The following is a 71,192-nucleotide window of genomic DNA, read 5'->3' as shown; positions in this document are numbered from 1 at the left end:
CTAGGTGTGAGGGTTTGGCCTGATGGTCCTGGGGACTAGGTGTGAGGGTGTGGCCTGATGGTCCTGGGGACTAGGTGTGAGGGTGTGGCCTGATGGTCCTGGGGACTAGGTGTGAGGGTGTGGCCTGATGGTCCTGGGGACTAGGTGTGAGGGTGTGGCCTGATGGTCCTGGGGACTAGGTGTGAGGGTGTGGCCTGATGGTCCTGGGGACTAGGTGTGAGGGTGTGGCCTGATGGTCCTGGGGACTAGGTGTGAGGGTGTGGCATGATGGTCCTGGGGACTAGGTGTGAGGGTGTGGCCTGATGGTCCTGGGGACTAGGTGTGAGGGTGTGGCCTGATGGTCCTGGGGACTAGGTGTGAGGGTGTGGCCTGATGGTCCTGGGGACTAGGTGTGAGGGTGTGGCCTGATGGTCCTGGGGACTAGCTAGGTGTGAGGGTGTGGCCTGAAGGTCCTGGGGACTAGGTGTGAGGGTGTGGCCTGATGGTCCTGGGGACTAGCTAGGTGTGAGGGTGTGGACTGATGGTCCTGGGGACTAGGTGTGAGGGTGTGGCCTGATGGTCCTGGGGACTAGGTGTGAGGGTGTGGCCTGATGGTCCTGGGGACTAGGTGTGAGGGTGTGGCATGATGGTCCTGGGGACTAGGTGTGAGGGTGTGGCATGATGGTCCTGGGGACTAGGTGTGAGGGTGTGGCCTGATGGTCCTGGGGACTAGGTGTGAGGGTGTGGCATGATGGTCCTGGGGACTAGGTGTGAGGGTGTGGCCTGATGGTCCTGGGGACTAGGTGTGAGGGTGTGGCCTGATGGTCCTGGGGACTAGGTGTGAGGGTGTGGCCTGATGGTCCTGGGGACTAGCTAGGTGTGAGGGTGTGGCCTGATGGTCCTGGGGACTAGGTGTGAGGGTGTGGCCTGATGGTCCTGGGGACTAGCTAGGTGTGAGGGTGTGGACTGATGGTCCTGGGGACTAGGTGTGAGGGTGTGGCCTGATGGTCCTGGGGACTAGGTGTGAGGGTGTGGCCTGATGGTCCTGGGGACTAGGTGTGAGGGTGTGGCATGATGGTCCTGGGGACTAGGTGTGAGGGTGTGGCATGATGGTCCTGGGGACTAGGTGTGAGGGTGTGGCCTGATGGTCCTGGGGACTAGGTGTGAGGGTGTGGCATGATGGTCCTGGGGACTAGGTGTGAGGGTGTGGCCTGATGGTCCTGGGGACTAGGTGTGAGGGTGTGGCCTGATGGTCCTGGGGACTAGGTGTGAGGGCTGTATGTGTAACTAGAGGTTAGGGGTGTGTTACCTGGTAGACCTGGTCAGTTGTACAGTTTTTGCGGACTCGGACTGTGACGGTGGTTTTATCAGGCATGGCTATCCTCAACTCCACATCTGATACGCCGTTATAGTTCTACGGAGAATGGGGGGTGGCAAGAGATGACTTACAGGACCACTCTCACACACACACACACAGTGTAGACAGAGATGGAAAAGCAGAAGAGAGGAAACCAAAAAGAAGAAAAAAGGACAGAGATGCCAGCCCCATCTCACACACCACACATCCCAGAGGATAGGATGAGAGGAGAGAGAACAAGAGAGAAAGAGTCTAAAACAAGAATACATCTTAGAGAGAGGAATAAGCAAACACACTCAGAATGACACGCTTACCTCATCAGACTCGTCAGACAGAAACTCCTGCATGACATCACTCTCCCCAATCACCCTCACTGAACACACTGTGAAGAGAGAAGGGAGAATGGGCAGCAGGATGGTGAAAAGGAGGGGAGAGAGAAAGTAGAAACACTGAGAAAGGCAGATCCCACTGTAGACACTCCCATGAGTTCCTCTCTTAGTAGCCTGTAATCCTGACCATCTCTACCTCCTCTCTAAGACACTCCCATGAGTTCCTCTCTTAGTAGCCTGTAATCCTGACCATCTATACCTCCTCTCTAAGACACTCCCATGAGTTCCTCTATGAGTAGCCTGTTATCCTGACCATCTCTACCTCCTCTCTAAGACACTCCCATGAGTTCCTCTATGAGTAGCCTGTTATCCTGACCATCTCTACCTCCTCTCTAAGACACTCCCATGAGCCTCTCTTAGTAGCCTGTAATCCTGACCATCTACCTCCTCTCTAAGACACTCCCATGAGTTCCTCTATGAGTAGCCTGTTATCCTGACCATCTCTACCTCCTCTAAGACACTCCCATGAGCCTCTCTTAGTAGCCTGTTATCCTGACCATCTCTACCTCCTCTCTAAGACACTCCAATGAGTTCCTCTATGAGTAGCCTGTAATCCTGACCATCTCTACCTCCTCTCTAAGACACTCCCATGAGCCTCTCTTAGTAGCCTGTAATCCTGACCATCTCTACCTCCTCTCTAAGACACTCCCATGAGCCTCTCTTAGTAGCCTGTTATCCTGACCATCTCTACCTCCTCTCTAAGACACTCCCATGAGTTCCTCTATGAGTAGCCTGTAATCCTGACCATCTCTACCTCCTCTCTAAGACACTCCCATGAGCCTCTCTTAGTAGCCTGTTATCCTGACCATCTCTACCTCCTCTCTAAGACACTCCCATGAGCCTCTCTTAGTAGCCTGTTATCCTGACCATCTCTACCTCCTCTCTAAGACACTCCCATGAGCCTCTCTTAGTAGCCTGTAATCCTGACCATCTCTACCTCCTCTCTAAGACACTCCCACGAGCCTCTCTTAGTAGCCTGTAATCCTGACCATCTCTACCTCCTCTCTAAGACACTCCCATGAGTTCCTCTATGAGTAGCCTGTAATCCTGACCATCTCTACCTCCTCTCTAAGACACTCCCATGAGTTCCTCTATGAGTAGCCTGTTATCCTGACCATCTCTACCTCCTCTCTAAGACACTCCCATGAGCCTCTCTTAGTAGCCTGTAATCCTGACCATCTCTACCTCCTCTCTAAGACACTCCCATGAGCCTCTCTTAGTAGCCTGTAATCCTGACCATCTACCTCCTCTCTAAGACACTCCCATGAGTTCCTCTATGAGTAGCCTGTTATCCTGACCATCTCTACCTCCTCTAAGACACTCCCATGAGCCTCTCTTAGTAGCCTGTTATCCTGACCATCTCTACCTCCTCTCTAAGACACTCCAATGAGTTCCTCTATGAGTAGCCTGTAATCCTGACCATCTCTACCTCCTCTCTAAGACACTCCCATGAGCCTCTCTTAGTAGCCTGTAATCCTGACCATCTCTACCTCCTCTCTAAGACACTCCCATGAGCCTCTCTTAGTAGCCTGTAATCCTGACCATCTCTACCTCCTCTAAGACACTCCCATGAGCCTCTCTTAGTAGCCTGTTATCCTGACCATCTCTACCTCCTCTCTAAGACACTCCCATGAGCCTCTCTTAGTAGCCTGTTATCCTGACCATCTCTACCTCCTCTCTAAGACACTCCCATGAGTTCCTCTATGAGTAGCCTGTAATCCTGACCATCTCTACCTCCTCTCTAAGACACTCCCATGAGCCTCTCTTAGTAGCCTGTTATCCTGACCATCTCTACCTCCTCTCTAAGACACTCCCATGAGTTCCTCTATGAGTAGCCTGTTATCCTGACCATCTCTACCTCCTCTCTAAGACACTCCCATGAGCCTCTCTTAGTAGCCTGTAATCCTGACCATCTCTACCTCCTCTCTAAGACACTCCCATGAGCCTCTCTTAGTAGCCTGTAATCCTGACCATCTACCTCCTCTCTAAGACACTCCCATGAGTTCCTCTATGAGTAGCCTGTTATCCTGACCATCTCTACCTCCTCTAAGACACTCCCATGAGCCTCTCTTAGTAGCCTGTTATCCTGACCATCTCTACCTCCTCTCTAAGACACTCCAATGAGTTCCTCTATGAGTAGCCTGTAATCCTGACCATCTCTACCTCCTCTCTAAGACACTCCCATGAGCCTCTCTTAGTAGCCTGTAATCCTGACCATCTCTACCTCCTCTCTAAGACACTCCCATGAGCCTCTCTTAGTAGCCTGTAATCCTGACCATCTCTACCTCCTCTAAGACACTCCCATGAGCCTCTCTTAGTAGCCTGTTATCCTGACCATCTCTACCTCCTCTCTAAGACACTCCCATGAGCCTCTCTTAGTAGCCTGTTATCCTGACCATCTCTACCTCCTCTCTAAGACACTCCCATGAGTTCCTCTATGAGTAGCCTGTAATCCTGACCATCTCTACCTCCTCTCTAAGACACTCCCATGAGCCTCTCTTAGTAGCCTGTTATCCTGACCATCTCTACCTCCTCTCTAAGACACTCCCATGAGTTCCTCTATGAGTAGCCTGTTATCCTGACCATCTCTACCTCCTCTCTAAGACACTCCCATGAGCCTCTCTTAGTAGCCTGTAATCCTGACCATCTCTACCTCCTCTCTAAGACACTCCCATGAGTTCCCCTATGAGTAGCCTGTTATCTTCCTCTCCAATCCTTTCCTTTTCACATGTCTTCTTCTTCCTCCATTCATGTATTGCATCAACTTCCACCTTCTTCCAGTTATCCCTCCATCTCTCATTCCACCCTTTCTATCACCTTTCCAAATGGTTTTTGCTCCATATTTCTCTGGTCTAATCTTTCTTTCTCCCTCCCTCTCACCTTTCTCCAGGTATTCCTCCAGTCCCCTGCGTCTAGCGTCTAGTTGTTGTTCAGACAGGGAAAAAGGCCATTTGCCAGGTATTTTGGGGAAGGTGTAGTTGGCAAACTCTCTCTTCAGGTTCTGGTTGAGGATAGCAAACTCCCTGTACCTCTTAGAGCACAGCTGTCTGCCTGCCATGTACACATTATACATCTGCAAACAGAGACACACAGTTCAAATACACTTTAGGTATTTTATTTCATTTAACTAGGCAAGTCAGTTAAGATCAAATTCTTATTTACAATGACGGCCTAGGACCAGTGGGTTAACTGCCTTGTTCAGGGGCAGAACGACAGATTTTTACCTTGTCAGCTCGGGGATTCGATCAAGCAACCTTTTGGTTTCTGGCCCAACGCTCTAACCACTAGGCTACCTGCGGCAATACCTACATGTTATGTACATCTTTCCTCAGGCATTTTATCTCTCCCTCCCTCTCTCCCCTGGTTGCGTTCAGTGTATTTGCATGTTGGGACAGATGTGGACAGGTTATTCGCACCACTCCTTCCCTCTCTCCACCCACCCCTTCCTTTCTTTCTCCTTCCGTCCATCTACTCACCACAAACCTCTCCTGGTTGAGTTCAGCGTGTTTGTATGTGGGGACGGAGATGGGGACGGCCTGTTTGTCGCTGTAGTCGTAGCAGGACTGGGCTGAGCCGTCGTCTCCAGGGTCCAGACAGTCAGCCTCCTGGGGAGGTACAGACAGCACGGCCAGCATCAGCTCCCTCTCCCCCGCACGGATCAGATCCACCACCTGCTTATGGGTCGCCCCCTCCACGTTCACACTATTACTGAGAGGAGAGATGGGCAGATGAAGGAGGTAGAGATTGAATACTCATTCATAATTGGGCTAGGGTATACTGAGTCATCATTGCAAATGAGCAGCAGCACTCATACATAATTAGAAACTAGCATTGGTTCTTTCTGCCTAAAATGAATTGTGTTGTTGACGTTTCTTGCTGCCTAGTCAGTGTCTGTCTTGGTGTGAGTGGACTCTTGTATAACAGTGATCATCCTATATTAAGTGCCAGTCTGTGTGTGTCTGGGAGTGAATGGATGAGCCCTCTTGTATAACAGTGATCATCCTATATTAAGTACCAGTCTGTGTGTGTCTGGGAGTGAATGGACGAGCCCTCTTGTATAACAGTGATCATCCTATATTAAGTGCCAGTCTGTGTGTGTCTGGGAGTGAATGGACAAACCCTCTTGTATAACAGTGATCATCCTATATTAAGTGCCAGTCTGTGTGTGTCTGGGAGTGAATGGACGAGCCCTCTTGTATAACAGTGATCATCCTATATTAAGTGCCAGTCTGTGTGTGTCTGGGAGTGAATGGACAAACCCTCTTGTATAACAGTGATCATCCTATATTAAGTACCAGTCTGTGTGTGTCTGGGAGTGAATGGACGAGCCCTCTTGTATAACAGTGATCATCCTATATTAAGTGCCAGTCTGTGTGTGTCTGGGAGTGAATGAACAAACCCTCTTGTATAACAGTGATCATCCTATATTAAGTACCAGTCTGTGTGTGTCTGGGAATGAATGGACGAGCCCTCTTGTATAACAGTGATCATCCTATATTAAGTGCCAGTCTGTGTGTGTCTGGGAGTGAATGGACAAACCCTCTTGTATAACAGTGATCATCCTATATTAAGTGCCAGTCTGTGTGTGTCTGGGAGTGAATGGACAAACCCTCTTGTATAACAGTGATCATCCTATATTAAGGGTCAGTCAGTAGACGTCATGATAAGGCTGTCAGCAAGTCTAATGTTCACCTCAGCTGGAACTCTGACGTCTCCCATGGCAACGGGGTCACGGTTGGGTCACGTCACTCAGATGACTGTGCGTCAGAGCATGAGCTAGTAAGATGGACTTGTGACCTCTGCAGGGACTCTGTGTGTGTGTTAGAGGTCGACCGATTATGATTTTTCAACGCCGATACCGATACCGATTATTGGAGGACCAAAAAAGCCGATAACGATTAAAATCGGCCGATTTTTACATTTTTAAAATTTGTAATAATGACAATTACAACAATACTGAATTAACACTTATTTTAACCTAATATAATACATCAATAAAATCAATTTAGCCTCAAATAAATAATGAAACATGTTCAATTTGGTTTAAATAATGCAAAAACAAAGTGTTGGAGAAGAAAGTAAAAGTGCAATATGTGCCATGTAAGAAAGCTAACGTTTAAGTTCCTTGCTCAGAACATGAGAACATATGAAAGTTGGTGGTTCCTTTTAACATGAGACTTCAATATTCCCAGGTAAGAGGTTTTAGGTTGTAGTTAGTATAGTATTTACAGAACTATTTCTCTCTATACCATTTGTATTTCATATACCTTTGACTCTTGGATGTTCTTATAGGCACTATAGTATTGCCAATGTAACAGTATAGCTTCCGTCCACCTCCTTGCCCATTCCTGGGCTCGAACCAGGAACACATAGACAACAGCCACCCTCGAAGCATCGTTACCCATCGCTCCACAAAAGTCACGGCCCTTGCAGCGCAAGGGGAATAACTACTCCAAATCTAAAAGCGAGTGACGTTTGAAACAGTATTAGCGCACACCCAGCTAACTAGCTAGCCATTTCACATGGGTTACACCAGCCATTAGGCTGATAGGCTTGAAGTCATGAACAGCGCTGTGCTTGCGAAGAGCTGCTGGCAAAACGCACGAAAGTGCTGTTTGAATGAATGATTACGGGCCTGCTGCTGCTCAGTCAGACTGCTCTATCAAATCAGACTTAATTATAACATAATAACACACAGAAATACAAGCCTTTGGTCATTAATATGATCGAATCTGGAAACTATAATTTCGAAAACAAAACGTTTATTATTTCAGTGAAATACGGAACCATTCTGTATTTTATCTAACGGGTGGCATCCCTAAGTCTAAATATTATTGTTACATTGCACAACCTTAAATGCATGTCATAATTACATAAAATTCTGGCAAATTAGTTCGCAATGAGCCAGGCAGCCCAAACTGTTGCATATACACTGACTCTGCGGGCACGCAAGAGAAATGACACAATTTCACCTGGTTAATATTGCCTGCCAAACTGGATTAGTAGTTATAACTAGTGATTATGATTGATTGTTTTTTATAAGATAAGTTTAATGCTAGCTAGCAATTTACCTTGGCTTCTACTGCATTTGCGTAACAGGCAGGCTCCTCGTGGAGTGCAATGGTTAGAGCGTTGGACTAGTTAACTGTGCAGTGAGAAGATTGAAACCCCCGAGCTGACAAGGTGAAAATCTGTCGTTCTGCCCCTGAACAGGCAGTTAACCCACAGTTCCTAAGCCGTCATTGAAAATAAGAATGTGTTCTTAACTGACTTGCCTAGTTAAATAAAAGGTATAATTTTTTCGGCCATTCCGATTAATTTGTCGACCTCTAGTGTGTGAGTGAGTGAGTGAGAGAGAGGGCCACTCAGATAGCAGCGTGTCAGGGCATGAGACTGTGTGTGTGTGTGTAAGCAGCAGGAGTGCTGACGTCTGCACTGCAGCAGCCTATTGTAAATATTACAGTTACCAACTATAGTTAGGCTCACAGTTCACACAGTAGAAACTATTGATACAGAAGAACCCAATCCTACCTTCAGGATACACATGATGTCAACGTGATATTTCTGTATAAGTTCACAGGAAAATAAATGATAAAGTAGCCCTTTGCCTAGTAAACCCAGGCTAACTATCATGTTGTTACATCAGTGACAGTGGAACAGAAAGCAGGCCAAAGATTACAGCATCAACACACAACACTGCCAGACAGACCACCTGCAGTGGAGATGCTCCACAAGCACTGCAGTTAACACTGAGGAAGACACTGGGGTCATAAAACAAACAGACAATGACAGAGATACACACACTCCAATGTTTCATCAAGGAAACTGACAGTGTGCGCACAGCCGGCACAACTCCTAATCAGTGTGTGTGGGTAGAGAACACAGTAGGTCCATTCTGTAATCTGTAGGCCTGTGTGTGTTATGCGTCCCAACATGTTGATCACTACATGTATCTCTTACAGGTGTCAAAAAACCCAGACTCATTTCCTTTAATCACTAGTCTCTCGGCTGGCTAATGTTTAACTGAAAGCAGCTGAGGTAGTCATACACACACAGACATACAGAGACAGACTGGACCGAGACAAACACACACACAGACATACAAAGACAGACTGGACCGAGACAAACACACACACACAGAAAGACAGAGACAAACTGGACCGAGACAAACACACAGAGACAGACTGGACCGAGACAAACACACAGAGACAGACTGGACCGAGACAAACACACAGAGACAGACTGGACCGAGACAAACACACAGAGACAGACTGGACCGAGACAAACACACAGAGACAGACTGGACCGAGACAAACACACAGAGACAGACTGGACCGAGACAAACACACAGACTCTGGGACTGTGTGTGTGTGTGTTCTCTGGGACTGTGTGTGTGTGTGTGTGTTCTCTGGGACTGTGTGTGTGTGTGTGTGTGTGTGTGTGTGTTCTCTGGGACTGTGTGTGTTCTCTCTGGGACTGTGTGTGTGTGTGTTCTCTCTGGGACTCTGTGTGTGTTCTCTCTGGGACTGTGTGTGTGTGTGTGTTCTCTCTGGGACTGTGTGTGTGTTCTCTCTGGGACTGTGTGTGTGCGTGTGTTCTCTCTGAGACTGTGTGTGTGTGTGTGTTCTCTCTGGGACTGTGTGTGTGTTCTCTCTGGGACTGTGTGTGTGTGTGTGTGTGTTCTCTCTGGGACTGTGTGTGTGTTCTCTCTGGGACTGTGTGTGTGTTCTCTCTGGGACTGTGTGTGTGTGTGTGTGTTCTCTCTGGGACTGTGTGTGTGTGTGTTCTCTCTGGGACTGTGTGTGTGTGTTCTCTCTGGGACTGTGTGTGTGTGTTCTCTCTGGGACTGTGTGTGTGTTCTCTCTGGGACTGTGTGTGTGTGTGTGTTCTCTCTGGGACTGTGTGTGTGTTCTCTCTGGGACTGTGTGTGTGTTCTCTCTGGGACTGTGTGTGTGTTCTCTCTGGGACTGTGTGTGTGTTCTCTCTGGGACTGTGTGTGTGTGTGTGTTCTCTCTGGGACTGTGTGTGTGTGTGTTCTCTCTGGGACTGTGTGTGTGTGTTCTCTCTGGGACTGTGTGTGTGTGTTCTCTCTGGGACTGTGTGTGTGTGTGTTCTCTCTGGGACTGTGTGTGTGTGTGTTCTCTCTGGGACTGTGTGTGTGTTTGTGTGTGTGTTCTCTCTGGGACTGTGTGTGTGTTCTCTCTGGGACTGTGTGTGTGTTCTCTGGGACTGTGTGTGTGTGTCCTCTGGGACTGTGTGTGTGTGTCCTCTGGGACTGTGTGTGTGTTCTCTGGGACTGTGTGTGTGTTCTCTGGGACTGTGTGTGTGTCCTCTGGGACTGTGTGTGTGTTCTCTGGGACTGTGTGTGTGTTTGTGTGTGTGTTCTCTCTGGGACTGTGTGTGTGTTCTCTGGGACTGTGTTGCTGAGGAGTGTGGAGTTTGGAGAGCTGTGGAGATGCTCCACAAGCACTGCAGCTAACACTGAGGGACTGCTGTGTGTGAGCATATGGAGCACATGGGCAGGTGTCTCTCCCTGGCATAGATAATTGTGTTGCTCAAGACACACACACACACAATGGGCGTGCAACCACCCGTGCACGCACACCAATATTGGAGTCAACAAACTGCCAAGCTACTGCACGGCACCCAATCATAAAGCAGCAAACAGTGAGCCAACGAATCAAAACAGAATTACTGAGAGCACATCCAGTCAGATGAGCCCTATGTATCCCGTATCCAGCAACCCCCCTCGCTCACACACACAGGTACTGATGCTGAGCTGTATGCTGCCTGCTCCTTGCCATGGCAACAGAACCTAACATCACCAAGCTAGCTACCCCTGTGCATACTAAACCTGTCGCAAAGACCAGACAGACACACTGCACTCTCTATGCATTGCAGCATCCGCATCCAGACACATTTGGCATACTATGGCTATTGTTGATCTATTACAATTAGGAAATGTTAAGTCCCAATTTAATTGAGACTAGATAGAAAGCATTTGGGCACACTATTAAAATACCTATTATTATCATCAAGGCAAGTAGGTAAAAATAGTAGCGGACTATGAATGTGCACGCATTGAATGGCCATTTTTCCATTATCTGGTTCTGTTGTTAATAAGAATGACAGATGCTGTTTTTCTGGTAACGTGATGTGTAGGGAAGGAAGGAACCTGTGTGTGTGCTGGTGTTAATATAGTTAGCTTGTATCCAAGTTCAGAGAGTCAGTGTGACTGGAATTCGTAATGATCACATGCTCTCACACAGACCGTCTTTTCATTGGGATGAACCGGCTCTTCTGCCCTGTACACTCCCGATAAGACTGGCACAAGCACAGACTGATGCATGAGTTAGCAAGGCTTTGTTAACCTAGTCTCCAGGTCAAGTGAAACATATCATTTAACGTTGCTAGCTATGATCGTTTATGGCGTTGCACTGAGCCGAGGACAACAGCTTGTGAATTATGGAGTTAACGTTAGCTAGCGAGCTTAAATTTGGGACAGCAGAACACGTTTGTTTCACGAACCAACTGCAGTGCAGAGGAGCTGACATGGCAATTACCGTCCTTTTTTAGCGTTGCTTTGGTCTGTTTGTTTTGCCCTGCCTTGACCAAATATCTACCATTGAGATAGCTTACGCATGTAGTTAGCAGCTACCAGATAGCAAGCTAACTCTTACTTACACTTCCAGAATCCGGTCCCCTTTCGAGATACCGGCTCTGTCCGCTGCACCTCCCGGTAAAACAGCACTAACATGCTGTAGCGGGGCATACAATTCCCCGTTGATGCTCCGTAGTTGTCCTCCTTCGCTAACCTGTCCCCGGACATTGAAGCCATATCCCGAGTCAGACTTGACTATCCGCACCAGTCGCGGGCCTGACGTAACAGTAGTCACCGTTTGGCAACTGCCGGTGCCCTGCGTTGGGCTGACACCGGAGCAGTTACGAGAGGGTGGCTGAACTAACGGAGGTGCCACCGAATGAATTCCCTCTCCCTCGATGTCTGCCATTTTCCGTCAGCCTGTTTCCCCCTTATCCACTTTGAGTCTCCCACACTTCAAGGTAGCTCTCCTAGTTATCTAGCTAGCTTGCTAGAAACGATGGAGAGAGGAGGAGCGACCAAGTCACGAAAACCGATTTGACTCGAGAGACTGCCCTCCCTGGAACCCGCCCATCGTCTGGTTAGAGTGTTTCTCGACTGCGCACCCGCAACATCAAGATACTGGGCTCGTTTGAGTGGATTCATTTTCTCAAGTCGATGGTCACTATGGGATCAATATCATGCCAAAATGTATTGTGAACTCACAGCATGCATTTTGTATTCGTGTATTATGATCTGTACAAATAAGTACCAATCCACAAATGTAAATCTCTTTCCACAAATGTAAATTGCTATCCACAAATACAATCACTATCCACAAAAAAACACGTTTTGATTTGTATTTGTAAATCGATATATTGCATTAGAATTTGTTTTATACCTGCAGGTAATTTCCAAGGGTCTTAAGTAAAATGACCGCCATAAAGACTACAAGTTTTCACGCGTAGAAAAAAGTTATCACGCGTAGAAAAAAGTTATCATGCGTAGAAAGCGATTTGTAGTCGTAGAAAAAAAAATTGTACCCATAATAAGCGAATTCTATAAATCGCTGGCAGCCTCTCATTCGACGATGTTGATGCCTGCCTTTCAATGCTGCAGAAATTACACTATGGTAAACGTAATATGTTAACCATATATGTAGCATGTCCAATGTAAATAATCAAAACCCCACCCCTAGATTACTCTATATATGCAACACTATTGCGGTGTACACCCGTTCATCACCCAAATGGTTGAATTAGCTGGCCAGTGTGATAGCACCACTAAATGTGAAGGATGTGTATGGGATCAATATCATGCCAAAAGTATTGTGAACTCACAGCATGCATTTTGTATTTGTGTATCACGATCTGTACTAATAAGTACCAATTCACAAATGTAAATCACCAATCCACAAATGTAAAACATTTTTTTTATTTCACCTTTATTTAACCAGGTAGGCCAGTTGAGAACAAGTTCTCATTTACAACTGCGACCTGGCCAAGATAAAGCAAAGCAGTGCGACAAAAACAACACAGAGTTACACATGGGCTAAACAAATGTACAGTCAATAACACAATAGAACAATCTGTATACAGTGTGTGCAAATGCAGTAAGGAGGTAAGGCAATAAATAGGCCAATATGTCACGGGATTCCTCTGTTGAAGGAGAGGCGGACCAAAACGCAGCGTGGTTATTGTGATACATCTTTAATGAAGATGATAAATGAACAACACGGCTCTGGTGCTGGACGTGGCCCCCACTTCACCATAGTCTTAGTCCGCCACATTGTCCGCTTCCGTGGCCTCCTAATCACGGCGACCCTTCTAAATGACCCCACTGGACTGAGGGGCAGCTCGGGACAGAGGGGCAGCTCGGGACAGAGGGGCACCTCGGGACAGAGGGGCACCTCGGGACAGAGGGGCAGCTCGGGACAGAGGGGCAGCTCGGGACAGAGGGGCAGCTCGGGACAGAGGGGCACCTCGGGACAGAGGGGAAGCTCGGAACAGAGGGGCAGCTCAGGACAGAGGGGCAGCTTGGGACAGAGGGGCAGCTCCGTACTGGCTGACGACTCTGGCAGATCCTGGCTGACTGGCGGCTCTGGCAGATCCTGGCTGACTGGCGGCTCTGGCAGACTGGCGGCACTGGCGGATCCTGGCTGACTGGCGGCACTGGCGGATCCTGGCTGACTGGCGGCTCTGGCTGCTCCATGCAGACTGGCGTCTCTGGCTGCTCCATGCAGACTGGCAGCTCTGGCTGCTCCATGCAGACTGGCGGCTCTGGGACGGAGAGACAGCCTGGTGCGGGGGGGCTGCCACCGGAGGGCTGGTGCATGGAGGTGGTACCGGATAGACCGGACTGTGCAGGCGCACTGGAGCTCTTGAGCACCGAGCCTGCCCAACCTTACCTGGTTGAATGCTCCCTGTCGCCCTGCCAGTGCGGCGAGGTGGAATAGCCCACACTGGGCTATGCAGGCGAACCGATGACACCATGCGCAAGGCTGGTGCCATGTAAGCCGGCCCAAGGAGACGCACTGGAGACCAGATGCGTAGAGCCGGTTTCATGGCACTTGGCTCGATGCCCACTCTAGCCCGGCCGATACGCGGAGCTGGTATGTACCGCACCGGGCTATGCACCCGCACTGGGGACACCGTGGGAACACTGGGAACAATCACCCACAAACCCCAACACCAAACAGGCTACCTAAATATGGTTCCCAATCAGAGACAATAACTAACACCTGCCTCTGATTGAGAAACATATCAGGCCAAACACAGAAACAGACAAACTAGACACACAACAAAGAATGCCCACTCAGATCACACCCTGACCAAACAAAACATAGAAACATACAAAGCAAACTATGGTCAGGGTGTGACACAATAGTGGCGAAGTAATTACAATTTTGTAATTTACACTGGAGTGATATATGTGCAGATGAGGATGTGCAAGTAGATATACTGGTGTGCAAAAGAGCAGAAAAACAAAAACAAATATGGGGATGAGGTAGGTAGTTGGTTGGATGGGCTATTTACAGACGGGCTGTGTACAGCTGCAGCGATCGGTATGCTGCTCTGACAGCGGATGCCTAAAGTTAGTGAGGGAGATATAAGTCTCCAACTTCAGTGATTTTTGCAATTCATTCCAATCATTGGCAGCAGAGAACTGGAAGGAAAGGTGGCCAAAGGAGGTGTTGGCTTTGGGGATGACCAGTGAAATATACCTGCTGGAGCGCGTGCTACAAGTGGGTGTTGCTATGGTGACCAGTGAGCTGAGATAAGGCGGCGCTTTACCTAGCAGAGACTTGTAGATGACCTGGAGCCAGTGGGTTTGGTGATGAATATGTAGGGAGGACCAGCCAATGAGAGCATACAGGTCGCGGTGGTGGGTAGTGTATGGGACCTTGGTGAAAAAACGGATGACACTGTGAGAGACTGCATCAAATTCGCTGAGTAGAGCAAATTGGAGGCTATTTTGTAAATGACATCGCCGAAGTCAAGATCGGTCGGATGGTCAGTTTTACGAGGGATGCTTGGCATCATGAGTGAAGGAGACTTTGTTGCGGAATAAGAAGCCAATTCTAGATTTAACTTTGGATTTGAGATTCTTAATGTGAGTCAGGAAGGAGAGTTTACAGTCTAGCCACACACCTAGGTATTTATAGTTGTCCACATATTCTAAGTCAGAACCGTCCAGAGTAGTGATGCTAGTCGAGCGGGCGGGTGAGGGCAGCAATCGGTTGAAGAGCATGCATTTAGTTTTACTAGCATTTAAGAGCAGTTGGAGGATTGTTGTATGGCGTTGAAGCTCGTTTGGAGGTTTGTTAAAACAGTGTCCAAAGAAGGGCCAGATGTGTACAGAATGGTGTCATCTGTGTAGAGGTGGATAAGAGAATCATCAGCAGCAAGAGCGACATCATTGATATATACAGAGAAAAGAGTCGGCCCGAGAATTGAACCCTGTGGCACCCCCATAGAGACTGCCAGAGGTCCGGACAACAGGCCCTCTGATTTTACACACTGAACTCTATCTGAGAAGTAGTTAGTGAACCAGGCGAGGCAGTCATTAGAGAAACCAAGGCTGTTGAGTCTGCCGATAAGAATACGGTGATTGACAGAGTCGAAAGCCTTGGCCAGGTCAATGAAGATGGCTGCACAGTACTGTCTTTTATTGATCGCGGTTATGATATTGTTTAGGTCCTTGAGCGTGGCTGAGGTGCACCTGTGACCAGCTCGGAAACCAGATTGCATAGTGGACAAGGTGCGGTGGGGATTCAAAATGGTCGGTGATCTGTTTGTTCACTTGGATTTCGAAGACTTTAGAAAGGCAGGGCAGAATGGATATAGGTCTATAACAGTTTGGGTCAAGAGTGAGGGGGATGACCGAGACTGCTTTCCAATCTTTAGCAATCTCAGACGATAGAAAAGAGAGGTTGAACAGACTAGTAATAGGGGTTCCAACAAAATCACCAATCCACAAATATAAATCACCAATCCACAAATGTAAATCACTTTCCACAAATGTAAATCGCTATCCACAAATGTAAATCGTTATCCACAAATGTAAATCGCTATCCACAAATGTAAATCGCTATCCACAAATGTAAATCACTTTCCACAAATGTAAATCGCTTTCCACAAATGTAAATCACTTTCCACAAATGTAAATCGCTTTCCACAAATGTAAATCGCTTTCCACAAATGTAAATTGCTATCCACAAATGCAATCACTATCCACAAACAAACACGTTTTTATTTGTATTTGTAAATCGATATATTGCATTAGAATGGTTTTATAACTGCAGATATGCAGGTCATTTCCAAGGGCCTTAAGTAAAATGACTGCCATAAAGACAAAAGGTTCTCAAGTGTAGAAACGATTTATAGTCGTAGAAAAAAAGTTCTCACACTTAGAAAGCGGATGTCCAACGGATGATAGCATGTCCAATGTAAATAATCAAAACTCCACCCCTAGATTACTATTGTGGTGTACACCCATTCATCACCAAAATGGTTGAATTAGCTGGCCAGTGTGATAGCACCACTAAATGTGAAGGATATGTATGGAATCAATATCATGCCAAAAGTAGTGGTGTTATCACACTCTCCAGCTAATTCAACTATTTGGGCGGTGAACCGGTGTACACCACAATAGTGTTGCAAATATGGAGTAATCTAGGGGTGGGGTTTTGATTATTTACATTGGACATGCTATGGCTACATATATGGTTAACATATCACGTTTACCATAGTGTAATTTCTGCAGCGTTGAAAGGCAGGCATCAACATGACCAAACGAGAGGCTGCCAGCGATTTATAGAAATCACTTTCTATGGGTACAAACCTTTTTTCTACGACTATCTCTCTCTACATGTGAGAACTTTTTTTTATACGCGTGGGAACTTATGTTTGTTTGTGGATAGTAAACTGCATTTGTGGAAAGTGATTTAGATTTGTGATAAGTCATTTACGTTTGTGGATTGGTGATTTACATTTGTGGATTGGGGATTTACATTTGTGGATTGGTACTTATTTGTACTGATCATGATACATAAATACAAAATGTATGCTGTGAGTTCACAAATACATTTGAGATGATATTGACACCATAGGGTCACACCTTCCAAAGTGTGTTGCATATGCCACGTTCATGTCCTTGTTGGAACTAGAAAACTCTGACATTTCTGACTTGCTAACTGGTTGTAGTTATATACTTGCCGCGTTCAACGAATCAGCAAGTTGGAAATGTAAACATTTCCTAGTTCCGACTAGCATGTGAATGTGGCGATAGAGTACCATCGTATGAGTCATAATTCCCATAAAACCTAGCGGTCAAACACAGAAATGGTTCCAATAGTTTTTTTCCCATGCATTTTTCACATAGGTGATTTTAGAAACACGTCAAATAAGGGCTGTGTTTCGTGTAGACTTACCCTGGTGGGACGTTTTGATAACTGTGTAATTCTCTCTTGAACAAGGTGACTTTTATAAATATAATTGCCTGTATTTACCCCCCCCCCCCCCCCCCCCCCCCAAAAAAAAAATGAATGGCTAATTAGCTGCTATTGTGGCTATTATACAGAACTACAAATGCCTGTCTCAAGATTAGCATCACCCACCAGGGCGATGGTGATCTAGACTAGACTGCCGAAACGAGGCAACGGTAAGAATCTCTGGATTAACTATCTAATGTTAGCTCAATTCAGTAATTAATACATTTGTTTCAATTGACAATTCTGTGAACTGTCCTGGGCAAGTTTTAAATTTACACAATACCTGTTATCTAGCTAGCTAGTTAGCAACATTAGCCTGGCTAGATGCCTACATTACTACATTAGTGGTCTATTTGTCTAGCCATTTAAATGCATGACAAATTGATAAAAAACAATTTAAGCTTTCTTTGACTTTTACAGTATAAACCAACAGTCTGGCTCGCTAGTTGTAACTAGCTAATTAATATAGATGGTGAAGCTAGGAATTCTTGATAATGCTTGTTTGTGTCTGTGGGCGAGTTGTCTACTTCAAGTAGCCGACTTGACTTGTAGCTACCCTAGCTAGCTGTATTATTTTGGGCTGGCTTTTTGAGAAGTTTCAAAGACTGACTGATTAGTATATCTTGAGTCAACAGTGAGCTTATGTAACACATGGGGATGTTGTCGTGGAAATTTCCTCTATTTACCAAATCATGAGAGCAAACCACACACAAGTCAGAGTTACAGTGCCTTGCGAAAGTATTCGGCCCCCTTGAACTTTGCGACCTTTTGCCACATTTCAGGCTTCAAACATAAAGATATAAAACTGTATTTTTTGTGAAGAATCAACAACAAGTGGGACACAATCATGAAGTGGAACGACATTTATTGGATATTTCAAACTTTTTTAACAAATCAAAAACTGAAAAATTGGGCGTGCAAAATTATTCAGCCCCCTTAAGTTAATACTTTGTAGCGCCACCTTTTGCTGCGATTACAGCTGTAAGTCGCTTGGGGTATGTCTCTATCAGTTTTAAACATCGAGAGACTGAAATTTTGTCCCATTCCTCCTTGCAAAACAGCTCGAGCTCAGTGAGGTTGGATGGAAAGCATTTGTGAACAGCAGTTTTCAGTTCTTTCCACAGATTCTCGATTGGATTCAGGTCTGGACTTTGACTTGGCCATTCTAACACCTGGATATGTTTATTTTTGAACCATTCCATTGTAGATTTTGCTTTATGTTTTGGATCATTGTCTTGTTGGAAGACAAATCTCCGTCCCAGTCTCAGGTCTTTTGCAGACTCCATCAGGTTTTCTTCCAGAATGGTCCTGTATTTGGCTCCATCCATCTTCCCTCAATTTTAACCATCTTCCCTGTCCCTGCTGAAGAAAAGCAGGCCCAAACCATGATGCTGCCACCACCATGTTTGACAGTGGGGATGGTGTGTTCAGCTGTGTTGCTTTTACGCCAAACATAACGTTTTGCATTGTTGCCAAAAAGTTCAATTTTGGTTTCATCTGACCAGAGCACCTTCTTCCACATGTTTGGTGTGTCTCCCAGGTGGCTTGTGGCAAACTTTAAACGACACTTTTTATGGATATCTTTAAGAAATGGCTTTCTTCTTGCCACTCTTCCATAAAGGCCAGATTTGTGCAATATACGACTGATTGTTGTCCTATGGACAGAGTCTCCCACCTCAGCTGTAGATCTCTGCAGTTCATCCAGAGTGATCATGGGCCTCTTGGCTGCATCTCTGATCAGTCTTCTCCTTGTATGAGCTGAAAGTTTAGAGGGACGGCCAGGTCTTGGTAGATTTGCAGTGGTCTGATACTCCTTCCATTTCAATATTATCGCTTGCACAGTGCTCCTTGGGATGTTTAAAGCTTGGGAAATATTTTTGTATCCAAATCCGGCTTTAAACTTCTTCACAACAGTATCTCGGACCTGCCTGGTGTGTTCCTTGTTCTTCATGATGCTCTCTGCGCTTTTAACGGACCTCTGAGACTATCACAGTGCAGGTGCATTTATACGGAGACTTGATTACACACAGGTGGATTGTATTTATCATCATTAGTCATTTAGGTCAACATTGGATCATTCAGAGATCCTCACTGAACTTCTGGAGAGAGTTTGCTGCACTGAAAGTAAAGGGGCTGAATAATTTTGCACGCCCAATTTTTCAGTTTTTGATTTGTTAAAAAAGTATGAAATATCCAATAAATGTCTTTCCACTTCAAGATTGTGTCCCACTTGTTGTTGATTCTTCACAAAAAAATACAGTTTTATATCTTTATGTTTGAAGCCTGAAATGTGGCAAAAGGTCGCAAAGTTCAAGAGGGCCGAATACTTTCGCAAGGCACTGTAGTTATCACAAAGTCCATCTTTAATTATATGAGCTCTATCACAACCCTGTGACTCTTAGATCAATTCAGTGTCTATCAATGAATTCTCTGAGAGTCCCTTCCACATTTCAACTGAGATCCTTTATAGCAAAGACACACACAGGATAAGAAAGCATCGGCATAATTCATCGTTAAGCTTGGTCTCCTAAAACATGTTATTTTCTCAAAATCAGAACCATAAACCAATCCTCCATATCAACAGGCATATATCAAATCCATCCTATCTTGACAAGATCACAGAGACACACTGACTGGCACACAGACATTGTGGAGCCAAGAGATACACGCTTGACCTCTCCCCTCTCTCCGGCCCAAGCAACTTAGTCTTGACATAGAACAGATACTGCAACCCCGCCACAGTATTATACAAAAATAACATTCTGATGAGAAGTAACTTACAAACATATGATGAATATAAAACATCTTACCTATGTTACCAACCAATTCTGATTATTCCCCAACAATGTGTGAAACGTACTCCTCAGCTTGAGGTGTGCCCACTTTCGCCAGTGAATAACTAGCTTTTCGCGTGGCGCTGACTGATAAGATGCTTAAGGAGTGCGGTCATGTGTGCCAGCAAGGCAGAGGTCTCAAGTTCACTCCAGGTATGGGCCGAGAAAGTGGTACTTGCTAAGCAAGAAGCGTGACTTCCTTTCAATTTAATTTACTGCGGGGAGGCATTGATTGCTGTTGCACTCTGGACAGCAGATCATTAGTATAGCTAGTAGGCAAGGTTATGTAATCTTATTTAGTCCTCTTTGCTATTGTGGGTTTTACATTAATTGGTATTCACATGTTTTGGACACAAAGGTGGATTTCTGAGGAATAATGGAGGGGAGAAAAAGAGGAAGAAGTGGTTGAAGAAAATGAGGAAAGCAGAGGTTGGATTTGAGGATGATGGTGATAAAAATGGACATGGGGTGTCGAAGAAGATTGGTGTCAAGTGCAAACAGAGTGAGACCTGGAGGAGAGTGGTGTCAAGTGCAAACAGAGTGAGACCTGGAGGAGAGTGGTGTCAAGTGCAAACAGAGTGAGACCTGGAGGAGAGTGGTGTCAAGTGCAAACAGAGTGAGACCTGGGGGGGGGGGGGGGGGTGTCAAGTGCAAACAGAGTGAGACGTGGAGGAGAGTGGTGTCAAGTGCAAACAGAGTGAGACCTGGAGGAGAGTGGTGTCAAGTGCAAACAGAGTGAGACCTGGAGGAGAGTAGTGTGAAGTGCAAACAGAGTGAGCCGTGCGCCAGACCGAGTGCTGGAGGTGAAATGGAAGTGAGTTAAATGAGGTGGAAGTTGTGGTGAAGAGCTCTGAGCCCCAGTATGGCATCGATGGTCATGATCAAGAAGAATCTGGTCCAGTAGGAGTGACATCTGTGGTTTCAGGGTGGGTGGGAAAGGAGTTGGGTGCAGTTGAATCAGTGAAGGTAACCTGTACTGGACTTGTGATATTTGTTTGTGTCTCTTCTGACCAGGGAGAGCGGGCGTCCCGTGTAATGCAACTTGGGTCAAGATTGGTTTCTTTCTTTGCTCTTAGGAACAGGGCACCATCAAAAGGAGTGATTTATGGGGTAGCGGGGAGCAATTGAAGTTGGAGATTCTGGGTGTTTGTGATGCCCGCCGTTTGGTGCTATGCCGGCCTGGTGGTGAGTGTGGAGTCACTGTCAGTACTTTTTAGTTTTGAGTCAGTCTTTACCTGACAAAGTCCTGTTAGGATGTATCAGTTATCCTGTTAGAGCTTGTGTGCTGAATCCACAAAACCCCTTTTTATGTTTATTCTATGGCCAACCATCCCTCTAGCTACCCCTTATTCCACATTATGCCTTTCATGCCCCATTGTCCCTCAACTTCAGACACTTTTAACTCTCCATCTTATCGCTGTAAACCCAACCTTCCTTCACTTGTTGGGCTCCTGATTGGATAACATCTAGACTGTGTTGTGGTGTACTTTTCTTTCACCTATGTAATGCTTTCCTCCTTCTGCTTATTCTGGGGTTCAGACTGAATGCAATGGTAAAGGTGCTGCTCACAAATGATAGCAGCAACATGGACCTGTTACATTGACTAGAAGGGTGTTGATATAGCTGTGTTTAGACATGGCTACATGGACCTGTTACACTAGAAGGGTGTTGATAAAGCTGTGTTTAGGCATGGCTACATGTACCTGTTACACTAGAAGGGTGTTGATATAGCTGTGTTTAGACATGGCTACATGGACCTGTTACATTGACTAGAAGGGTGTTGATATAGCTGTGTTTAGACATGGCTACATGGACCTGTTACACTAGAAGGGTGTTGATATAGCTGTGTTTAGGCATGGCTTCATGGACCTGTTACACTAGAAGGGTGTTGATATAGCTGTGTTTAGACATGGCTACATGGACCTGTTACACTAGAAGGGTGTTGATATAGCTGTGTTTAGGCATGGCTTCATGGACCTGTTACACTAGAAGGGTGTTGATATAGCTGTGTTTAGACATGGCTACATGGACCTGTTACACTAGAAGGGTGTTGATATAGCTGTGTTTAGACATGGCTACATGGACCTGTTACATTGTCTAGAAGGGTGTTGATATAGCTGTGTTTAGGCATGGCTACATGGACCTGTTACACTAGAAGGGTGTTGATATAGCTGTGTTTAGACATGGCTACATGGACCTGTTACACTAGAAGGGTGTTGATATAGCTGTGTTTAGGCATGACTACATGGACCTGTTACACTAGAAGGGTGTTGATATAGCTGTGTTTAGACATGGCTACATGGACCTGTTACACTAGAAGGGTGTTGATTTAGCTGTGTTTAGACATGGCTACATGGACCTGTTACACTAGAAGGGTGTTGATATAGCTGTGTTTAGGCATGGCTACATGGACCTGTTACATTGACTAGAAGGGTGTTGATATAGCTGTGTTTAGGCATGGCTTCATGGACCTGTTACACTAGAAGGGTGTTGATATAGCTGTGTTTAGACATGGCTACATGGACCTGTTACACTAGAAGGGTGTTGATATAGCTATGTTTAGACATGGCTACATGGACCTGTTACATTGACTAGAAGGGTGTTGGTATAGCTGTGTTTAGGCATGGCTACATGGACCTGTTACACTAGAAGGGTGTTGATATAGCTGTGTTTAGGCATGGCTACATGGACCTGTTACACTAGAAGGGTGTTGATATAGCTGTGTTTAGACATGGCTACATGGACCTGTTACACTAGAAGGGTGTTGATTTAGCTGTGTTTAGACATGGCTACATGGACCTGTTACACTAGAAGGGTGTTGATATAGCTATGTTTAGACATGGCTACATGGACCTGTTACATTGACTAGAAGGGTGTTGATATAGCTGTGTTTAGGCATGGCTACATGGACCTGTTACACTAGAAGGGTGTTGATATAGCTGTGTTTAGGCATGGCTTCATGGACCTGTTACACTAGAAGGGTGTTGATATAGCTGTGTTTAGGCATGGCTTCATGGACCTGTTACACTAGAAGGGTGTTGATATAGCTGTGTTTAGGCATGGCTACATGGACCTGTTACATTGACTAGAAGGGTGTTGATATAGCTGTGTTTAGACATGACTACATGGACCTGTTACACTAGAAGGGTGTTGATATAGCTATGTTTAGACATGGCTACATGGACCTGTTACATTGACTAGAAGGGTGTTGATATAGCTGTGTTTAGGCATGGCTACATGGACCTGTTACACTAGAAGGGTGTTGATATAGCTGTGTTTAGGCATGGCTTCATGGACCTGTTACACTAGAAGGGTGTTGATATAGCTGTGTTTAGGCATGGCTTCATGGACCTGTTACACTAGAAGGGTGTTGATATAGCTGTGTTTAGGCATGGCTACATGGACCTGTTACATTGACTAGAAGGGTGTTGATATAGCTGTGTTTAGACATGACTACATGGACCTGTTACACTAGAAGGGTGTTGATATAGCTGTGTTTAGGCATGGCTACATGGACCTGTTACACTAGAAGGGTGTTGATATAGCTCTGTTTAGGCATGGCTTCCTTGTTTTGAGTCTGTTAGGTGTGTTTCTCATTCTGCTGGAGTTGACCTAGTATTTTATATAAAAGCTACCTTACACCTTCAGTTGTTTCTACATTTGTAAGTCACCAACCAAAAATTACAATATGCTGTTTTACATGGTGTTATTTGTGCTGGTCTAAAATCAGAAGAATCTGTGTGTTGTTCTCTGATGGGAATAATAGTTCATATGGTGCTCTTCGATGTCCCAGGTTTGTGGCATTGATGAAGAAATCATTTCATCTTTACTTACATTCAGATGTTTATATGTTATGTATAAAAGGCATATGTATGCATTGTTTACTATTTTGATCTAATTAAAACAATGTAATTGTTGGAGTTAAGATGATTGATGGGTGACTAGGTGCATTCTTGTCAAATAAATATGCTTATTCATTCATGATTATGGATACATTCTGAAATGAGTTCATCTGGCTTTCAAGCTGCAACAGAACAAGTTCATTCTGAGTTGCTTGAATACAGCAGTGCATACTGCCACCATGAACTGAAATAGATTTCACCTCGTTCATATAGTTGTCAGAAATGATAAGAGATTAAATATAGATCTCCACTGGCTGAAGGAGAAGAGGATCAGGTAAAATAAGGGTATGTTGCTAGTAATTTAATTTAGGTAGGTAGCTAGGTTATTTGCAAAAAACTAGCCTAGTATTCATGGTCCATTGTAAATATGACTGCTTCTAGGATATTATTCTGGACAAGACAAGACCAAATGCATAATTAAGACAACAAGTACTAGTTCACTAAAATATGGAACAGTAAATTAAAATGTTCAAAATATGCTACCGTTCAAAAGTTTGGGGTCACTTAGAAATGTCCTTGTTTTTTAAAGAAAAGCACCATTTTTTGTGGCTAGAAATAGAAAGAGGAGTGGGAGGCCCGAGTGCACAACTGAGCAAGAGGACAAGTACACTAGAGTGTCTAGTTTGAGAAACAGACGCCTCACAAGTCCTCAACTGGCAGCTTCATTAAATAGAACCTGCAAAACACCCGTCTCAACGTCAACAGTGAAGAGGCGACTCCGGGAGTCTGGCCTTCTAGGCAGAGTTCCTCTGTCCAGTCTCAACTTCAACAGTGAAGAGGCGACTCCGGGAGTCTGGCTTTCTAGGCAGAGTTCCTCTGTCCAGTCTCAACTTCAACAGTGAAGAGGCGACTCCGGGAGTCTGGCCTTCTAGGCAGAGTTCCTCTGTCCAGTCTCAACTTCAACAGTGAAGAGGCGACTCTGGGATGCTGGCCTTCTAGGCAGAGTTCCTCTGTCCAGTCTCAACGTCAACAGTGAAGAGGCGACTCCGGGAGTCTGGCTTTCTAGGCAGAGTTCCTCTGTCCAGTCTCAACTTCAACAGTGAAGAGGCGACTCCGGGAGTCTGGCCTTCTAGGCAGAGTTCCTCTGTCCAGTCTCAACGTCAACAGTGAAGAGGCGACTCCGGGAGTCTGGCCTTCTAGGCAGAGTTCCTCTGTCCAGTGTCTGTGTTCGCTTGCACATCTTCATCTTTTCTTCTTATTAGCCACTCTGCGCAATATATAAAATAAATAGTACAATACATTGAAAGTTTGTGAGTGTGCGATACGTGGGTTGGAAATTATTTAGACATTACAAAAACAAAAAAATGTAAGTATATAAATGATGGCAACACTGCCACTGCACTGTGCCTTGCTGTTGGGAAACCACATCAGTGTCTGACTTTCGGCTGTTGCAGACGCACCAACTTCACTCAACTTTTCTGCAGTCGGTTGCATCACTCAAACGAGCCCACTGAGATTGACACTGATTTCATTGATTCCCCACTTTGTTCTTAATGCTATTGAAGAAACTACATGATAAAATACTTGGCAATCAGCTTCACATCCACATCTAGGAGCCTAAACAAAGGCATGATAAAAATGGCTAAGATAATTGGTTTATTCTAATGGAATTAGTTTATTCCTAATAGAATCGGTTTGTTCCAAATGTGTAAAATGAATCAACAAATGGAAATCCACCCATGGCATATTATCTTTTTAAGTCATTATTTAAACTTCTGAGAGTCACAATTTCTGAATAGTAAATTAGAACATACAATAGTTATTACAGAGACTGGAGCTTGTTTAACAAAAGAAAACTTCAAATAAAGGTCAGACAGGCAGTAGGCGAAACACTTCTGAAGCTGGCATAGATGATAGAATTTTTGCATATACTCTAATGCCTTATCAACAGTTTGAATATCAATCAAACAAAAAGGCAGTATCACACTGTGGTGTGTCGTGGAAATTTCCTCTATTTACCAAATCATGGGAGCAAACCACAACACAAGTCAGAGTTAGTTATCAAAGTCCATCTTTAATTATATGAGCTCTATCACAACCCTGTGACTCTCAGATCAATTCAGTGTCTATCAATGAATTCTCTGAGAGCCCCTTACACATTGCAGCTGAGATCCTTTAATAGCAAAGAACACACATAGTCAGACAGCATATTCATAATAAATCGTTCAGCTCTGTCTCCTTACTCAAACCCAGAACCATAAACCAATCCTCCATATCAACAGGCATATATCAAATTGTCATTTAGATACAACCAATGGGTTGGATGGGAAAAGTAGGGAGTGACTGGCACACAGACACAGTGGAGCAAAAGAGCAAAAGATATGTTTACACATGATGACACCTTGACCTCTCCCCTCTCTGCGGCCCATGCAACTTAGTCTTGACATAGAACAGATAACTGCCAATGGCCACCACTATAGTACAACAAAACACATTCTTATGAGAAATAACTCATAAGCATATGATGAATATAAAACATATTACCTATGTTACCATTCCAATTCTGATTATTCCCCAACAGGTGTTACAGAAACAGCTGGTGACCACCACCATCATTCCTGTCCCCAAGAGCTCTAAGGCTTCATGTCACAATGACTACCTCCCTGTACCACTCACTTCTGTAACCAGGAAGTGCTTTGAGAGGCTGATTATGGAACACATTAACTCCACCATCCCAAACATCCTAGACCAGGGATCATCAACTAGATTCAGCTGCAGGTCAATTTTTTTATTGAGTGGATGGTCGGGGGGCCGGAACATAATTATAAACCATTTGTAGATGCAAATTGACCATGAGAATGTTTGACTAAAACAATAATTTCGAACCTTGCTTACAATTGTATATGATGATGTTTCCTCTCTATTATGCATAATCGAGAGCATCCTGTCGGGCTGTATCACCGCCTGGTACGGCAACTGCTCCGCCCACAACCGTAAGGCTCTCCAGAGGGTAGTGAGGTCTGCACAACGCATCACCGGGGGCAAACTACCTGCCCTCCAGGACACCTACACCACTCGATGTCACAGGAAGGCCATAAAGATCATCAAGGACAACAACCACCCGAGCCCCTGCCTGTTCACCCCGCTATCATCCAGAAGGCGAGGTCAGTACAAGTGCATCAAAGCTGGGACCGAGAGACTGAAAAACAGCTTCTATCTCAAGGCCATCAGACTGTTAAACAGCCACCACTAATATTGAGTGGCTGCTGCCAACATACTGACTCAACTCCAGCCACTTAAATAATGGAAAAATGTATGTAAAAAATGCTATACATTTAATTGAGTTAATAAAGCCGCATACCAACAGGTAGCTCCAAAATGCAGGTGTTTCAGCCTAGCTCAGTCCTTTCTGTAGTGGTGGGGCTGTGATGGAAATGGATGTAAAATATATCACTAGCCACTTTAAACAGTGCCACTTAATATAATGTTTACATACCCTACATTACTCATCTCATATGTATGTACTGTACTCGATACCACCTACTGCATCTTGCCATCTTTATGTAATACATGTATCACTAGCCACTTTAAACTATGCCACTTTTATATGTTTACATACCCTACATTACTCATCTCATATGTATATACTGTACTCAATACCATCTACTGCATCATGCCTATGCCGTTCTGTACCATCACTCATTCATATCTTTATGTACATATTCTTCATCCCTTTACACTTGTGTGTATAAGGTAGTTGTTGTGAAATTGTTAGGTTAGATTACTCATTGGTTATTACTGCATTGTCGGAACTAGAAGCACAAGCATTTCGCTACACTCGCATTAACATCTGCTAACCATGTGTATGTGACAAATAACATTTGATTTGATTTATGCGTGGGAATACTTGGGAACAGATTTCTTGAATTAAAATAACTTGGAGCAGATTTCCTGGTGTTTTTTATTTCCTTGTCTTTTATGTCCAAGAATTAAAAATCCCCAACGTTTTTATTTGGGCTCAGAAAACTTGGGGGGCCAAATAAAATCCCCCACGGGCCAAATTTGGGGAACCCTTCCCTAGACCAATTCCAATTGCTCTCCACACTGACCTCACCCACCTGGATAAGAGGAATACCTATGTGAGAATGCTGTTCATTGACTACAGCTCAGCATTCAACACCATTGTCCCTTCCAAGCTCATCACCAAGCTTAGGACTCTGGTTCTGAACACCTCCCTCTGCAACTGGATCCTGGACTTCCTGACCGACCGACCCCAGGTGCTGAGGAGAGGCAACATCACCTCTGCCACGCTGACCCTCAACACTGGGGCCCCACAGGGGTGTGTGGTTAGTCCTCTCCTGTACTTCCTGTTCACCCACGACTGCGTGGCCAATCACGACTCCAACACCATCAAGTTTGCTGACGACACAATGGTGGTAGGCCTGATCACAGGCGACGATGAGTCAGCCTAAAGGGAGGAGGTCAGTGACCTGGCAGTGTGGTGCCAGAGAATCAATCTCTCCCTCAACATCAGTAAGACCAAGGTGCGGATCGTGGACTGCAGGAAACAGGGGGGCGAGCACGCCCCTATCCACATCGAAAGGGCTGCAGTGGAGCCCCTGTGTCCTAATCACTAGACTTAAAATGGTCCAAACACACACACGCACAGTCATGAAGAAGGTGCGAAGTGCCTCTTCTCCCTAAGGAGGTTAAAAAAGTTTTGCATGGGCCCTCAAATCCTTAAACAGTTCTACTGCTGTACCATTGATAGCATCTTGACTGGCTGCATCACTGCCTAGTATGGAAATAGCACCGCAACAGTGGGTGGTGCGGACAGCTGAGTACATTACTGGGGCCGAGCTTCCTGCCATCCAGGACATCGATATCAGGTGTGGAAGGAAGGCCTGGAAAATCATTAAAGACTCCAGCCACCCAAGCCATAGACTATTCTCTCTGCTTCTGCACTGCAAGAGGTACCGGTGCATCAAGTCTGACACCAACAGGCTCCTGAACAGCTTCTATCCCCAAGCAATACGACTGATAAATAGATAACAAAATAGCTACATGGACTATCTGAGTTAACCTTGTATCTTTATTGAGCGTTTATTTTGCACTGTCTCTATGCACACTCACAGGGCCCTACACACTAACACACTGTCTCTATGCACACTCACAGGGCCCTACACACTAACACACTGTCTCTATGCACACTCACAGGGCCCTACACACTAACACACTGTCTCTATGCACACTCACAGGCCCTACACACTATTACACTGTCTCTATGCACACTCACAGGGCCCTACACACTAACACACTGTCTCTATGCACACTCACAGGCCCTACACACGAATACACTGTCTCTATGCACACTCACAGGGCCCTACACACTAACACACTGTCTCTATGCACACTCACAGGGCCCTACACACTAACACACTGTCTCTATGCACACTCACAGGGCCCTACACACTAACACACTGTCTCTATGCACACTCACATGGCCCTACACACTAACACACTGTCTCTATGCACACTCACAGGGCCCTACACACTAACACACTGTCTCTATGCACACTCACAGGGCCCTACACACTAACACACTGTCTCTATGCACACTCACTCACTCACTCCGTCATCTGCTCAGTCACACATAATATGCACATACATTTATACTGACTCTACACACCCCCACACCCACTCACATACAATCTGTTGCTACACTGTTTATGTTATATCAAGTTGCCTAGTCACCTCACCCCTATACATATCTACCTCCATCACTCCAATATCCCTGTCACCTTACCTCTATACATATCTACCTCATCACTCCAGTATCCCTGTCACCTTACCTCTAGACATATCTACCTCCATCACTCCAATATCCCTGTCTCCTTACCTCTATACATATCTACCTCCATCACTCCAGTATCCCTGTCCCCTTACCCCTATACATATCTATCTCCATTACTCCAGTATCCCTGCACATTTCAAATATGGCATTAAAACTGACCCTGTATATAATATGCTTACTTACTTATTGTGTTCTTATTTCTCATGTGTTTTTTCTAGTATTACATTGTTATTGATTATTGCATTGTTGGGTTTTGAGTTTGCAATAAAGTAATTTCACTGTACTTGAGCATGTGACATTAAAACTTAAAATGTAGCTGTGAAGTTTCAAGGTTACAGGGGCTTCACAGGTGAGATTCTAAGAGGGTGGTCACTCCAGTAATTATTGATGTATGGCAAGATTTGTGTGTGAATGTGTGTAGGTGTGTGTTCTCATTGGGATCTATCCCCCTCATTTACTGCCTTTAAAAAAAACATAACTGATATTGCTGACTTGCTTAAACAGATGTGGTTTCTACTGACAATTGAGATGTACAGTACAAACTATGGCATAAGGGGACGACTGTCACGGCTCCTCTCTTTGTTCAGGCGGCGTTCAGCCATCGTCATCGCCGCTCATTTTTTCATTGTTCCATTTGTTTTGTCTTGTTCCCTGGTTTACATCCCCTAATCACACTGCACACACACACTTGTTCCCTGGTTTACATCCCCTAATCACACTGCACACACACACTTGTTCCCTGGTTTACATCCCCTAATCACACTGGACACACACACTTGTTCCCTGGTTTACATCCCCTAATCACACTGCACACACACACTTGTTCCCTGGTTTACATCCCCTAATCACACTGGACACACACACTTGTTCCCTGGTTTACATCCCCTAATCACACTGCATGTATTTATTCCCCCCCCCCCATGTCTTTTTGTGAAATTGGTTTTGTTACGTGTTTCGTGTGTACGCGCCAGGCTGGGTTTTTCCCGTTATTCCGTGGTATTTCCACTAAGGATGTTTATTGTAAACATTTGCTCATTTTTTTGTGACTGTCTCGCACCTTGCACTTTTACCTTTGGCTGGAGGTTTTGATGCAGTGGTGTCTGTCTGTTTTATTGCCTCGGCCTAAATAAAGTGTGCGCCTGTTCACAACTCTCTGCTCTCCTGCACCTGACACAAGGACACCCGGATAAGGCAATCTGTAACTTCGATTAAGACATTCATGAGCGAGCTAGTACGGCGTGGTCAACATACCTATTTGTTAAGCAGTTTTGAAATGTACAGCAACAGAATTCAGAACATGGGCTGTTCTTACAGTGTACTACTATCAGGAGCACTGTCAAGCTATACACAAAAAGTTTGCAAACAAGCACACATCGGCCACGAACGATGTGTTTACAATACCGCGTTGGTGAAAATAGACTACTAACAGCTTACTACACAACATACACTTATGTATACTATTATTACTTTCTTAGCTACAGTATACATATCTCTCTGACATCTTACATAATTTATGAAGCAGCATAAGACATTTTTGGAAAGTGGCGCACTGGTCCTTCGTGGGCAAATGTTGTCATCAAAGAGAAAGATGCTGGATCAACAATTCCGAGTTGAATGACCTTTCAAAATGTATTATTCCCTACTTCCCAGTTGCAATGCTTGCAGTTAGTCACTGTCACCGATTCCTTACAAACCACTCATTGTTGAATTTGCGATCTCCAAATTGTTTTGTAATGTCCAATGGCCGATGAGCACCGATACGTTTTATCTATATTTTCTCTTCATTATTTCTGTTCATATGACAAGGATTAAAAAAGATTTACCAGTAGACTTGATTCATGATGATGACTGCAAGCTAAGATTGTGAAAGTAAAACGTTGACATGATCAGTCCAATCAAAGCTACTGTACAAATAACGTGATTTGACGTCATTTCTGTGGCCAATGACCGTGAGCCTTCTTGAAAGGGCACTTCTAATGTAACTCTATGCAGCACCCAGAGGGCTCACATTATTGATGTCTATTCTTACTAAATCAAATCAAATGTATTTGTCACATACACATGGTTAGCAGATGTTAATGCGAGTGTAGCGAAATGCTTGTGCTTCTAGTTCCGACAATGCAGTAATAACCAACAAGTAATCTAGCTAACAATTCCACAACTACTACCTTATACACACAAGTGTAAAGGGATAAAGAATATGTACATAAAGATATATGAATGAGTGATGGTACAGAGCGGCATAGGCAAGATACAGTAGATGGTATCCAGTACAGTATATACATATGAGATGAGTAATGTAGGGTATGTAAACAAAGTGGCATAGTTTAAAGTGGCTAGTGATACATGTATTACATAAAGATGCAGTAGATGATATAGAGTACAGTATTTACATATGTAACAGTACAAATTTAGACCGTCCCCTCGCCCATACCCGGGCGCGAACTAGGGACCTTCTGCACACATCAACAGTCACCCTCGAAGCATCGTTACCCATCGCTCCACAAAAGCCGCGGCTCTTGCAGAGCAAGGGGAACTCCTACTTCAAGGTCTCAGAGCAAGTGACGTCACTGATTGAAACGCTATTTAGCGCCCACGCTAACTAAGCTAGCCGTTTCACATCTGTTACACATATACATATGAGATGAATAATGTAGGGTATGTAAACATTATATTAATTAGCATTGTTTAAAGTGGCTAGTGATATATTTTACATCCATTTCCATCACAGCCCCACCACTACAGAAAGGACTGAGCTAGGCTGAAACACCTGCATTTTGGAGCTACCTGTTTGTATGCGGCTTTATTAACTCAATTCTATGTATATCATTTTTTTTACATTGTTTGCAAACTGATATGACACGTATTAAAACCAAAATCACATGCAAAACAGACAAGCCCGCCCATTTTTTTGCAAGAAATGTGGGGCTCGAAACAGGTTTAGACCCACCTGCCCTGAATGACGGGTCACCACTGGTCATGATTGATATACTGTAACAGGCCCTCAACAGGTTTACTAATGTCCAATTTGGATATATTTGGTTGTTTTCGTTGCATAACATTTAGAAATGGTTCCTTTTCAGGTTTAGAAAAAGTTACTTAAATGCCAACTCCTGTTCATATAAGCTGGTAGTGTAGTTTGACTACCCCCACTGATTTTCATATGCTAAGTTGTTTTTTAACTGCAATGCAGTTGATTGGTGACAATGATGTGTGTTGGGCTTGACATCCAGGCAAGTATTATGTTCTGGTTTTTACCACAACATAGTGTAAAATACACATATAAACAGCCTAAATGTCAACTCATTTTGCTGGGGGACAATGTATTTCCATTGGCCTGATACCACATCTATCAGCTCTCCTCCTGAGAGGTATAGTAGAATGGAAGCAGGAAGAATAGCAGAGGCTAGACGACAAGTGTGCCACCCGAGTCCCTGCCTGTTCACCCCGCTATCATCCAGAAGGCGAGGTCAGTACAGGTGCATCAAAGCTGGGACCGAGAGACTGAAAAACAGCTTCTATCTCAAGGCCATCAGACTGTTAAACAGCCACCACTAACAGTGAGTGGCTGCTTCCAACACACTGACTCAACTCCAGCCCCTTTAATGATGGGAATTGATGTAAAATATATCACTAGCCACTTTAAACAATGCTAATTAATATGTTTACATACCCTACATTACTCATCTCATATGTATACGTATATACTGTACTCTATATCATCTACTGCATCTTTATGTAATACATGTATCACTAGCCACTTTAAACTATGCCACTTTGTTTACATACTCATCTCATATGTATATACTGTACTCAATACCATCTAATGTATCTTGCCTATGCCGCTCTGTACCATCACTCATTCATATATCTTTATGTACATATTCTTTATTCCTTTACACTTGTGTGTATAAGGTAGTAGTTTTGGAATTGTTAGCTAGATTACTTGTTGGTTATTACTGCATTGTCGGAACTAGAAGCACAAGCATTTCGCTACACTCGCATTAACATCTGCTAACCATGTGTATGTGACAAATAAAATTTGATTTGATGGTGCTAGGCAGGTAGATGGGGATGAATGGGCTGAATAGGAACTCTACTCTGAAACACAGAGCCCAAGATACACACAATATAAAGACACATTTCAGATTCTTTCATTCTCTCTCTCCATCATGGCAGGTTGAGCGAGTCTGTCATGAAAGAAAGTGAATCAAATGAAGAGTGCAGGGTTTATTATCAGTCAAATGTTTTATTTAGATTAAATGTAACACATTCAAAAATGTACATCAATACAAAATACTCAAACGGGGACTGAATATGTTGTACTGTGATGTGAAAAAAAGGGCCTTTTTTTTTATTAAAAAAAATACTTTGCTGTGATATTCAGAACTGAGCCTGGTGGTTTGCAGTAGCCACTGGTGTCCTTGTCTCCCTTGTTAATTGATGCCACTGATTTACTAGAATGGGGGGCTCCCAAGAGCTTCCCAGGAGCTGTGTGAGTGTGAGAGTGGGGTGGGTGGGCTTGCAGGTGTCAAGTCTGCTAAATCAGTAAGTCTGTGATGAGACAGAGTGGAACTCTGAGCACGCTGTCAACTCAAAGGCTGCAACCTCCTACTGCTACACACACACACAAACACCTTACATCCCTCCCTCCCTCACATTAACCAATAATCCCAGTGACCCCCTCTAATCAATCTCCCAACCCGCCAATATTCCCCAGGGGCCATTCTTACCCTCACTAGTCACCATGGTGACACACACACACACACACACACCAGAGCTAAAGTACCACAAAGACAAAAGGCTGGAATTACAGTTTATTACACATCACTCTGAGAACACACACACCTTCAGGGGTTTAGAACCAACAGTCATCAAAATGGCAAATATATATGAACCAAATATTATACAATAAATCTGACAATATGTCTCACTAAAGACAAAGTCTTATTCCTCCATCCATCTCCAAGGTTTTCTGTGTGTGTGTGTGTGTGTGTGTCCGTGAGTTACAGAGTAGTGGTAGAGTGTTGTGGGGTGAGTGGGGGGGTGGTGGGAGCGGGGTGTGTGTGAGTTACAGAGTGGTGGTAGAGTGTTGTGGGGTGAGTGGGGGGGGGGGTGTGTGTGTGTGAGTTACAGAGTGGTGGTAGAGTGTTGTGGGGTGAGTGGGGGGTGGTGGGAGCGGGGTGTGTGTGAGTTACAGAGTGGTGGTAGAGTGTTGTGGGGTGAGTGGGGGGGGGGGGTGAGTTACAGAGTGGTGGTAGAGTGTTGTGGGGTGAGTGGGGGGTGGTGGGAGCGGGGTGTGTGTGAGCGCAGCAGGCTGCGGACAGCGTGGCGGTAGCGTGCTGACATGGTGTTGTAGAGGATAGGGTTGACAGCAGCACTGAGGTAGAACAACACAAAGGAGACCAGGTTAAAGTACTGAGAGATGTAGTACATATCAGCGCTGGAGCCCAGAGTCATAGAGAACAACGTCCGACCAACGTGGAACGGCAGCCAACACAGAACAAACGCCAGCACGATCATCCCTAGAGAGAGAGGAGAATATGGGATGGAGCGACAGAAAGAGTTGACATTAGAACTCATTATTACTGTATGTGTGATATAGTTGGTTCACAATGGCTGCTAAGCTGTAGTATTGCTGAGGCCCAAACCAGTAAATCAAAGTAACTTTAAAATACAGAGACTCTCTCACAGCCTCACCGAGCATCTTGATGGTGTGTCGCTGGGCGCGGTCTCGGCTGCTGCGTTGTGGGCGGAGCCAAAGCTTCCTGCCGATCAGACCATACACAACTCCCAGAATGCCCAGCGGCACCAGGAAGTAGAGGTTGGAGAGCCACATCATGGCCCCCAGCAGGCCTGAGGAGACGGCGTAGTCCGTACAGCGACACTCGCTCTCCCCCTCACCTCCCCCCAGCTCCTCTACCCCTACTATAGCAAACACCGGCCCGGCGCTGATCACGGCCACAACCCACAGGCAGCCAATGAGAGTGCGGACGCGGGTCCGTGTGACCAGGGTCTTGGCTGTGAGTGGTCGACAGACAGCGAGGTAGCGCTCCAGAGAAAGGGCGGTGATGTGGAGGATGGAGGAGTAGGTACAACTCTCACTGATGAACACACTCAGCTTACACACTGCATCACCCAGATCCCAGGGCTGGAACCTCCACAGCTAGAGGGACGGACACACAGATAGGTTACACACACACAACCCAGCACAGACACTATATCTAACCCCCAGGGCCGGAACCTCCACAGCTAGAGGGACGAACACACAGATAGGTTACACACACACAACCCAGCTCAGACACTATATCGTCTAACCCCCAGGGCCAGAACCTCCACAGTTAGCGAGAGAGAAACACAAATCACACACACACAGTATCAGCTAGCTAAACCCCAGGGAGGGAACCTCCATAGCTAGAGAGACTCCCCCTTACCTTGTAGTACAGATCTAAAGGCATCAGAAGCAGTATGAGGAGGTCGGAAACGGCCATACTACTCAGGTAGAGGTAGGTGGTGCTTCTCAGGTGTGGCCGGAGCCAAACTACCAGGATGGTTAACATATTTCCTGTGATGCCCAGGGCCAGCAGCAGCACACACACGGCTGTCACACACACCAGCTCAGCCCCACTGAAGTCCTCCCATTCCCAGTCAGTCTGGTCACTCTGGTTCCCACAGTCCTCCAGACAGCCAGACCCTAGCACACAATCCTCTGAACAGCTGCTCCCACTGCCCAGCGCTGACACGTCCATGGTCAGAGAGAGATGCCCAGGTCTCAGAGACTGGGGTGTGTGTGTGAGAGAGAGAGGTGAGCTGAGATGGTACAAGCGTGCCTGTGTGTGAGAGAGAGAGAAAGTGTGGATGGTCTATATCACCCAGGTTACAGCACAGGGTGACGTAGGCTGATGGATTCTAACTGGAGATGGTCCTGAACCACACATCTAGGAGATGTAAAACACAACACATCTAGGAGATGTAAAACACAACACATCTAGGAGATGTAAAACACAACACATCTAGGAGATATAAAACAACATATCTAGGAGATATAAAACAACATATCTAGGTGATGTGGGCTCAATTCCATGTCAATTGAGTTAATCTGGGAGATGGAGTACCATTTTCACAAAATTACAGAATTGTTACCACCACTGAAACACAAACATGTCTATCCTGTGGTAGGGGAAGGACTTGCTCGATGTTAGCAATCACACACACCAACACAAAACTCCCTGTTACACCAATGTGTTACACACACCAACACTACATAAAACACACTCTAACCTCTGGTTCGTTCAGCCATTCCTATTGGGGAAATTAAATGGGGAAAGAATAGCGTTAAGGTCTGAGGTTAACACAGGCTTAGATCTTATACATAGAATATCAGTCAGTTAACATTACATGTATGAGTTATAGCCTCGCTACTGTATATAGCCTCGCTACTGTATATAGCCTCGCTACTGTATATAGCCACGCTACTGTTATAGCCTTGCTACTGTTATAGCCTCGCTACTGTATATAGCCTCGCTACTGTATATAGCCTCGCTACTGTTATAGCCTCGCTACTGTTATAGCCTCGCTACTGTTATAGCCTCGCTACTGTATATAGCCACGCTACTGTATATAGCCACGCTACTGTATATAGCCACGCTACTGTATATAGCCTCGCTACTGTTATAGCCTCGCTACTGTATATAGCCTCACTACTGTATATAGCCACGCTACTGTATATAGCCACGCTACTGTATATAGCCTCGCTACTGTTATAGCCTCGCTACTGTATATAGCCTCACTACTGTATATAGCCTCGCTACTATATATAGCCTCGCTACTGTATATAGCCTCACTACTGTATATAGCCTCGCTACTATATATAGCCTCGCTACTGTATATAGCCTCGCTACTGTATATAGCCACGCTACTGTTATTTCACTGTCTTTTTACTGTTGTTTTTTTTACTTATCTATTGTTCACCTAATACCTATTTTTTACTTAAAAATGGCACTGTTGGTTAGGGCCGGTAAGTAAGCATTTCACTGTAAGGTTTACACCTGTTGTATTCGGCGCACGTGACAAATAAACTTTGATTTGATAATGCCTTTGTGCTTGTTTTGATTACAGAAATGCTTCGGCATTTATCCTCAAACCCATACATGTCCCCATAGGCTTTGGCCAACAAGCCATGGCAGAGTTAGCTTCCGTTAGTGTCTACAAGAGACACCATTACTATTGCTCTCTATACCCCCGTTACAAACAGTACACACCCAGCAGTGTGAATTGAAGCTGTGTACTCACCTCGCAGCCATCTTCGATCCCTGGACAATCTCTCCCTCACCTCTTCATCCCTCTACCACCTCTACCTCCTCCCTCGCTCTCCAACACCCACAACTCGTACACGCATGCAAGCAAGCACAAACTAAACGAAGGCTCAAGCACACACGCAAGCAGTAAAGATCGATCATCAACATGATACAGGTTTATTCCTTTAATATCTTAAATTAGTTTAAAATATAATATTTATATCTGAGAATGACAGAGGTAGGGAGGGAAAGAAGGGAAAATGCTTTTCTTAAGTTTTGGGACAGGGCCTTTCAGTCTAGAGGTTCAGAGTAAGTGTGTGTGTGTCAGGGTCCAGCCTCCCAGCATGTGTGTCTGTGGTAGAGGTCGAAGGTTGTGTCTGCGGGGCGTGGGATGGGCTGGGGGCGTGGTATGGTAATCTCCTCCCCTGGTAGGAGGGGCTTCTCTCTCAGCAGATCCCCCCTGAAGAAAACCTGCAGGTCAGGACTGTCCTCTTTCTGCTCACACACACACGGATTACAAATACAGTTATGGACTAGTTGCAGGTCATGAGTGATTTCGCTCTACACACACTTTTATTTACATATTACTTACACACACACACACACACACACACACACACACACACACACACACACACATAAATGTAATCAGATGGGGTCAGTGAGAGGGACTTGCCTTGTTGCCATGGCTGCATGTGGGCGAGACCAGCTGAAGCCTGTCACGTAGAGCCTGGCTGATAAGCTCCTCCTCCACCACATTCACACTGACCAATGCCCTGTAGAGGTGCTGGGATGGAGGGACGTTCACCCCTATAGACAAAGACAGGACATACACTTAGTTTGTGTGTGGTGTGTGTTTATGTCTGCATGTGTGTGTTTCTGTGTGTGTTTATGTCGGCATGTGTGTGTTTCTGTGTGCTACCCTCTGTAGCCCGGGTGCTGATGCTGTTCTTGGTTCTGTCTGACTTCTGTAGTTGCTCCTGCACGGCCTTCTGGGAGTTAAACTCTGCCCCTGCCACGTTATCTAGCTCAGCCCTCAGAGCCAGAGTAGTATTTAACTCCGCCCCTTCAGGGAGGCTGCCACCCCTCTCCTCACAGGGAGCCTCCTCATTGGTTGCTGACCTTGCCCTCCAACGCAGTTCTCCACCTATGTGAGGAATACAGGAAGAGATATTGACCAGTCCTCTGCTCAGACATTGCTGACTCATGCCAGATCTTATAACACCTGGATAGGTATTTCATGTATCAGCCTAACCACATCACGTTATAGCAATCTGGTGTGACGGCACAGTCCATGACGTGGCACACAACCATTGGTTGATGCATGCAACTCCTGTGCAGGGGAACATGAGTACATCAGACTCTAGACCAGGAGGGTTAGTTACCATGGAGTCTTTTCCCCTTTGAGTAACTGCTGGAGTGTCCAGGGCATTGCCAAGGTGGAGGGTCTTTGCTAGGCTCTGCTATCACCGTGTCAACCACAGGCTCCTCGGAGGCAAATCGCACCTGTAGAGTCAGGGGCACACACTTCAGTGATGTCTCTCCAAAAACACAGACCGACACACACAGATCTCTCATCATTTCTACGGCTGTCTTGGCAACTGAGAAAAGCACCATCTGTGACTGTCCGTCAGTGTGTGTGTGTGTGTATGTGTCAGACTGACCTGCCGGTGGCTGCGTCCTCTCAGCAGGCTAGCCGGGTTGGGCCGTGGCGGGTCTGGGCTGAGGGGGAGAGACAGGTCCAGTTCTGGGCACCGCAGGAGGCTAGCAGGGACCAGGGGCACCGGGGCAGGCAGGGGGACCAGCCAGATGTCTGGGTCACTGCACCCTGCTAGAGGACGCTGCTGCAGGGGACCTACTCTGGTCATCTTAGGTCACCAGTCTGGGTCTTTATCTTTGGGTGAAGGCTCTGTTACTGATGTTAGGTAAGATACAAGGCAATGGCAGTCAATGACCAGAATATTTTGTATGGTTCTGAATGGCAGTTACATTATCACTTTGCCGAACACCCCTTAACCTAACCTTTCTGATGGAGCAAACTGAACATATTTTGAGTCCTATGCCGAACCCAGTCCCTTACCATTGTTGGATCTGTAGTGTTGGTTGAATAACGTTAACTTTACACTTCCAACCAGATATGACGATGTGACGTTATCTAGCTAACGTTAGATCTCTAGCTAGATTCCATTCAGTGGGAGCTTTCAGCACACAGCCAGCTAACTAGCTAGCTAACGACGACAGCAGACATGCTAGAAAGTTCACCAGTCAGTTAGCCAGCTAACTTTACTTGTTGTACTACTAGCCAGCTAACGTTATAGGGTTTGTTTGGCTAATTAGCTAGCTAACGTTAACTAAAGCTATGCAAATTCAATCATGTCGTTTATTCTCCGCTTACTGTTATGAGGAAGCGCCCCGAATGACTGCTCACACGTTTCTTGTAGTTTTCACTGTTAATACATGAGGATAGATTAACTCTATTTAGCAGGATCTGCTCAATTTTGAAATTCCCTCCACTGGCGCCGCCATAACACCTTCTACAGAACAAAACAATCACACTTCCGGTTTCTTCGTTAGTAGGAAATTATACAATGGCCCCCCTTGGTTTGCATGTTACGTTGCGTGTGCTTGTGTAAATGGTGGACTCTACGGCAGATTTAATCTAAGACTAGGCGATTGCTGGACTACGGCTAATCTTAATTTTCATCTTCAGTATTGTCCAATATGTTCTCTATGGAGACCTGCGATACAGTATCATTATTTGGATATTATCTTTGTTGTTTTATGTTGCTGGGTTGGAGACTTCATCTATTTAACCTTCACAGTAACAGTTGACTTCCTGTATTCTTACTGGCTCTGGAGTAGATAACAATATTGTGACGTAATTAAGTAGTCAAATATAGGGCATGCCTTAAACCCCTAATTTAATTTAATGTTTTGGGTTACGTTGACATAATCAACAATTTTATTATTTCACCAGGTGTCTGAAAACAAAGGTTCATGTTTGATTCATGTTGCTTGCTATATCCTACATACACAGCCAATCACACACACACACACACACACACACACACACACACACACACACACACACACACACACACACACACACACACACACACACACACCTGCACAAATGATAAGTCAGCTTTCTTCCAAACATATTAAAATAGTTTATTTCGTTTTTCACTTTAAACAAACCAAAGGCGGCAAGGTAGCCTAGTGGTTAGAGAGTTGGACTAGTAACCGAAAGGTCTGTCGTTCTGCCCGTGAACAGGCAGTTAACCCACTGTTCCTACCCCGTCATTGAAAATAAGAATTTGTTCTTAACTGACTTGTCTAGTTAAGTAAAGGTAAAAAAACATTTTTTTTAAAAAGCTTCCTCTCCATCTCATGAGATTGTAGCCTATATGTCTGTGTGTGTACATGTCTGTGTCCTTCACCTGTCTATGTGTGGTGTGTATAATCAACCCAACCCTATTTTTGTGTATGTGTGTAAACCTGCATCTCTGACCCTCTGAACCTGCATTGAGGATCTTGCTAATTTTATCATGAATTCACTCATGGAGCAAGAGCTGCTGTTCTGTGGAGAGTGGGCAGGGGGAGCTGTTTCACTTCTTGGTGAAGAACTCGTTGCACACCATGGTGAGGCAGGCCACCAGTGTGACGTACTCCTGGAAGTCCACACTGCCATCTGCGTTAGCGTCCAGATCTTTGAAGATCTTGTCAACCTTTGCCTGGTCAGTGTTTTTCTGTTATAATGATCAGAGAGAGAGAGAGGTAATGGGTGAGACCTTGATTTCAGAAGTTCAAACTAGAATCCACACAGTTGTTATGTGTTTATAAAGGTGTGAGAGATTAAGTTATTCTATTGGATGAGGCGGGTCATGTGTTTGTGATGTTCCAAGCAATTCAGTATTTCAATAGTGTCTGTCTTTAGCAGTATTGTATTTGGTCGTGCTGCTAATAAAGCATGATTGAACTGAACTGTTCCTAGGATCCACTCACCCCCATGATCTCTCCAAGCTCAGCGTTGAGCAGATCTTTGAGTTCTCCCTTGCTCAGACTCGTCTTGTCGCCCTCCTTGCCAGAGTACTTGTGGAAGGCTGAGATGAGCAATGCCATACCCTGCTGGACCTGTGACATGGTGACTACAACACACACACACACAGAGACAGAGACACAGAGAGAGAATGGAGTGAATGGAGGTACACATTTAGCTTATTCATTTACAGTATTATCAATTCAAGTCTATTTTTATCTTACATCCGGGTTACCATTCCATACGTTCCATAAGTCTGGGAAATAAAGTCATGTTGGCACTGGTTTAATCATGTTTAAACATAAGGTTCAGGTTGAATAGAGGGTTTAAAGACTATTAACGGTTTTTGCACACGAAGCAAAGACTTAACTACACACACACCACGCCCCACTTCTGCAAACAGGTTCTACATCTATACCACAAAAGAAGAGAAAGAGAGGGGGAGAAGAGATGGAGAGCAACGCAACAGAGGCAATTAGAGAGGGAGAGAGGTAAGAGATGGAGACATAGGGAGAGAGGCGGCGAGAGAAGGAAGAGAGAAGCGGATATGGAGGGGAGAAAGGAAGAGGAGAGGGGGCTGAGTTGTTTAAACACAAACAGACATGGCTCTAGCCAACGCCCTTGCATGTCTCTCTCATTAACTCTGGGGGATTTTAAGGAGAGAAAGGAAATTGGTGGATCGGCTGAAAGGCGCGTTGGTAATTTCAGGCAAACGATAACATAGAAATCCCAGCACCTCCCCCACCCCTCACCTGTCTCCACCCTCTATCTATCTTGTTTGCTTAAGGTGTGTCTCTTCAATCTGTCCTTTCACATATCTCACCATTATGTGGGGAGGTGGTTCTCTCTATTCTCTCTTTCTCTGCCTACTCGTAGTCTAGGTGGTGTGAAACTTCTGAGTTTAAGGAAGCGTCTGTAATGTAAATCCCTCTTTTAGCTGACCCTCCTCTCCAGTGTGACTTGCAGTAAGTGCGGTCAAATAAGGACGTTGAAGCAACCATACAGTACGAACATGGGAAGCACAACATTATAGTTGTAAGGAACAACCCCAGTCACTGTGGTGGACTCCACTGATCTCTCTCTGAGTCACTGACATCTGCCCCAGGACATTCAACCAGACACACCTTCTTATCCCCCCTCTGACTGCCCATCTGAGAACTAGAAACATACTCTACTCACAGAATGGTCAGAGCGAGGGGAGAGAGAGTTTATGGTAAGGACAGAGAGAGCGAAAGAGAGAGAGGGGGGTGTGGAGGATAGAAAGAGGTAGTGTTCTGCACTATGGAAGGATTGAGGGAGGAAGAGAGAGAGGGGAGGAGGAGGAAGAGAAGAGAGATTCTTTCATCTAAACTGCATAGTGCTCTGAGTAGCACCCACACATGTTTGAATGGAAAGGCAGACAAAGTTACGCCCTCCGCAGAGCTTGGCTCAAGATCATAAACAGTGTGGACAGGCACTTACCAACTGTTGCAAAGCACACCCTGAAGTCATTCATACTTTTGCAGTCAAGTATTAATCACTATAAAACATTAAACTACACACAATTACAAATAAATGTTGTAAACCACCCAATGAGAAAGTATAATTTGGCACATCTAACACCTCATAGATAAACACAGCTAAAACAAACTGAAGGTTTTATCAGCGAGGCACTCAGGTACATGTTTTACTAGGTTTAGTTTTCACTCACCGAAGTTGTGCGAGGAGTTGGACAGTCAGAGAAAGAGAGAGAGGGGGAGTGAGGAAGAGAGGGATGGGCTGTTGGTTTTAAACATTGATTACCACACCCCACTCTCCCCTTTCCTCTCCTTGTTCCTCTTTATCTGATGGAAATGGAAACTGCAATGTTCTGTTCTCTTCTTCATGTGAACTAGTTACTGAACGAATTATAATAGGCATATATATTATCTAAAGTTAATAATTACTTCACATGAATGTATCACCATTGTAACCAATCCACCATTTTGCTCTGGTTCTTCCTGGACTTCCCCTATAAAAAAACAACAACAGAAAACATACAGAGAGGAGAAATCCCTGCATATGTCTAATGTCTTTGAATGAGCATAAATACCTCTTATTCTGACTGGAGTTATTCATTTAACAACTTTTCATTTAAGAAGAATGTGGTAAAACTGCAGCGTTCTCCTGGCCAAACTAACCTGTAGGGCTACCTTATTGGCTAACTTGCTCCATATACCCCTCAGGGAAATTGTGAACATTACTATTCTAAAGTAGAAAATTAAACTTTTCATTTATTTTTATTTAGTTTTGATTGAAAATATAAATCAAATTAAAGTCTATTTGTCACGTGCGCCGAATACCACAGGTATACCTTACAGTGAAAAAGGTATTAGGTGAACAATAGGTAAGTAAAGAAATAAAAACAACAGTAAAAAGACAGTGAAAAACAATAGTGAGGCTATATAAAGTAGCGAGGCTATTAAAGTAGTGAGGCTACATACAGACACCGGTTAGTCGGGCTGATTGAGGTAGTATGTGCATGTAGATATGGTGAAAGTGACTATGCATATATGATGAACAGAGAGTAACAGTAGTGTAAAGAGGGGTTGGTGGGTGGTGGGTGGCGGGTGGCGGGACACAGTGCAGAGAGCCCGGTTAGCCAATGTGCGGGAGCAATGGTTGGTCGGGCCAATTGAGGTAGTATGTACATGAATGTATAGTTAAAGTGACTGTGCATAAATGATAAAAAGAGAGTAGCAGCAGCGTAAAAGAGGGGTTGGGGGGAGGCACACAATGCAAATAGTCCAGGTAGCCATTTGATTACCTGTTCAGGAGTCTTATGGCTTGGGGGTAAAAACTGTTGAGAAGCCTTTTGGTCCTAGACTTGGCACTCTGGTACCGCTTGCCATGCGGTAGTAGAGAGAACAGTCTATGACTGGGGTGGCTGGGGTCTTTGACAATTTTTAGGGCCTTCCTCTGACACCGCCTGGTGTAGAGGTCCTGGAAGGCAGGCAGCTTAGCCCCAGTGGTGTACTGGGCCGTACGCACTACCCTCTGTAGTGCCTTGTGGTCGGAGGCTGAGCAATTGCCGTACCAGGCAGTGATGCAACATGCTCTCGATGTTGCAGCTGTAGAACCTTTTGAGGATCTCAGGACCCATGCCAAATCTTTTTAGTTTCCTGAGGGGGAATAGGCTTTGTCGTGCCCTCTTCACGATTGTCTTGGTGTGTTTGGACCACTCTAGTTTGTTGGTGAAGTGGACACCAAGGAACTTGAAACTCTGAACCTGCTCCACTACAGCCCCGTCGATGAGAATGGGGGTGTACTCGGTCCTCCTTTTCCTGTAGTCCACAATCATCTCCTTAGTCTTGATTTGTTGAGGGATAGGTTGTTATTCTGGCACCACCCGGCCAGGTCTCTGACCTCCCTATAGGCTGTCTCGTCATCAGGCTACTGTTGTGTCATTTGGAGTCGTGCCAGGCCATGCAGTCGTGGGTGAACATGGAGTACTGGAGGGGACTGAGCACGCACCCTTGGGGGGATCCAGTGTTGAGCATTAGCGTGGCAGATGTGTTGCTACCTACCCTCACCACCTTTGGGCGGCCCGTCAGGAAGTCCAGGATCCATTTGCAGAGGGAGGTGTTTAGCCACAGGATCCTTAGCTTAGTGATGAGCTTTGAGGGTACTATGGTGTTGAACGCTGATCTGTAGTCAATGAATAGCATTCTCACATAAGTGTTTTTATCCAGGTGGGAAAGGGCAGTGTGGAGTGCAATAGAGATTGCATCATCTGTGGATCTGTTTGGGTGGTATGCAAATTGGAGTGGGTCTAGGGTTTCTGGGATAATGGTGTTGATGTGAGCCATTACCAGCCTTTCAAAGCACTTCATGGCTACGGACGTGAGTGCTACGGGTCTGTAGTCATTTAGGCAGGTTGCCTTTGTGTTCTTGGGCACAGGGACTATGGTGGTCTGCTTGAAACATGTTGGTATTACGGACTCAATCAGGGACATGTTGAAAATGTCAGTGAAGACACCTGCCAGTTGGTCAGCACATGCCCGGAGCACACATCCTGGTAATCCGTCTGACCCCGCAGCCTTGTGTATGTGGACCTGTTTAAAGGTCTTACTCACGTCAGCTACGGAGAGCGTGATCACACAGTCGTCCGGAACAGCTGATGCTCTCATACATGCCTCAGTGTTGCTTGCGTCGAAGCGAGTATGGTAGGGTCGTGTCCCTGGGCAGCTCGTGGCTGTGCTTCCCTTTGTAGTCTGTAATAGTTTGCAAGCCCTGCCACATCTGACGAGCGTCGTAGCCGGTGTATTATGATTCAATCTTAGCCCTGTATTGACGCTTTGCCTGTTTGATGGTTCGTCGCAGGCAATAGCAGGATTTCTTGTAAGCTTCCGGGTTAGAGTCCCGCACCTTGAAAGTGGCAGCCCTGCCCTTTAGCTCAGTGGATATTACTGTTTTTGATGTCCCGTTGGTAGGATATTCGTGATCGTACCTCGTCTAATTTACTGTCCAATCATTGCACGTTGGCGATTATTATTGACGGTAACGGCAACTTTCCCACTCGCCGTCTGCGGGTCCTCACGAGGCATCCCGCTCTGTGTCCCCTGTACCTGCGTTTCTTCCTCTTGCAAATAACGGGGATGTTTGCCCTGTAGGGTGTTTGGAGAATGTTGTGTGCGTCTTGCTTGTTGAAGAAAAAAATCTTTGTCTAATCCGAGGTGAGTGATCGCTGTCCTGATATCCAGAAGCTCTTTGTCTAATCCGAGGTGAGTGATCGCTGTCCTGATATCCAGAAGCTCTTAGTCTAATCCGAAGTGAGTGATCGCTGTCCTGATATCCAGAAGCTCTTTGTCTAATCCGAGGTGAGAGATCACTGTCCTGATATCCAGAAGCTCTTAGTCTAATCCGAGGTGAGTGATCGCTGTCCTGATATCCAGAAGCTCTTAGTCTAATCCGAGGTGAGTGATCGCTGTCCTGATATCCAGAAGCTCTTTGTCTAATCCGAGGTGAGTGATCGCTGTCCTGATATCCAGAAGCTCTTAGTCTAATCCGAAGTGAGTGATCGCTGTCCTGATATCCAGAAGCTCTTTGTCTAATCCGAGGTGAGAGATCACTGTCCTGATATCCAGAAGCTCTTAGTCTAATCCGAGGTGAGTGATCGCTGTCCTGATATCCAGAAGCTCTTAGTCTAATCCGAGGTGAGTGATCGCTGTCCTGATATCCAGAAGCTCTTTGTCTAATCCGAGGTGAGTGATCGCTGTCCTGATATCCAGAAGCTCTTAGTCTAATCCGAGGTGAGTGATCGCTGTCCTGATATCCAGAAGCTATTTTTTGCCAGAAGATATGACTGCAGAAACATTCAGTACAAAATAAGTTACAAATAACGCGAAAAAAAGCACATAATAACACAATTGGTTTGGCGCCCATAAAACTGCTGCCATTTCTTCCGGCCATATCAAATCTGAGGATGACCAGACTAACAAATAGTGAAAGTGCTTTTCTATATACATTTTCACACGTTTGTCCTGTTTAGCATGGTCATATAGTGACTATAGGTGACATGCCCTGTGAGCAGAGGCATCACACACAACATCCTGTGAGCAGAGGCATCACACACAATATCCTGTGAGCAGAGGCATCACACACAACACCCTGTGAGCAGAGGCATCACACACGGTGGTGTGACTTATTTACAGTGCTTGACATGGACTGAAATTGGTTCCGGTATTCATTTTGGTTGGCGGTACTGTTTATATTTAGGTGCAGGAGCTCCACAATACTTTTGAGATAATATTCTATAAGAGGAACAGGAGCTCAAGCAGAAAATAACTTGAGGTGCTGGTACTCAGCTTCGGTGAGCTCCTGCCCAAGTCAAGCACTGCTTATTTATCCTTTATCTCATGGGAAACACACCACACACAAGACTTTACAGTAGAGAGGCAACAAGGCAAGATAGTGCTGGTCATTTAGTACCACTGTAGTTCTACAATCAGTCTTGTGTGTGTGTGTGTGTGTGTGTGTGTGTGTGTGTGTGTGTGTGTGTGTGTGTGTGTGTGTGTGTGTGTGTGTGTGTGTGTGTGTGTGTGTGTGAGTGAGTGTATGCGTGTCTGCGTGTGTGAAATAGCAGTCAGACTAATATCACATGCTTCTCTGAGGGGTGTGTGGTGTTGCCTGATTACTGCAACAAGCACGACAAAGACTCGTTCAAAGAACATGACGGACCTTTTACATTCTCCCAACCAATTGTGCTATTTTGTTATTTTTTTTGTGTTTTGTGTAACTTATTTTTTAACTTATTGGGTACATAATGTTGCTGCTACCGTCTCTTATGTCCGAAAACAACTTCTGGACATCAGAAAAGCGATTACTCACCACGGACTGAAAGAAACCTTTTCCTTTAACGAGTCTGACGAGAAGGATATCTTGCTTTCACTGGGACAGGCCCAGATCCACACATGTTGCGTGAAGTCAGGCGCAGGAGATTCAAACTGAGTGTAATGGAGTTATTTAATAACAATGAACGAAACTTACTCCAAAGACTAAATGTAACAAATAACAAAAATGGGTACGAGGACCCGACGCGCACCAATACAAAAATATATACAACACTGAAATAAAAACAGAGAGGCTACCGCTGCTAAAATGAGGGGTGGGCGTGTGTGTCTTTTTGGCAATAACAGCTAGTGCACAATGTCTAATTTTAAAGAAGTCTAGAGGTATTGCTCGTCTGAGTACCTTAACCTTTTTGGGATAGGGGGCAGCATTTTCACTTTTGGATGAATAGCGTGTCAATTGTGAACTGCATCCTACTCTGTCCCAGATGCTATTATATGCATATTATTATTAGTATTGGATAGAAAACACTCTGAAGTGTCTAAAACTGTTTGAATGATGTCTGTGAGTATAACAGAACTCATATGGCAGACGAAAACCTGAGAAAAATCAGGTTTGTAATTTTTCAAAGCTTGGCCTACCGAATACACATTGAGATATGGATAAAGTTGCACTTCTTACGGCTTCCACTAGATGTCAACCGTCTTTAGAAACTGGTTTGAGGATAACTACTATAAAGGAGGGGCTCATAAAAGCTCTTTGAGTCAGTGGTCTGGCAGAGAGCCTTGGTCTCATGACGCGCGCTACCTCTCGTTCCAGTGCTTTTCTGAAGACAAAGGAATTCTCCGGTTGGAACATTATTGATGTTTTATGTTAAAAACATCCTAAAGATTGTTTCCATACATCATTTGACATGTTTCTAAAGGACTGGTACGGAACTTTTCAAGTTTTTGTCTGGATGAAGTGCCTGCGCCTCATGAAGATGGAGTACTGGGCTGAACACGCTAACAACAAGTGGCTATTTGAACATAAATGATGGAACTTTATGGCACAAATCAGTCATTTATTGTCGAACTGGGATTCCTGGGAGTGCCTTCTGATGAAGATCATCAAAGGTAAGTGAATATTTATGGTGTTGTTTCTAACTTTGTTGATTCCAAAATGGCGGATATTCCTCTGGCTGTTTTGGGTTTTGAGCGCCGTTCTCAGATTATGCTTTTTTCGTAAAGTTTTTTTGAAATCTGACACAGCGGTTGCATTAAGGAGAATATCTTTAATTCTGTGAATAACACTTGTATCTTTTATCAATGTTTATTATGAGTATTCACGTCGGTAGCCATGAAGTACTTTGAAAGGCTGGTCATGGCTCACATTAACAGCATCCTCCCGGACACCCTAGACCCACTCCAAATTGCATGCAGCCCCAACAGATCCACAGATGATGCAATCTCAATTGCACTCCATACTGCCCTTTCTCACCTGGAAAAATGGAACACCTATGTGAGAATGCTGTTCATTGACTACAGCTCAGCGTTCAACACTATAGTGCCCACGAAGCTCATCACTAAGGTAAGGACTCTGGGACTAACCACCTCCCTCTGCAACTGGATCCTGGACTTCCTGACTGGCCGCCCCCAGGTGGTAAGATTAGGCAACAACACGTCTGCTACGCTGATCCTTAACACTGGGGCCCCTCAGGGGTGTGTACTTAGTCCCCTCCTTTATTCCCTGTTCACCCACAACTGCATGGCCAATTACGACTCCAACACCATCATTAAGTTTGCTGACGACACAACAGTGGTAGGCCTGATCCCCAACAACGATGAGATGGTCTATAGGGAGGAGGTCAGAGAACTGGCAGTGTGGTGCCAGGACAACAACCTCTCCCTCAAGGTGAGCAAGACAAAGGAGCTGATCGTGGACTACAGGAAAAGGCGGGCCGAACAGGCCCCTATTAACATCGACGTGGCTGTAGTGGAGCGGGTTATAAATTCATTGGTGTCCACATAACCAACGAACTATCATGGTCCAAACATATCAAGAAGACTGAGACTGAAAAGATTTGGCATGGGTCCCCAGATCCTCAAAAGTTTCTAGTGCTGCACCATCAAGAGCATCCTGACGGGTTGCATCACCGCCTGGTATGGCAACTGCTCGGCATCTGACCATAAGACGCTACAGAGGGTAGTGCGAATGGCCCAGCATATCACTGGGGCCGAGCTTCCTGCCATCCAGGACCTATATAATAGGCGGTGTCAGAGGAAAGCCCATAACATTGTCAGAGACTCCAGTCACCTTAGTTATAGACTGTTTTCTCTGCTACCGCACGGCAAGCGGTACCGGAGCGCCAAGTCTAGGACCAAAAGGCTCCTCAACAGCTTCTACCCCCAAGCCATAAGACTGCTGAACAATTTGGACAATTTACATTGACCCCCCCTCCCTTTTGTACACTGCTGCTACTCTCTGTTTGTTTGTTACCTATGCCTAGTAACTTCGCCCCCACCTACATGCACAGATGACCTCAATTAGCCTGTACCCCCGCACACTGACTTGGTACCGGTGCCCCCTGTATATAGCCTTGTTATGTTATTCTTATTGTGTTACTTTTTATTATTACTTTTTTTTTGTCTACTTGGTAAATTATTTATTCTTCTTGAACTGCACTGCTGGTTAACCTGTTTGGGATAGGGGGCAGCATTTTCGGCTACTCAGTCCCAGTTGGTAATATGTGCCTAGTATTAGTAGATTTGGATAGAAAACACTCTGAAGTTTCTAAAACTGTTTGAATGATGTCTGTGAGTATAACAGAACTCATATGGCAGGTTAAAACCTGAGAAAAATCCAACCAGTAAGTGGGAAATCTGATAAAACACAGTGTCTATGGGGTAAAATTGCACTTCATAAGGCTTCCACTAGATGTCAACAGTCTTTAGAACCTTGTTTGATGCTTCTACTGTAAAGGAGGGGCTTATAAGGGCTCTTTGAGTCAGTGGTCTGGCAGAGTGTCACAAGCTCGTGACGCTCATTCACGTGAGAGTTAGCCAGCGTTCCATTGCATTTCTGAAAACAAAGGAATTCTCCGGTTGGAACATTATTGAAGATTTATGTTAAAAACATCCTAAAGATTGATTCTATACATCGTTTGACATGTTTCTACGGACTGTAACATAACTTTTGGACTTTTTTGTCTGCACCTAGTGATCGCGCGTCATGAAGTTGGATTACTGGGCTGAATGCGCTAAAAACAAGGAGGAATTTGGACATAAATTATGAACTTTATCGAACAAATCAAACATTTATTGTGGAACTGGGATTCCTGGGAGTGCATTCTGATGAAGATCATCAAAGGTAAGTGAATATTTCTAATGCTATTTCTGACTTCTGTTGACTCCAACATGGCGGATATGTCTTTGGCTTGTTTTGTCGTCTGAGCGCCGTAGTCAGATTATTGCATGGTTTGCTTTTTCTGTAAAGTTTTTTTGAAATCTGACACAGTGGTTGTATTAACTTCTTGCGACTAGGTGGCGCTATTACATTTTTTTGGATGAAAAACAATCCCGTTTTAACCTGTTAGAGCTCTAGGGGCGCTATTTCATTTTTGGATAAAAAACGTTCCCGTTTTAAGCGCGATATTTTGTCACGAAAAGATGCTCGACTATGCATATTCTTGACAGTTTTGGAAAGAAAACACTCTGAAGTTTCAGAATCTGCAAAGATTTTGTCTGTAAGTGCCCCAGAACTCATTCTACAGGCGAAACCAAGATGATGCATCACCCAGGAATTAGCAGAATTTCTGAAGCTCTGTTTTCCATTCTCTCCTTATATGGCTGTGATTGCGCAACGAATGAGCCTACACTTTCTGTCGTTCGCCCAAGGTCTTAGCAGCATTGTGACGTATTTGTAGGCATATCATTGGAAGATTGACCATAAGAGACTACATTTTCCAAGTGTCCGCCTGGTGTCCTGCGTCGAATTCGGTGCGCAATTGCCAGCTGCTTCTACTTTACCATTTGATTCAGGGGAGAAAGCATGTGTCCAAGAACGATGTATCAATGAAGAGATATGTGAAAAACACCTTGATGATTGATTCTAAACAACGTTTGCCATGTTTTCAGTCGATATTATGGAGTTAATTTGGAAAAAAGTTTGCGTTTTGAGGACTGAATTTATGGATTTTTTTTGGTAGCCAAATGTGATGTATAAAACGGAGCTATTTCTAATACACAAGGAATCTTTTTGGAAAAACTGAGCATCTGCTATCTAACTGAGAGTATCCTCATTGAAAACATCAGAAGTTCTTCAAAGGTAAATGATTTTATTTGAAGGCTTTTATGTTTTTGTTAATGTTGCGTGCTGGATGCTAACGCTAATGCTAACGCTAAATGCTAATGCGAAATGCTAACTCTAGCTAGCTACTTTTACACAAATTATTGTTTTCCTATGGTTGAGAAGCATATTTTGAAAATCTGAGATGACAGTGTTGTTTACAAAAGGCTAAGCTTGAGAGATGGCATATTTATTTCATTTAATTTGCGATTTTCATAAATAGTTAACGTTGTGTTATGCTAATGAGCTTGCTGATAGATTTACACAATCCTGGATACAGGGGTTTTTTCATAGCTAAACGTGACGCAGAAAACGGAGCGATTTGTCCTAAACAAATAATCTTTCAGGAAAAACTGAACATTTGCTATCTGAGAGTCTCTTCATTGAAAACATCTGAAGTTCTTCAAAGGTAAATGATTTTTTTGAATGCTTTTCTGTTTTTTTGTGTAAATGTTGCCAGCTGAATGCTAACGCTAAATGCTACGTTAGCCATCAATACTGTTACACAAATGCTTGTTTTGCAATGGTTGAGAAGCATATTTTGAAAATCTGAGATGACAGTGTTGTTAACAAAAGGCTAAGCTTGAGAGCTAGCATATTTATTTCATTTCATTTGCGATTTTCATGAATAGTTAACGTTGCGTTATGGTAATGAGCTTGAGTCTGTATTCACGAACCCGGATCCGGGATGGGGAGATCAGAAAGGTTAAACAAGATATTTTGTCACGAAAAGATGCTCGACTATGCATATAATTGACAGCTTTGGAAAGAAAACACTCTGACGTTTCCAGAACTGCAAAGATATTGTCTGTGAGTGCCACAGAACTGATGTTACAGGCGAAACCCAGATAAAAATCCAACCAGGAAGTGCCGCATTTTTTGAAACCGCCTCATGTCAATGACTCCTTATATGGCTGTGAATGAGCTACGAATGAGCTTACGTTTTCCACGTATCCCCCAAGGTGTCTACAGCATTGTGACGTCTTTTTAGGCATTTCCATTGAAGAATGGCCGTAAGGGACCATATATAGCATGTGGTCACATGGTGTCTCCCGCAGAAAATCTTGCGTAAAATACTGAGGTAGCCATTTTTCCAATCGCTTCTTATGAGAAACCAATTGCCTCGACGGATATATTATCGAATATATATGTTAAAAACACCTTGAGGATGGATCCTAAACAATGTTTGCCGTGTTTCTGTCGATATTATGGAGCAAATTTTGAAAAAAGTTTGCCGTTATAGTTGTAGCATTTTCCGGTCGATTTCTCAGCCAAGCATGATGAAGAAACGGGAGCTATTTCGCCTACAAAAATAATATTTTGGGAAAAAAGGAACATTTGCTATCTAAGAGTCTCCTGAGTGAAAGCATCTGAAGTTCTTCAAAGGTAAATTATTTAATTCGGTTGCTTTTGTTATTTTCGTGAAAATGTTGCCTGCTGCCAGCAGAGCCTAGCATAGCATTATGCCATGACAAACTTACACAAATTGTCTAGCGTTGGCTGTAACGCATATTTTGAAAATCTGAGATGACAGTGTTGTTAACAAAAGGCTAAGCTTGTGTTTGAATATATTTATTTCATTTCATTTGCGATTTTCATGAATAGGAAAAGTTTCTAGGGGTATTTATGTCCGCTGCATTATGCTAATGCGTTTGAGGCTACGGAATTGCTCGTCGCAAGAGGTTAGGGAGAAGTCTATATTTAATTCTCTGAATAACACTTGTATCTTTTATCAATGTTTATTTTGAGTATTTCTGTAAATTGATGTGGCTCTCTGCAACATCACCGGATGTTTACTGAACGTAAAGCACCAATGTAAACTGAGATTTTGGGATATAAATATGCACTTTATCGAACAAAACATACATGTATTGTGTAACATGATGTCCTATGAGTGTCATCTGAGGAAGATCATCCAAGGTTAGTGATGAATTTGATCTATATTTCTGCTTTTTGTGACTCCTCTCTTTGGCTGGAAAAATGGCTCTGTGTGTTTTTGTGATTTGGCTCTGACCTAACATAATCATATGTTGTGCTTTCGCTGTAAAGCCTTTTTGAAATCGGACACGATGGGTAGATTAAGGGCTTGTAAGTAAGCATTTTACGGTAAAGTCTACACTTGTTGTATTTGGCGCATGTGACAAATAAAGTTTGATTTGATTCACAACTATCACCACTTCCTGGAACCCATCTCAGCTCTAGCCCTTTCACATGTACCATCACACGGGTGTGATCATTCTACAGTGGTCCCTGAAGCCTACGATCACACCTGGGTGATTAGAATGCTCATTTAGAATGGACAGTTTCGAATGACGCAGCAATCAGCATTTGAGCTGGCCACACTTTTTTCAGAAACTATTTACACAAACACAGTCCTTACAAAGTTATGTCCAGAATGTGAGCAGTTTATTTTTGGATACAATGTTCAGATATTCACAGAAGTATCTATAACATAACACAATCATCCAACCCGGAAAAATGTAGGCTACATTTGTCTTAGCGCTAACTGAGGAAAGATTGACTCAACAACACAAGGTCATATTTTTACATCTCTCGGCTGACATAAACTACAATATGAATTAGCTAATAGCAATTACTATTTATAATTAATCACATCACGGGTGAGCTCACCATTGATCTAAATAATTGCGTTAAACACTTTCTAGAAATCGAAAGCAACCCGAGGAGGCTTTTTTTCCTCACAGAAACCAAAGATAATAAGAGAAGACAAGATGAGTTTGGTCTGTGTATAGTATGAACTTCCTGAAATTAGTAAACCCTTACTCACCTCATTTTGTTATAGCTTATTTGGTCCGACAGACGATTACGTGAAACCCAGAATGCATTGTATGTCAACAAACATGGCTCCACACACATAGCTGGAATTAGCTTAGCTCATCATTTTACACACATAATATGTGCCCATTATAATCTCTGCAAGAATCGGAATGCATGGTTTATCACCGTTACTTGAAAACGTGAATAAAACAGTAAATATATATCAATAATTACCACACAAAACATTTTCTGATAGTGATTTATTGATACAAATGGCATGTGCCGGCAGTCAATCACATAACCTCTCACTCCCTCTCTGAACCGCTCAGTGTTGTTTATGTATGTAGTTAGTGAGATAAGCTGTAGCATTAGCAATGTCTTTCTATAGGAGACAACTCACAAATGCAGAAATTCTGGATATTTTTTACAATTCTGACAATGAGTCTGAGTATGAAAGTCAGGGATCAGATTCTGACAGTGACAGTGAGGAGCTGCCCCCCAGCCATTGAGAACCCTAAATCTGAGGACTACTTGTCCACTGACAAAGTTCCAGTTCCCTTTGAAGATGCTGGTGGTGATGGAGGCAGACTGACAGTGGACGAAGTACAGGAGTTCTGTGGTAGCTGGAAGGCTGCCAGTCATTTCACCCCTCCTGTCCCTGCTGTTTGCTTCAACAGTTCTTCAAGTTGTTTCTGACAGAGGAGCTGGTGGGAGACTGTTATGAATTTGAATAATGACTAAATGATGACTAAATGATGTATACATTTAACGTAGAACTATAACTAACAGAATTCTACCCTGTCTCTGTATAATGATGAAGAATGTTTGTCCATAAGAGAAGATGAACTGTGGCAGACAACTTGTGACCTCTGTGAAACTGATAACAGGGAAGGAAGTCTCCCCACACAAAGAGGGGAGAAACTGTTGGGCTTGCAGGAGATTGTGCCACCTGTTGCAGGATGTGATAAGCAATGTATGAAGACTTGTAAACTATATTGTCATTGTCTTATAAGAGGAGGGACAGTTATGACAAAATGAGAGGTATATAAACAAATGTACATGTAAGGATGGGCAGAGCTCTCGTGAATAAACGTTGCTGACTATTGTAGACTGGCCTCTGTCTGTTTCATTTCAACAAGAACCTTACAAATTCTTGGTAACAGACCGAGTAGTTTAATTGAAGTTCAGTTTATGAACATTGAGAACATAATTCTCTTAACAGAGATACAGTAGAGACCAATCACTATGCCTTGTAGCTACAGGAGAAGAGAAAGCCAGGAGTGGGGGGGCCAACCACAATTTGTGAAATGTATTCTATCCTGGTGACAGTCCTTCTCATGGGGAAAGCAAAGAAAAACTCCATAAGACAATACTGGAGCATAGATCCTATGTTTGCAACTCCCTACTTTGCCACCTTCTTTTCCCAAGACTGCTTCCTAGTTCTGCTGTGATGACTGCATTTCATCAACAATGCTACTGCCATCCTAATTGACCCGTTGTCATGAGAACGTTCAATCACAATGATGATAACTAAACATTTTTTTAAGCTTTGACCAATCCCTGAGGTTTGTAAGACCCTGGGTTTAATAATAATTAGACAAAGGTTTGTAAGCTTTATTCAGAGAATGTTCAGAAGTCAACCAAAACTTGAACAGTCTTTATAACCCCCTCTACGCGCACACACACACACACACACACACACACACACACACACACACACACACACACACACACACACACACACACACACACTGTGACGACCCTCCCACTCTGTTTGCCGTATTCTCTCTTTGTTCTTGTTTCCTTATTAGGATGCCGATGGGTGGAGTTGGGAGTGTCGTCAGCTACATGGGAAACACCTGGGCCCGGTGTGTCCCAGGATAAATAGACCTCTTCCACATTCATGGAAGAGGCTCTCCATGCAGACACCTTTCTAGATTTTGTTGTGTTTCTTGGTGGCTTTTTGGTTGTTTGCTTTGACACCTTTCAACACCCTACATTATCACATTCATGCATGCAAAACACTCACTTACACTACTGATTACACACACCATTGTATATCATCCGGGATATTTGAACTATTGGTTTGGGAGACCGTGGAGGTACGTGTTTGGTTTGCATATTTTGTTTGAGTTAGATAGGTCCAGTATTGGTTGCCTTTGTTGTTTGGATTGTGTGCTGCGTTGGAGAGAGTATTATGGTTGGTTTCCAGGCCCTGCCCAGCCTGGAAAATCTTGTTCTACTTTCTGTTGGGACATTGGTCTGAGGTGACTAAATCGGCTGTGTACCTCGGTGGGAGACTTGGGTAGGATAGTGGAACTTGCTACCCGGAGCTATAGCCTTTTTCCCCTGATGGGCTTAGCGACGTGTTTCAATTTTTGGACATGTTGGGCATGGTTAAATGTTTATTTTTGTGTGGTGTCTGTGGACAGCAGTTGTCTCGCGGGCACATCTGTGGCTTGGTGGATTTTGCCAGCATTCTGGGGAGTTCTATTTCCTTGCCAGCGGGCTACAGTGCGTAAATTCCCAATGCAAATCCGCACAAAGACTAGGGTTGAGTTATTGTAGGTTTTGGGGAAGCTCCGTATCTCATCTCTCTTCTGTGGTGCTCAGTGTGATTGTCATTTCTCTGGTTGTAGTCTGATGTGCTCAGCAGAGGGGTTGAGCAAGATTATTTACTTATGACTATGGTGTCTCATGTAGACAAGTTCATTCGCTTTCCATCAGAGGAACTGTTAGAATTATGTACTAAAGAACAGCTGTTGAAGATCGCTGAACACTACAAGGTTGAATGATTGAAATTAGTGAGATTCTGTTATGTTGGGAAGTGACTATGAATCGTTGGGAAGTGACTATGAATCGTTGGGAAGTGACTATGAATCGTTGGGAAGTGACTATGAATCGTTGGGAAGTGACTATGAATCGTGGGAAGTGACTATGAATTGTTGAGAGTTGTTGTAAAAATTAAGGACCCTGATGTTCTTTTCGTTGGCGTTTGTAGCTGTTGTCTTTTGTTCCATGTTCCTGAATGTTTACGTGACTGACCATTGTTTGGGGTTGTCATGTTTTATCTTTCCTGTCTGTTCCCTCCTGGTCTTGTGTTCTTCTTTCCTCTTAAACATTGCTTCCTATGCGCAAAGGTTGCTGAGGTCTGGGGAGGAGGAGGTTGGCTGGGGCAGGTGGAGGTGTGAACACGTAAACCCTCGTCAATTTGGGACGCAGAGGCTGTGTCAATTTGGGACGCAGAGGCTGTGTCAATTTGGGACGCAGAGGCTGTGTCAATTTGGGACGCAGAGGCTGTGTCAATTTGGGACGCAGAGGCTGTGTCGTTGTTCCGGGGCCCTTGTTGGTCCCCGGTTTTATGGGGGGGAATGTGACGACCCTCCCACTCTGTCTGCCGTATTCTCTCTTTGTTCTTGTTTCCTTATTAGGATGCCGGTGGGCGGAGTTGGGAGGGTTGTCAGCTACATGGGAAACACCTGGGCCAGGTGTCCCAGGATAAGTAGACCTCTTCCACATTTGTGGAAGAGACTCTTTCCATGTAGACACCTTTCTAGATTTTGTGTTTCTTGGTGGCTTTTTGGTTGTTTGCTTTGGCACCTTTCAACACCCTGCATTATCACTTCATGCATGCAAAACACTCACTTACACTACTGATTACTGATTACACACACCATTGTATATTATACTTAGTTACATATTTAATAAATATATATTTTGTTACTCCTTTTCTTGATACTACCCACCCCGCATGCGGGAGCGTAATCATAGCCTCAAACGAATTAGCATAACGCAGCGGCCATAAATATCCCTAGAGAATTTTCCTATTTATGAAAATCACAAATGAAATATATTGAGACACAGCTTATCCTTTTGTTAATCACACTGTCATCTCAGATTTTCAAAATAGGCTTTACAGCCAACGCTAGACAAGCATTTGTGTGAGTTTATCATGGCATAATGCTATGCTAGACTCTGCTACCAGCAGGCAACATTTTCACAAAAATAAGAAGAGCAATCAAATTAAATAATTTACCTTTGAAGAACTTCCGATGTTTTCACTCACGAGACTCCCAGTTAGATAGCAAATGTTCCTTTTTTCCAAAAATATAATTTTTGTAGTGGAAATAGCTCCGTTTGTTCTTCACGTTTGGCTGAGAAATCAACTGGAAAATGCAGTCACTACACCACTATCGACAGAAACATGGCAAAGGCTGTTTAGAATCAATCCTCAAGGTGTTTTTCACATATCTATTCGATAAAATATCCACCGGGACGATTGGTTTCTCATAAGAAACGATTGGAAAAATGGCTACTTGTGTACTTTATGCAAGCTTTTCTGCAGGAGCCATCATGTGACCACTTGCTCAATATGGTCCCTTATGGCTATTCTTCAACATAAATGCGTAAAAAGACGTCACAATGCTGTAGACACCTTGGGGAATACGTAGAAAGCGTAAGCTCATTCGTAGCGCATTCACAGCCATATAAGGAGTCATTGGCATGCAGGGCTTTCAAAATATGGGGCACTTCCTGGTTGGATGTTTATCTGGGTTTCGCCTGTAACATCAGTTCTGTTGCACTCACAGACAATATCTTTGCAGTTTTGGAAACGTCAGTGTTTTCTATCCAAAGCTGTCAATTATATGCATAGTCGAGCATCTTGTGACAAAATATCTTGTTTAAAACGGGAACGTTTTTTTATCCAAAAATGAAAATACTGCCCCCTAGTTACAAAAGGTTAATAAAAATATATTTTGTTACTCCTTATCTCCACGTTGTCTCCCTTTTGTTACGGGCTTTGAGCCGGTTTGTGACACAGGTTTATCACTTTTCTATCAGCCTTGGCAGTTTCTTGCTGTTCCTTTCCTCCCAGATAAGAGGGACCTTGGAAGGGGCCTCTTTCCTGTTGTCCTTTGATTTCTCAACTCTCAAACCACTACACAACAACACAATGTTCTAGTCACACATTTTATGGAATTATGATTACTAACACATTTCATACAATATGATTTCAGGGTGGAATCCTTTAGTCATTACTTTAAACATAAATTCCCTTATGAATCCACCCTTTGACTAAATATTACACTCTTTTTCATCAACCTTCATTTGGAATTATAAATATCACATGAAAGCAAACAAAACCAATACATGTATTTACATCATATACTCATCAACGACTGTTCTAGGCCTATATCCAATCTTTATTAAATAAACAGTCTGTCTAAACATTGAAGATAGTCTCATCCAACATGGGCTCCTCGTGGTTGAAAGAATCTGAGCCATCTACTAGGCCTGGAGGCATGTAGTTCTCATCCCACCGGTCGGAGCTCAGAATCGGTCCGTACCTCATCATTTGTTGCGTCATCGATCTCTCTAGAGTCCTGGTAATGAAACCTTTCACACACGGAATCACACAGCAACCACACAACACCAACACACTCATACAGGTGAAGCAGCTCATAACACGGTAATTATAAAAAAAATTCAAACATACTGCCGAAACACCCAGTTAGTGAGGTATCCACCCCAGAGTTCTCCGCTAACTCGTTAGCCAATGTGGTTAAACCGGCCAGGGCCTTGGTCACTGATCAATCTGGAGCTGTATTATTAGGAATAAACCGACAACAATGAACCCCTATCATTCTACATTCATAAGTCCTCCTGTGCCTACTTTAGCCTTCTATAACTGGCCTCTGAAGACTAACTTGAACTGGTTGGACCAATAACACCGGGGCGCAAGTTTCTAACCACCCTTTTGGTAGTGTCTATCTTATGCGTCCTTTGCTGGTACAAGCCCACTATACATCAGTTATAGGTGCTGTGAGGTTGAGAATCTTCTCCTGTACTTCCAAACCTAAGTCAGTCACATTAGCTATTGCCTTACAGCCATTAAAATCAACTAAGTTCTTGGTGCCATTATTGTATCTATAACACTGGTCCTCATCAGGAGACCAAGGTGCAGCGATGTAGGCGTTCATGATTTTTAATAAACTGAACACCGCAACATAATAACAAAGTAGAAAAATGAAAGCGCACAGTTCTGTCAGGCAACAAAACAGCTAAACAGAAAAGAACTCCACAAAACCCAAACGGAAAATCACAACTTACATATGATCCCCAATCAGAGACAACGATAGACAGCTGCCTCTGATTGGGAACCACACTAGGCAAAAACAACAAAGAAATAGAAAACATAGATTCTCCCACCCGAGTCACACCCTGACCTAACCAAACATAGAGAATAAATAATGAGCTCTAAGGTCAGGGCGTGACACACGGCCTCTATCTCACTCACTCTCTCCAAGATTATAGCCCCAGGAAACATTCCAAAGAGAGACAAGCAGACACACACACACACACACACACACACACACACACACACACACACACACACACACACACACACACACACACACACACACACACACACACACACACACACACACACACACACATGCAAGCAGACACACAGAAACACACACACACATGCATTCAGGACATTCATGTGATTTGGGGTTGAGACTGGTTGATGTTTAAACATGAAACAGCAAGGATTTGAATTTCAGGGTGGGACCCTTCTGGGCTGCCAGGAGCGTAACAGTAGTGGAATACCGTAGTACAGTTCCACCCATGAAGTCGAGAAATTATCCATGGGTTAAACACATTATGGGTGTTTACACATTGAAAACACATATTTCAGCTGAGCTTCCCTGGCACTCAGAAACTATCAGCGACATTAAAACAAAAACAACATGTTACAAACAGAAAACAGAGATCCTTCCTGTCAAAGATAGAACCCAGGTAGGGTAGCCATGGTAACTGTACAGAAGGGAAACAAGCAGAAAGCAAATAATCCAACTGCCACCCACTACAGCATAGAACTACAATGAACTAAAAGAGTACGACTGGAACACAGCTGACCACAGGAATGCTGTAAACACTACCAGTCTGTTCTGCTGCTCTGTTCAGGCTGTTACCCTGTACAACCTTCTCAGACAACTAACACTGACTGTCAGATATCCTAGACTGGTCTTGGTTTCGTCAGTAGAAAAATACGACATGGTAACATTACTGTTAACTGCTGTCAATGGACAAACATCCACTACACTTGGGATGTGTTGTGGGAAAATGTTCCTCTACAACCAGTCTGGTGCCAATCTCAGGTCCGTGTGTGTGTGTGTGTGTGTGTGTGTGTGTGTGTGTGTGTGTGTGTGTGTGTGTGTGTGTGTGTGTGTGTGTGCGCGCGTGTATGAGAGCTGTCAAAGGATACCAGAAACAAAATTGTAGACCTTCACCAGTCTGGGAAGACTGAATCTGCAATAGGTAAACAGCTTGGTTTGAAGAAATCAACTGTGGGAGCAATTATTAGGAAATGGAAGACATACAAGACCACTGATAATCTCCCTCGATCTGGGGCTCCACGCAAGATCTCACCCCGTGGGGTCAAAATGATGACAAGATCGGTGAGCAAAAATCCCAGAACCACACGGGGGGACCTAGTGAATGACCTGCAGAGAGCTGGGACCAAAGTAACAAAGCCTACCATCAGTAACACACTACGCTGCCAGGGACTCAAATCCTGCAGTGCCAGACGTATCCCCCTGCTTAAGCCAGTACATGTCCAGGCCCGTCTGAAGTTTGCTAGAGAGCATTTGGATGACCCAGGAGAAGATTGGGAGAATGTCATATGGTCAGATGAAACCAAAATATAACTTTTTGGTAAAAACTCAGCTCGTCGTGTTTGGAGGACAAAGAATGCTGAGTTGCATCCAAAGAACACCATACCTACTGTGAAGCATGGGGGTGGAAACATCATGCTTTGGTTGTTGTTTTTCTGCAAAGGGACCAGGACGACTGATCCGTGTAAAGGAAAGAATGAATGGGGCCATGTATTGTGAGATTTTGAGTGAAAACCTCCTTCCCTCAGCAAGGGCATTGAAGATGAAACGTGGCTGGGTCTTTCAGCATGACAATGATCCCAAACACACCGCCCGGGCAATGAAGGAGTGGCTTCGTAAGAAGCATTTCAAGGTCCTGGAGTGGCCTAGCCAGTCTCCAGATCTCAACCCCATAGAAAATCTTTGGAGGGAGTTGAACGTCCGTGTTGCCCAGCAACAGCCCCAAAACATCACTGCTCTAGAGGAGACCTGCATGGCGGAATGGGCCAAAATATCAGCAATAGTGTGTGAAAAACTTGTGAAGACTTACAGAAAACGTTTGACCTCTGTCATTGCCAACAAAGGGTATATAACAAAGTACTGAGATAAACTTTTGTTAATGACCAAATACTTATTTTCCACCATAATTTGCAAAGAAATTAATTAAAAATCCTACATTGTGATTTTCTGGTTTTCTTTTTCTCATTTTGTCTGTCATAGTTGAAGTGTACTTATGATGAAAATTACAGGCCTCTCTCCTCTTTTTAAGTGGAAAAACTTGCACAATTGGTGGCTGACTTAATACTTTTTTGCCCCACTGTATGTCCGGCCACATCCATGTGGTATGAGTCATGAATGAGTCACGGTAGCCATAGTGCATGCCTTTTGTTGGTAAACAGGCCAAGGAATATTTGTGTGCAGGGACTGAGACTCTGTCAGCTTCCTCTCTCTCTCTCTCTCTCTCTCTCTCTCTCGCTCTCTCTCTCACTGTGAAAAACTACACCTGGGGGGAGAGGGTGGAAGGGTAGACGGAGAGGGAGGCGGAAGGAGAGGAGTGTCTCTTTAAGGGGGACAGAGAGGGGATAGGGAGGAAGGGAGGGATTGGGGAAGGGATGAAAAAAGATGGAGGAAGGGAAGGAGTTAGAGATTGGATGGAGAGATGGATGGAGGGAAGGAGGTAGAGATGGAGGGAGAGATGGAGGGAGGGAAGGAGTTAGAGATTGGATGGAGAGATGGATGGAGGGAAGGAGGTAGAGAGAGGGGGTGAGGCTGCCGTCGAGTCTCAAACAGAGAGATGATTTTCTTCACACTGCCAAACATAACTTACCAAAAATAGCCTCATTGTCACCAGACAGCCAATAGCAGACTATATATTATCTAAACCACATCAAAGGCGCCATCCACCTCAATTCACTACAGCCTTCTGTGCAAAAGCCAGTCACTACCTGTAGTAGGTAGAGAGTCATAGAGGATTTAAACTTAGAGGCACAACCAACAGTTACTTCCATGAACAACTACAGAACAGGGGTAGTTGAACAGATCACCATGTGGTTGTATTGAGGTCAATGGGAGAGAGGAAGATTAGATCCATGTGCGTGCTGTAACAAGCGTGATCTGGGATTCCTATTGGAGAAATACATTTTGGGTATCCTCCAATAGACTGTCTTTGGTGGATCAATCCCACAGACCCAGCCAGTCGCGCCCAGCCTGCCGATCTCTGATTAAAACAGCCTTTGTCTGTGGATTAGTATTAGTCTATGCAGATTACTTCCTTATTCCATCCAGCCGCCAGGTGTCTGATTGGGTAATAGATTATTTCCAGTTTATGCAGGGCGGAGTCTACTGTCCAGGTGAGTTACCCAATCTATCTGTGTTTAGCCAATCTATCTGTGTATGTTGTTGAGTTACCCAATCTATCTGTGTTTAGCCAATCTATCTGTGTATGTTGTTGATTGTGAAGAGTATTGAATCCCAACACAAGCTCCTATGGTCTGATGGTGAATGTTCCTTCTACACCTGCATTGCTTGCTGTTTGGGGTTTTAGGCTGGGTTTCTGTACAGCACTTTGATATATCAGCCGATGGAAGAAGGTCTATATAAATACATTTGATTTGAATGTCCCTGAATGCCCCCTGTCTGTTCAATAATCACAAGAACTGGTGAAGGCCTAGTAGGAATCAGTGATATATAAAATACAATGTGTTCTCAATCAACCTACTCTGTATAATGAACACACACACACACACACACACACACACACACACACACACACACACACACACACACACACACACACACACACACACACACACACACACACACACACACACACACACACACACACACACACACACAAACAGTAATGAGATCCCACTGGTGGTTCTGCTCAGATGTTCTGGCCGAAACCTTGATGGATGAGAGAACAGCCAAGAGCTCAGCTCAGAACAGCCTCACTCTTTCCTGGCCTCACTCGGCCCTGTCGGTCTCCTCTGCTCCGGCTCCCTGCACTGGACTGGAGCACAACAACATCCACCTTCTAGTCTCACACTCACATATCAAGTACCCTGGATTACTGTAGGCCTAAATGTTATTTTTATTGACACCAGAGTTGTGTCAGTCAATTTCAATTCTCATCAGTTGAATTTGACATGGACGTTCTCCATAGTAGTTCAGTTCAGACTAGAAAGTCAGGGGAATTGGCCCCAACCCTGATCAAGATTAATGCATCATTGAGATGTGTTAGATTCAACCGAGTGGCTGCGTGACCAGGGTCTGTATGTATCGTGCCTCTGAGGAGGAGTGCTGATCTAGGATCAGGTCCACCTCTGTCCATGTAGTATCATTCATATTGATCTAAAAAGGCCAAACTGATCCTAAATCAGCACTCCTACTCTGAGACGCTTGAAACATACAGCCACACACTCTAAGGACACCTGTTCCTGACACCTGAACAACCTTTCCTTCTACTGCGTGCTACTTTACACACTGTTTTTATGTAGCCGCTGTTGCTTTCCCCTTCCTTCCTGCTCTGACCCGCGGCGATGATCGTCTGGTGATAGACATGTACAAACTTCCTTACGCAGCCTTGTCTTAGATTTAATCTAAGACTAGGCGATTGCTGGACTACGGCTAATCTTAATTTTCATCTTCAGTATTGTCCAATATGTTCTCTATGGAGACCTGCGATACAGTATCATTATTTGGATATTATCTTTGTTGTTTCATGTTGCTGGGTTGGAGACTTCATCTATTTAACCTTCACAGTAACAGTTGACTTCCTGTATTCTTACTGGCTCTGGAGTAGATAACAATATTGTGACGTAATTAATAGTCAAATATAGGGTATGCCTTAAACCCCTAATTTAATTTAATGTTTTGGGTTACGTTGACATAATCAACAATTTTATTATTTCACCAGGTGTCTGAAAAAAAAGGTTAATGTTTGATTCATGTTGCTTGCTATATCCTATTTAGGACATACACAGCCAATCACACATGCACAAACACACACACACCTAAACAAATGATAAGTCAGCTTTCTTCCAAACATATTAAAATAGTTTATTTTGTTTTTCACTTTAAACAAACCAAAGAGCTTCCTCTCCATCTCATGAGATAGTAGCCTATATGTCTGTGTGTGTACATGTCTGTGTCTGTGTCCTTCACCTGTCTGTCTATGTGTGGTGTGTATAATCAACCCAACCCTTTTTCTGTGTATGTGTGTAAACCTGCATCTCTGTCCCTTTGAACCTGCATGGAGGATCTTGCTAATCTTATCATGAATTCACTCATGGAGCAAGAGCTGCTGTTCTGTGGAGAGTGGGCAGGGGGAGCTGTTTCACTTCTTGGTGAAGAACTCATTGCACATCATGGTCAGGCAGGCCACCAGTGTGACGTACTCCTGGAAGTCCACACTGCCATCTGCGTTAGCGTCCAGATCTTTGAAGATCTTGTCAACCTTTGCCTGGTCAGTGTTTTTCTGTTATAATGATCAGAGAGAGAGAGAGAGGTAATGGGTGAGACTTTGATTTCAGCAGTTCAAACTAGAATCCACACAGTTGTTATGTGTTTATAAAGGTGTGAGAGATTAAGTTATTCTATTGGATGAGGCGGGTCATGTGTTTGTGATGTTCCAAGCAATTCAGTATTTCAATAGTGTCTGTCTTTAGCAGTATTGTATTTGGTTGTGCTGCTAATAAAGCATGATTGAACTGAACTGTTCCTAGGATCCACTCACCCCCATGATCTCTCCAAGCTCAGCGTTGAGCAGATCTTTGAGTTCTCCCTTGCTCAGGGTCGTCTTGTCGCCCTCCTTGCCAGAGTACTTGTGGAAGGCTGAGATGAGCAATGCCATACTCTGCTGGACCTGTGACATGGTGACTACGAGAGAGAGAGAGAGAGAGAGAGAGAGAGAGAGAGAGAGAGAGAGAGAGAGAGAGAGAGAGAGATCAATGTTTTATTATGATAACAGGATGCTGGTGGACATGATGTCCACGCACAGAGAGAGGAATGTTTGCTTACTCTGTATTCACAGTATAATACATCTGATATTATCGACATCATTTGACTTTTTGAAATTTGAAATCACAGAAACTAAGTTAAAGGGATAAATGTCTCATTGTTGACTGAAAAATCCAATTCAAATCTATGTTATCTTACATCCGGGTTCCCATTTCATAAATGTCTGGGAAATAAAGTCATGTTGGCACTGGTTTAATCATGTTTAAACATAAGGTTCAGGTTGAATAGAGGGTTTAAAGAATATTAACGGTTGTTGCACACGAAGCAAAGACTTAACTACACACACACCACGCCCCACTTCTGCTAACAGGTTCTACATCTCTACCACAAAGGAAGAGAAAGAGAGGGGGAGAAGAGATGGAGAGCAACGCAACAGAGGCAATTAAAGAGGGAGAGAGGTAAGAGATGGAGACATAGGGAGAGAGGCGGCGAGAGAAGGAAGAGAGAAGCGGATATGGAGGGGAGAAAGGAAGAGGAGAGGGGGCTGAGTTGTTTAAACACAAACAGACATGGCTCTAGCCAACGCCCTTGCATGTCTCTCTCATTAACTCTGGGGGATTTTAAGGAGAGAAAGAGAGAAGTATATATATATATAGAGAGAGAAAGATAGCGCGAGAGGGACAGACAGACAAAAATACAGATTGTAGGAAATTGGTGGATCGGCTGAAAGGCGCGTTGGTAATTTCAGGCAAACGATAACATAGAAATCCCAGCACCTCCCCCACCCCTCACCTGTCTCCACCCTCTATCTATATAGTTTGCTTAAGGTGTGTCTCTTCACTCTGTCCCTTCACACATCTCGCCACTATGTAGGGAGGTTGCTCTCTCTCTTCTCTCTTTCTCTACCTGCTCGTAGTCAAGGTGGTGTGAAGCTTCTGAGTTTAAGGAAGCTTCTGTAATGTGAATCCCTCATTTAGCTGACCCTCCTCTCAAGTGTGACTTGCAGTAAGTGCGGTCAAATAAGGACGTTGAAGCAACCATACAGTACGAACATGGTAAGCACAACATTATAGTTGTAAGGAACAATCCCAATCACTGTGGTGGACTCCACTGATCTCTCTCTGAGTCACTGTCAGCTGCCCCAGGACATTCAACCAGACACACGTTCTTATCCCCCCTCTGACTGCCCATCTGATAACTAGAAACACACTCTACTCACAGAATGGTCAGAGCGAGGGGAGAGAGAGTTTATGGTAAGGACAGAGAGAGCGAAAGAGAGAGAGGGGGGTGTGGAGGATAGAAAGAGGTAGTGTTCTGCACTATGGAAGGATTGAGGGAGGAAGAGAGAGAGGGGAGGAGGAGGAAGAGAAGAGAGATTCTTTCATCTAAACTGCGTAGTGCTCTGAGTAGCACCCACACATGTTTGAATGGAAAGGCAGACAAAGTTACGCCCTCCGCAGAGCTTGGCTCAAGATCATAAACAGTGTGGACAGGCACTTACCAACTGTTGCAAAGCACACCCTGAAGTCATTCATACTTTTGCAGTCAAGTATTAATCACTATAAAACATTAAACTACACACAATTACAAATAAATGTTGTAAACCACCCAATGAGAAAGTATAATTTGGCACATCTAACACCTCATAGATAAACACAGCTAAAACAAACTGAAGGTTTTATCAGAGAGGCACTCAGGTACATGTTTTACTAGGTTTAGTTTTCACTCACCGAAGTTGTGCGAGGAGTTGGACAGTCAGAGAAAGAGAGAGAGAGGGAGTGAGGAAGAGAGGGATGGGCTGTTGGTTTTAAACATTGATTACCACACCCCACTCTCCCCTCCCCTTTCCTCTCCTTGTTCCTCTTTATCTGATGGAAATGGAAACTGCAATGTTCTGTTCTCTTCTTCATGTGAACTAGTTACTGAACGAATTATAATAGGCATATATATTATCTAAAGTTAATAATTACTTCACATGAATGTATCACCATTGTAACCAATCCACCATTTTGCTCTGGTTCTTCCTGGACTTCCCCTATAAAAAAACAACAACAGAAAACATACAGAGAGGAGAAATCCCTGCATATGTCTAATGTCTTTGAATGAGCATAAATACCTCTTATTCTGACTGGAGTTATTCATTTAACAACTTTTCATTTAAGAAGAATGTGGTAAAACTGCAGCGTTCTCCTGGCCAAACTAACCTGTAGGGCTACCTTATTGGCTGACTTGCTCCATAGAACCCGCAGGGAAATTGTGAACACTACTAAGTATAAAATCAGACTTTTTAGGGGGGTTTGATTGAATATATATGTAAACCACATCAAATCTGAGGATGACCAGACTAACAAATAGTTAAAGTGCTTTTCTATATACACTCTTAAACTTTTGTTCTGTTTAGCGTGGTCATCTAGAAACTACAGGTGACATGCCCTGTGAAACTACACATCCATACAAACACAGACAGACACACACAACACAACGGGTGAGGCATCACACACACAACACCCTGTGAACAGAGGCATCACACACACAACACCCTGTGAACAGAGGCATCACACACAACATCCTGTGAACAGAGGCATCACACACAACACCCTGTGAACAGAGGCATCACACACAACACCCTGTGAACAGAGGCATCACACACTACACCCTGTGAACAGAGGCATCACACACAACATCCTGTGAGCAGAGGCATCACACACTACACCCTGTGAACAGAGGCATCAGACACAACATCCTGTGAGCAGAGGCATCACACACAACACCCTGTGAGCAGAGGCATCACACACACAACACCCTGTGAGTTTCGGTGAGCTCCTGCCCAAGTCAAGCACTGCTTATTTATCCTTTATCTCATGGGAAACACACCACACAAAAGACTTTACAGTAGAGAGGCAACAAGGCAAGATAGTGCTGGTCATTTAGTACCACTCTAGTTCTACAATCAGTCTTGTGTGTGTGTGTGTGTGTGTGTGTGTGTGTGTGTGTGTGTGTGTGTGTGTGTGTGTGTGTGTGTGTGTGTGTGTGTGTGTGTCCTGACAATGATAAACTGTGTCCGTGTAAAGGGAGTATGGTTGTGTGTTTGTATTAGCTTTTTAAATATTTGATTGGGAGAGAGCGATATATGATGCCATGATGGTGTGTGTGTGTGTGGTGTGTGTGTGTGTGTGTGTACAGCTGCTATGGTCACAGTGATTAAGTGGCAGCTCTATGCTAGTTGTTATAGTGCTAAATGAGGGAGGGGTTGAATAAATCATTTCTATGGATACGATGTTATTAGCCCTCTACCTCTAGAGAGAAAGAGGGAGGAGAGAGAGCGAGAGAGAGAGTGAGCGAGAGAGAAAGAGAGAGAGAGAGAGAGAGAGAGAGAGAGAGAGAGAGACAGAGAGAGAGAGAGACAGAGAGAGAAAGAGAGACAGACAGAGAGAGAGAGAGAGAGACAGAGAGAGAGAGACAGAGACAGAGAGACAGAGAGAGAGCGAGAGAGT

General features: G+C 44.3%; 5 protein-coding genes across 11 annotated transcripts in view; all 5 read right to left on the bottom strand.

Annotated features, from left to right (window-relative positions):
• LOC110536287 (sorting nexin-27) overlaps positions 1-11,865 on the bottom strand; it is a 27,419-nt gene extending 15,554 nt beyond the window's left edge. For all 5 annotated transcript variants that reach the window (XR_005035388.1, XR_005035385.1, XR_005035387.1 and 2 more), the window contains exons 1-5: positions 11,410-11,865; positions 5,202-5,433; positions 4,606-4,798; positions 1,651-1,718; positions 1,289-1,393 (exon numbers count right to left, since the gene is read on the bottom strand). Coding sequence is in view for 2 of the 5 variants with exons in the window: in XM_036939684.1 (XP_036795579.1) it covers positions 1,289-1,393; positions 1,651-1,718; positions 4,606-4,798; positions 5,202-5,433; positions 11,410-11,735 (924 nt within the window). In the remaining 3 variants the exon portion in view is untranslated. The remainder of the gene's footprint in view (positions 1-1,288; positions 1,394-1,650; positions 1,719-4,605; positions 4,799-5,201; positions 5,434-11,409) is intronic.
• Positions 11,866-35,040: 23,175 nt separating this feature from the next.
• Positions 35,041-37,286, bottom strand: LOC110534239 (growth hormone secretagogue receptor type 1). Its single transcript, XM_036939681.1, has 4 exons — positions 37,109-37,286; positions 36,262-36,657; positions 35,528-35,993; positions 35,041-35,352 (listed from the first exon to the last, which is right to left on the bottom strand). The coding sequence occupies exons 2-4, from the start codon at positions 36,574-36,576 to the stop codon at positions 35,072-35,074; spliced, it is 1,062 nt and encodes a 353-aa protein (XP_036795576.1). The 5' UTR covers positions 36,577-36,657; positions 37,109-37,286; the 3' UTR covers positions 35,041-35,071.
• A 986-nt stretch (positions 37,287-38,272) lies between these two features.
• Positions 38,273-40,815, bottom strand: LOC110536241 (protein phosphatase 1 regulatory subunit 35). 2 transcript variants are annotated; one of them, XM_021621917.2, is made up of 6 exons: positions 40,520-40,815; positions 39,789-40,039; positions 39,510-39,630; positions 39,047-39,271; positions 38,801-38,934; positions 38,273-38,619 (listed from the first exon to the last, which is right to left on the bottom strand). In XM_021621917.2, the coding sequence occupies exons 2-6, from the start codon at positions 39,990-39,992 to the stop codon at positions 38,449-38,451; spliced, it is 855 nt and encodes a 284-aa protein (XP_021477592.2). In that variant the 5' UTR covers positions 39,993-40,039; positions 40,520-40,815; the 3' UTR covers positions 38,273-38,448. The 2 variants fall into 2 exon arrangements, with proteins under 2 accessions (XP_021477592.2, XP_021477601.2); XM_021621926.2 differs by lacking the exon at positions 40,520-40,815 and adding an exon at positions 40,205-40,510.
• Positions 40,816-41,279: 464 nt separating this feature from the next.
• LOC110536275 (ictacalcin) lies at positions 41,280-44,006 on the bottom strand. Of its 2 annotated transcripts, none has more exons than XM_021621976.2 (3): positions 43,854-44,006; positions 42,130-42,272; positions 41,280-41,873 (listed from the first exon to the last, which is right to left on the bottom strand). In XM_021621976.2, the coding sequence occupies exons 2-3, from the start codon at positions 42,265-42,267 to the stop codon at positions 41,733-41,735; spliced, it is 279 nt and encodes a 92-aa protein (XP_021477651.2). In that variant the 5' UTR covers positions 42,268-42,272; positions 43,854-44,006; the 3' UTR covers positions 41,280-41,732. The 2 variants fall into 2 exon arrangements, with proteins under 2 accessions (XP_021477651.2, XP_036795574.1); XM_036939679.1 differs by lacking the exon at positions 43,854-44,006 and adding an exon at positions 43,625-43,673.
• A 22,767-nt stretch (positions 44,007-66,773) lies between these two features.
• Positions 66,774-69,582, bottom strand: LOC118937935 (ictacalcin-like). Its single transcript, XM_036939680.1, has 3 exons — positions 69,429-69,582; positions 67,475-67,617; positions 66,774-67,216 (listed from the first exon to the last, which is right to left on the bottom strand). The coding sequence occupies exons 2-3, from the start codon at positions 67,610-67,612 to the stop codon at positions 67,076-67,078; spliced, it is 279 nt and encodes a 92-aa protein (XP_036795575.1). The 5' UTR covers positions 67,613-67,617; positions 69,429-69,582; the 3' UTR covers positions 66,774-67,075.
• Between the last annotated feature and the right edge of the window lie 1,610 nt (positions 69,583-71,192).

This window comes from Oncorhynchus mykiss, chromosome 2, assembly GCF_013265735.2.
Source record: "Oncorhynchus mykiss isolate Arlee chromosome 2, USDA_OmykA_1.1, whole genome shotgun sequence".
Classification (NCBI taxonomy): Eukaryota; Metazoa; Chordata; class Actinopteri; order Salmoniformes; family Salmonidae; genus Oncorhynchus; species Oncorhynchus mykiss.
This window is presented reverse-complemented; position numbering and strand designations above follow the sequence as displayed.

Bases quoted from the DNA above. Each gene is read 5' to 3' on its own strand.
- LOC110534239 (XM_036939681.1), bottom strand. From the start codon at position 36,576: ATGGACGTGTCAGCGCTGGGCAGTGGGAGCAGCTGTTCAGAGGATTGT. The intron at 35,994-36,261 runs GTAAGGGGGAGT...CCGTCCCTCTAG, and splicing joins CTTTAGATCTGTACTACAAG to CTGTGGAGGTTCCAGCCCTG. The intron at 35,353-35,527 runs GTGAGGCTGTGA...CTCTCTCTCTAG, and splicing joins ACACACCATCAAGATGCTCG to GGATGATCGTGCTGGCGTTT.
- LOC110536241 (XM_021621917.2), bottom strand. From the start codon at position 39,992: ATGACCAGAGTAGGTCCCCTGCAGCAGCGTCCTCTAGCAGGGTGCAGT. The intron at 39,631-39,788 runs GTCAGTCTGACA...CTGACTCTACAG, and splicing joins GAGGACGCAGCCACCGGCAG to GTGCGATTTGCCTCCGAGGA. The intron at 39,272-39,509 runs GTAACTAACCCT...TTCCTCACATAG, and splicing joins AAAGGGGAAAAGACTCCATG to GTGGAGAACTGCGTTGGAGG.
- LOC110536275 (XM_036939679.1), bottom strand. From the start codon at position 43,658: ATGAATGACTTCAGGGTGTGCTTTGCAACAGTTG. The intron at 42,273-43,624 runs GTAAGTGCCTGT...TGTGTGTTGTAG, and splicing joins GGTGTGCTTTGCAACAGTTG to TCACCATGTCACAGGTCCAG. The intron at 41,874-42,129 runs GTGAGTGGATCC...TCATTATAACAG, and splicing joins AGCTTGGAGAGATCATGGGG to AAAAACACTGACCAGGCAAA.
- LOC118937935 (XM_036939680.1), bottom strand. From the start codon at position 67,612: ATGTCACAGGTCCAGCAGAGTATGGCATTGCTCATCTCAGCCTTCCAC. The intron at 67,217-67,474 runs GTGAGTGGATCC...TCATTATAACAG, and splicing joins AGCTTGGAGAGATCATGGGG to AAAAACACTGACCAGGCAAA.